The 71,423-nt window shown below is 48.1% G+C and overlaps 1 protein-coding gene across 1 annotated transcript; it reads right to left on the minus strand.

The window, feature by feature from the left end:
• Positions 1-19,641: 19,641 nt before the first annotated feature.
• Positions 19,642-22,900, minus strand: LOC116795211 (perilipin-3-like). Its single transcript, XM_032704702.1, has 7 exons — positions 22,829-22,900; positions 21,882-22,077; positions 21,498-21,580; positions 21,032-21,287; positions 20,473-20,672; positions 20,209-20,337; positions 19,642-20,101 (listed from the first exon to the last, which is right to left on the minus strand). The coding sequence occupies exons 1-7, from the start codon at positions 22,898-22,900 to the stop codon at positions 19,688-19,690; spliced, it is 1,350 nt and encodes a 449-aa protein (XP_032560593.1). The 3' UTR covers positions 19,642-19,687.
• Between the last annotated feature and the right edge of the window lie 48,523 nt (positions 22,901-71,423).

The following is a 71,423-nucleotide window of genomic DNA, read 5'->3' on the forward strand; positions in this document are numbered from 1 at the left end:
TAGAGCTGGTGGCATTAATACATTATTCAGTGATTTAGTCCTTCCGTCCACGATCCGAACCCATTTTCTGCAAATGTATTCATTGCTTCCCTGTGTTTGTTGACTTGTTATGTGAAGGACATTCAGCCTGTACAGAGTATTTGGGAACACTTTGCTCTGTTTGCCAAAGAAGGGGTGCAGAATTGCAGCTGCTTTACTGAGACCTCCTGAGCTCAGTCCCACCCTGACCCTCAGTCCCACTCCAGCCCTCGGAGCTCCTGAGCTTGGCCTAAGCCCTTGTTGTCCATGGAGTGTTGGCAGGACCAGGCTGGAGTCCTGTGGGTCCTCTGGCACCTCAGATCTGCCTTCCTGGTAGCCCTGGGGGTAGCAGGGCAGCCCCCCATCCCACAGGCTCCCAAAGAACATCTGGATCCCACCTCTGGCAACAGGAGCCAGGGCTCTGCACACCTACAGCCCAGTCCACCTCACACAACCCCAAATCAATACTCCTCATTAGGGAGCTGCTGAAGTGGAAGTAATTTGGCCATGAGTTGTTGCTGGAGGTCTGATCTCCTTCCTGCCTCGGGCTGCAGAGGCTCTTAGGGTGAAAGATTTACAGTGTTTTGGAGAGACAGGGTTATCCTTCACCAGACGGGAACAGTGACAAGTTGGGTTGTTTCATCTTCATTCCACTCCCGAAATCCCTCTTGATTCATTGCACTTTGTCCTTCTCGTTGGTGTAATGAAATAAAAATGTTTATGTTGATATACAAAGATAGCAACATTGATTTTCTTTTCTGCAGTAGATTTGATTACTATCAAGCTTCCAAAGCGTTTCTGAGGTCTTTTTTTTTATTATTTTATTTTATTGCAACACCTTTTCAAACTCGCAGCTTTTTCCTAATTGTATTTTCTGCTGACAGAAGCATGTGGAAGGATTTGAGGAGGATGCAGGTGAGGTCTCAAAGGGGCCCTTTCAATGCATTAAGATGTTGAGAAGCTCTGATTTTACGAAGATGCTGCTCCGCAAATTACATATTTGCAAAAACTCCAGATGAAATTATAAATATGAGACTGCAAGCAAAGTTATTTCACATTTATTACTGCTTCCCCTGGATTCTCATTTCATCTCAGATCCCTGGGGTTTTAGAGGTGTGCCAATATTTTTGACACTATTTGTATTCCTGTCTCAGCCTGTGATACTTTTGCTGTGCTTAAAGGAAGGGAGGAGCAGAGGTGAGTAAAAGGTACAGGTGCCTTAAATATTATCAAAACCACAGCCAGCTTTATGTTTAGACAACACGTTTGTCTCTCTGTGTTAAACCTGCACTAGTCTTGAACTGGAAGAAGAAATTCCAGACTGGAACTCTCTGGGAGAACTGAAGATTTTGGTACCTACAGTTAAAACTGACACCTTGGTCTGACTGAGGTTCCTTCCCCGTGCCCTACTCTGCACTGTAGAAGAGGGAAGGCAGAGGCTGAGGCTGTGCTATGGCAATATTTCAAACCCTTGGGATGCAAAAAGCACCAGAAACCTTAATAGTGCTTGTGCTGTTCCAGAGCAAATCCCCCAGGGACGACAGGGACAATCCCAGGCACAGCTGGTCTGTCCCAGCTGCTAAAGCTGGTCCTAGAGCAACCCCTTCCTTGTTAAGCTGCTTAGAGTTATTGATTACTGAGGCAGAATGTTAATTATTATGGAATCCATGCAAACGCTTGTCGTTTTCTTTTCTCCTTAACGACCACTGTTCTCCAATTAATCTTGGCTTTGTTATGAATGCGGGAAAGACTCTTCGTAACCACCGAAGAAATTGATTTTTCGAGTTTCAATGTGTTTATGTTCAGCACAACTTCATTTCCTTGTTTGCTTGAAAAAAAACAAAAGGGATATACATGAAGTTGGAGCAGGCTTTTCCCTCGAGGGACTCATTTAGTGGTGTAAAGATCAGCTTCCAAACACTGCCTGGAACTACATGTTTGAATAAGACTTGAATCAAAATGTTTACAGGAAGTGGATTGAATTCAGCTGCTTCCTCAATGAGCTTTCTGGAAAGATCCTGGATTAGCCTTCCCAATCCATTAGTACACAATATTACATGTGCACAGACATGGAACTGACAGCCAGACATCTCTCTTGGGAACACTGTAATTCTTACATGGTCCCACAGTAGGAATTCCGGGTTTCTGTAACCAAGTTTCTCCTAAAATCCTTTTATTTTCTAATGATCCCTCACAGGAAATGCAATCTCAGCGAGCCAGCAGAAGTTTCAGAGCACTTCCATTCAAAGGAAACATGATAGTTTTCTTTTTGCACATCACTGTTTATCTGTCTGTGAAAGGGCAAACCTTTGGGCAATTCCTGACCCAAAATTTTAAAGGTTTCAAAACTGCCCAAAATATTATTGTACGATATTCAGATAAGGTAAAAATGCTCCAAGGGCTAAATGAAGGAATTTGATGCTAATACAGTGGAAACACAATCCCAAATTTTCTTCAGATAGCGGCTCAGTTTACTTTTAACATTGTTGACTTGGGGATTTTATTTTACCTTTTATGATCTCTGATTTCTTTTTTTTTTTCCCCTACTTCTAACTTAAAAATTAACTCCATGCTATTAATTCATCTTTTTTTGTTTTAGTAATTCCCTATATCAGTCACCTGCCTGGTTGGGGTCTCAGCTGGAGGGATCATCTGACCAATCCCCTGTTTCTCCAAAGCAGCCTTCTGGCTGGGAAGCAGCACTATGGACCTTCTGGATGGGAAGCAGCACTATGGACCTTCTGGATGGGAAGCAGCACTATGGATCTTCTGCCTGGGATGGGACACTATGGACCTTCTCCCTGGAATGCAGCACTGTGGACCTTCTGGATGGGAAGCAGCACTATGGACCATCTCCTGGGGTTTCAGGCTGGAGACATCCAATCCTGATGTAATAAAGGAAGGAATATGGGTGGCCCCAATTGGGATGTAGCAGGCCTGGAGTAAACCCTCTTCAGATCTCCTGCCCAGAGCCCCAGACAGACTGTTGAGGTGTTCCCTCAGTCCCCGTGACCCAACTGAGCTGCTCTGTTACAGCAAAGTGGTTGTGGAACACGGGCTTGAACATCACCAAGGTTGGTGGAGGGGATTGTCCTGCTCTGCCACCTCGAGTCCTGGGGGCAGTTTGAGGCACCACAATAGGAAAAAGATCTAAAGCTGTTGGAGAGTGTCCAAAGAAGGCACATGAGGATGGTGAAGGGTCTGCAGGGGCCATATGAGGAGTGGCTGAGGGCACTTGGTGTGTTCAGCTGGAGCAGAGGAGACTGAGGGGAGACCTCACTGCAGTTCCAGCTCCTCATGAGGGGCAGAGGAGGGGCAGGGACTGAGCTCTGCTCTGGGGGGATCAGGGTCAGGACCCAGGGAATGGCTGGAGCTGTGCCAGGGAGGGTCAGGTTGGATCTCAGCAAAAGGTTCTTCCCCCAGAGGGTGGTTGGCACTGCCCAGGCTCCCCAGGGCAGTGGGCACAGCCTCAAGGCTGCCAGAGCTCCAGGAGGGTTTGGACAACACTCTGAGGGACAGGGTGGGATTGTTGGGGTGCCCTGGGCAGGGCCTGGAGCTGGACTGGATGATCCTTGTGGGTCCCTTCCAGCTCAGGATATTCTGTGATTCTGTGACCTCAACAGCCATGCTCTGGAAGGCAGTTCCTTGCTCCTCCTTTGGTTTATGAATATATTGAGTGGTTCCTCATCCCACACACCCATTCAGGGGTGTCCTGAATCCCAGTTGCTCAGCTATGAGCAGCACAAGGAAGTGATGATATTGCCCCAAATCTTCCCACAATGGGACCAAAGCAACATTCTGAGCTGGAGCTTGAAGGACATCAAACACAAAGTTCCCCCAAAGTCTTGTGGGGCACAAACTCTGAGCAGGTCACAGCCACTTACCCACATGCTGAAATTTTAGTACTTCTGGGATTTTAGTGTGATAAATCTTGGTGTCTCTTGGATATTTCCACCCCCAAGATCCATGGTGGGAGGTGACAATTCATTGTTGCAACTCTAGAATGACAAATACCTGCACACCTTTACCCCCCTAACCCTAAGCTACACATCTTCTCTTTGTAGTTCTTCTTGTCTCCTCCAGGATTTGTCTGAATCCTCACAAAATTCAGCATTAAACACTTTGTTAGTTGGATTAGCTCAGGGGATGCTGGTAATTGCAGGATTGTTAGGGCTGCTTTTCATTCCCAATCACTCTGTCAGAGATGCTTTCACACACAGAATCCTGTAATTTTCCTGGGAGTGGGCTGGGCATAAATTCCTTGCTAAGCTGAGAGATGTCTTTTTCTATAAAGTCAATTACTGTAGAAAATCCACTAATACAAAGGCCATAATGCAATTATTTGGAATTGATTTCTTATAAGCTTATGAATAGACATTTGGGCAAGTTCAAGTTTGCTGAGGGAGTTTATAATAATAGCTGTCACATTTACATTAGCTTTTCATCCCAGGAGATTTCAAAGCACTCTACAAATCCTGAACTCGCATCCCTAAAGAGGAAACATGGCCCAACGCCCACGTGCCTTTTGCTCAGGAAATCTGCATTTAATTCCCCCTTTCACCACAGCCTTCCAGCACAATCCTTCATGAGTCTTTCAACTGCTGCTACAAAACAAGAAAAAAATTGTGTGCTCCTCCTGCAGGGTGGTGGGGGAGAGACACCACGGGGGCTGCAGGGTGGGAAGGTGCAAATCCAGGTGAGGAGGCAGTGACTGGAGCAACCTGGTCCAGTGGAAGGTGTCCCTGCCCATGGCACCTGGATGGAACAACACAGTCTTTAAGTCCCTTCCAAGCCAAACCATTCCATGGTTCTGTGAATGTGGAAGGGGTTCATTTAGACCAACATCAGCTCTTGGGATGAGAACCAACTGTCCTGACTTGCTCTTGTAGAAGTCAGATGCTGGACTCAGCTGGTCACCTGAGCTGAAGCCCTTTGATAAAACTTGAGATACCAGAGGGGAGGATCAGTCCCACCTGCCTGCCTGAAATGGGAGAGATGTCCCACTGGATTATAAAGGAACCTAAGAGGGAAGAACATGGATTTAGCCTTGCAGCTTTTCACAGTCTAAAGCTCCTCCCTGACACGCCATGGAAGTCCCAGCAGTTGATTCTGAGCTGTTGGCACTTTGATTTTCAGCAGCAAAGCCAAGTGATGATGATAATAATAACCACAGGGATGAGCCCTGAGTGTTTCCAGGAGGATGGAGGCACCTGCCAGAGAACCAGGGAGGAAGGAAGCAAAGGGATGACAGCCAGATACCAACCATGTGGCACAGATGGCCAAAAATATGGCTCATTCCTAATGGCTTCTGGTGCACTTATGAGAAACTTTGTGTGTATGTAACTCCAGAGCTGCCCAAAGGCAGAACCTGCACAGGAAAACAGGAATGATGACAGTGAGAGGCTCGGGTGAGGCTGTCAGGGTTATTGTTGGCCTCTCCCAGCCAGTGCAGCCTGGGGTTAGGAGAGATTTCATCAAAAATCTAAATAAAGGCTCCCAAATAAATCTCAGGCTTATGTCTCCCATACAATAACCACATTCTGCATGTCTGTAAGGAACAAGGAATGATGCTTTTATTTATTTTTCCCTTTCACTGATATGAGCTTCATGTAAGATTGCAGACCAGGCAAAGCAGCATCAGCAGAGACAGGACTGTGCTGAAATAAGTCCATTTTTCTCCTGGCACCCCCCATATTTATTTGGCATCCTGGTCAATTCTTTTTGAATTTTTTCAGAGTTGCAGTGGACATAAAACTCAACCTGACCCTTCTTAATTTATATTCGCCTCAGTTCATGCCATTTGAAGAATAGTTTTCACATTCTAAGTAGACCAGATAATAATTAATAGAGTAGATAATTGCACCATCAAGCTGGTCGTTTTGCAGGAGTGAGGATGTGCCACTTTAATATTTTAAAACTTCCCAGATTGTTTCAGACATATGGGGATTATATAATATTTACTGTGCCAGGCTGATGAAGGGCCAGGCTTAACTGAAAGTTATTGTAACCATGCCACTGTTTTTTAAGAGGGCCTGAGAAAATAGGCATTATAAAGAAATATTGACAGATTAAATAGATTCTATGATGGGAACTGGGACATTGCTTCATTAAAGTGCATGTGTGTTACAACATTAGGCAATTATTAAATTAACAGATGGCAGAGGCTTCTCAGAGCTCTGGAAATGGATCCCAGCAGCATCCAAATGATAAAGGGAAAGTCATATGCTAATGCAGGCAGGAATCTGAATCCCCCTCTCAACCACTGGCACGTGGGGATTCAGGGGATTAAAGTGATTCATTGATCTCCCAGCAGCAATAACAGCAATGAATCACCCAGGGATGGAAATCTGGGTGTTCCCCCACTCCCCCAGTTAAGAGTAAATTGGTTCCCAAAAGGTTATTGTCCTGATTCCCCAGTTAGCAGAGGAAAAGCAGTGAGGGAAGAGAGGGGAGCCAAAGAAGGTTAACTCACCAAATAGGATAACACACCTCTGTGCCCAGATCTCAGGGTCTGGGAATGCTCCCCTGGGATCCAGGAAAGCCCAGCTCACCTCTCCCCGGTCCTGGAGGGATCCCGGTTACATTCTGCACCTCCACAGTTCCAAAGCACGGTCTGGAAGAAGCGTTTTGCAGCTCTGTTCCTTCCATTGTTCCCCTTGCTTGAGGAATTAAATCCCACTGGAGCAAAGCCTGTAAGGCTGGGGAACCGTCACGTCCCGAAATCTGCCAAGCAGCACATCCCTGCTAGCAGCAGGTGGGGGAAAACCTCCTGGGAAGGGGTGGCTGGAAGAGCCCTGTGGCAACTGGGACATATCCCTGTCCCTGCTCTGGACAGGGATGAGATTGAGCAGGATTTTGAGCCTGGGCTGAGCCCTGTGTCCTCCCGGACAGGAGCTCTGTGCTCCTCGCCCTTGGCATTTTTCTCATCAGTGAGGAATTTTTAGGCCCTTGTTAATTCCAAGAGCAAAAGCCTGAGAAAGGCTCATTAGCCTGGAGGCAGGAACAGGGCTTGGGAAGCAGCTTTGCTTCAGGGAACACTTAATTGTTTATACAAAGCTTCACAGTGCTGAAAAAGCCAAATTTACCGTGGGGGCATCCAGGCTGTCTCCTTGGACTGCCAATGGCCAGAGCACTTTCCTGGGTAGGTGATTGATCCCTTAAATCCCCTGAAGCAGAAAGAAAATTCAACTTCTTGAGTAGTTTGTAACCCCGGGCTTCCCTTTCCAGCATGGAAAGTTTTGCATTAAATGGAAAACTGTGCATCGAGCCACAGGAAATATTTAAGAGTTGGAGTTTTGGAAGATGGAGAGTGAGTGTTGTTTCAGCTCTCCAAAGTTCTTTGAAAAAGTTTGGGTTTGGCTGTCACATGGGATAATAAATCAATCATTCCCACCATTTTAGCAATTGCCCCCTTTTTAGATTTAATTCATCAGAATTGGAACCCTGGAGTTAAATTCAAACACGAGGTAGCTGCTTCATTGTTCTGGACCTCTTAGTGTCTAGTAATTTCCAACACTATAAAATACAAGTAAAATTCCCCTTCTTGCAATTCTTTTCCCCCCTGCTGGCAGTGTCTGGTCTGCACACAGAGCTCCCCTGGGTGGCAACGGGGAACATGTCACTGACCTGCAGTAATTGTTTTTAGGAATTAAATAGGTAATGAGTGGTTGGTGGGTTTTGTACCCACAGCCTTGTGGCCATCAAACATCTCAAAAGTAGCCTGGACAGAAAGGTTAACTTTCAGAAATGGTTCACACAGGTAATAATAAGAATTCAGATATAATTGAACTGCACAAGGGGACACATCTTTCTTTGTGGGCTCAGGAATCTGCTACTTGAGAGCAAGAACAGCTGAGCTGGAGAATATCACAGACGATCAAAGAAAACCCTTTAACACCATCATTGAGCACTCACAGGGAAATAAATGTTAGAACTGAAATCATAGAATGCAATCAGAGAATATCCTGAGTTTGAAGGGACCCCCAAGGACCATCCAGTCCAACTCTGTCCCAGCACAGACACCCCAACAATCCCCCCCGTCCCTCAGAGTGTTGTCCAAACCCTCCTGGAGCTCTGGCAGCCTTGGGGCCGTGCCCACTGCCCTGGGGAGCCTGGGCAGTGCCAACCACCCTCTGGGGGAAGAACCTTTCCCTGAGATCCACCCTGACCCTGCCCTGACACAGCTCCAGCCATTAGTACCTTATGTATTAACTTAGATCTCCTGATTTAAAGATGAGCCAGAGCTTGGCTTCAAACTCTCTCAGGCTTCAAACCCTCTCTCAGGCAGCGACTGGTGATATATTATCTGTGGAGACTGATATGGAAAAACAAAGGCACTTGGGATATTTAGGAGCCAAAGTCCTGTTTCAGTGGTGACATGGGAACTCAGGCACACCAAGGGCCAGATTCCCAAAGGCATTTGGGGGGTTAGAGGTGCAGAGAGACTCGGGTTGGTCAACAGCCACTGGGGAAAGGATGCTTTTAAATCCAGTTGCAATGAGTGTGGAAGGGCAGAGGTGCAGGTCAGAGATCTCAGCCTGTGATCTGAGAGCTGTGGGGAGGGGAGGGCATGTGAGGGGCTGTAAGCCAGTTTAAAGGAGCACAAAGTGACCTAGGAAATGACTTTCACACACACACCCCCCCAGCAGCACAATCCACTGGCTTCCAAAGGGTTTGCATCTCTACCCAGAGCTAAAGTAGAATTCACAGGCTGAAGACATTTGAAAGCTTCTGGTCCAGCCCATTTGGAAGCCTCAGACTGCAGCAAGAAGGGCAAAACAACTGTAATGATCCTACTCTCCAAAGAAATCAGTTATGCTTCCAGAGAAAGCAAAAATTGAATTGGGCATTATGAAAAATTCTCTGTGTAGCTGCAACTACAACCTAGATAATTCACTTAGGCTAAATATACGACTGTAATTGAAAAATCCAAATAAGGTATGCATATGCATTGATCCATATGATTTAAATCAAGCCATAAAACATCAACATTATCCAGCAAAAGCTGCTGGAGGAACGGCAGCCAAGCAGAATATGAAATTCCAGGGAGACCATTGCACTGGCTGGGAGGAGGACTTAATTGATTTTGACAAAGAAACCTATTTGCTGTTTAATTGATTCCTAGTCTAAATTCACAGCACTTTCAGACCTAGCAGAGAGAAGCAGCAGAATAGTGATTACCCAGAGCAAATTACAGCTGGCCAGGTCCAGAATCCTTCAGGTCCTGGTAATTCTCTATTTACCAAATTACTGCTGTGGATTTTCAGAGAAACACTGAAGTGTGCTCGTGTAAGCACACAAATCACCCAGAGCTGCAGGATGACTGAAAGAGCTGCTCAGGCCCCCAGAAAGACCTCAGGGAAGCAGTAAACATCCACACTTTATTCCAAAAGTATCCATGCTCTTCTGCACCTCGTTTGGGTCAGTGGGAGCTGTGTTTGCTGGGAAGGAGGGGTCCCAAATTGTGCCAGGGCTCTAAAACCCACTTGGGACCCTTCTCAGCTTTGGTAGGTGTCTGTGCCACACTTCTCCAGGAGCTACCACGACCAGGCTGGCCTCCAGTCCTTCTTCCCTCCTCCTGGAGGAGGCTCAGCAGCCTCAGGAGTGGCCCCACATCTGGATACAGCTGTGGAACCCCAGGTTACACTGGAGCCCTCAGGGTTGCCCTTCTCACATCCCTGGTGCCTTCCCAGGGACTTCCCAGGCATCACTGAACCTTTGCCTTCACGTCAGAGAGGGGGTGAGAATGATTTTCTCCCCATCTTAAAACACAGAATCAAGCCCTGTAAGTCAGGTGCTCCCTCACACAGGTGTCCTTTTGGACAGTGATGGTGTGGAGGTACAAACAGCATCAGTGGGAATGGGAAAATAGCCTCAGAAATTGCTCAGGACCTCAGAAATGGGAAAAGGACCAGGAATGGGAAAAGGATCTCAGAATTTTGCTCTCTACAACTGCCTGGAAGGAGGTTGTAGTGAGTAGAGCTCATCTTCTTCTCCCAGGCAACAATAGGACTGGGGGAAGTGACCTCAAGCTGCACCAGAGGAGGCTCAGGTTGGATATTAGGAACAATTTATTCCCTGAAAGAGTGGTTAAGCACTGGAACAGGCTGCCCAGGGCAGTGGTGGAGTCACCACCCCTGAAGGGTTCAAAAAGTGAGTGGGTTTCACAACATGGTTTAGTGGCCATGGTGGTGTTCAGTCAAAGGTTGGTCTTGATCATCTTGGAGGCCTTTTCCAACCTTAATGGCCCTGGGATTGCCAGGCTCACCAGGAATGAGCTGCAGAGCTGCCAGCACAGCTCACACAGCCCCTGCCAGCAGGGCTCCTGTGCTGGGGCTGTGTTCTCACCAGGATGCTCCGGGTTCCTCCTCCCAAGCCCAGCCCTGGAAGCACAAAGGAGCACCTACAGGGCATCCCCTCCCTGCTGGTTAAGCCCCTGTTTCCCTGGTGCCTCCCTAACAGTGACTGATGGACTCACAGGGAAGGTTTTTCAGTTTGAAAAATCCACTCTCATTTCAGAAATCATCCTACCCCGAGCTCAGCCATTTGTCACACGGGGCAAGGCAGAGCTGGCACACTCCTCTTCCACAGAGAAGCAAGTGTCCAGGGAAAGCCAAGATAGAAACATGGCAATTACAGCCTGCACAGAGAGAATAAATCACTGACTTTGCTTAAAATAGTTAAAGAAAGGAAATTTAAAAGTCTTAAGAGGCAGGTTGGACCTAGGAAAATATTATCATTACCTGACAGGAGGTTGTAGCCAGGTGGGGGTTGGTCTCTTCTCTCAGGTAACAAGTGACAGGACAAGGAAACAGCCTCAAGTTGTACCAGGGGGTGTTTAGGTTGAGTATTAGGAAAAATATTTCAGGGAAAAGGTTGTAAAACATTGGAACAGGCAGCCCAGGCCAGTGCTGGAGTCACCATCCCTGGAAGTGACCAAAACGTGTGGATGTGGCACTTGAGGACGTGGTGGTCATGCTGGGTTAGTGGCTGGACTTTATGATCTTAAAGGTCTTTTCCAACCTCCTTGACTCTGTGATTCTATGATTATTATCAATACTTTGGGGTAGATCTAATTCTTCCAGGGTTTGAACACTTCTTCCACCTCTGATGCCAGGAGTGACCTCTGGGGGAGGTGCCCTGGGAGGGAGGGACAAGGCTGGGGGGAAAGGGCAGCACAGGAAGATCCAGACCCCTGGATCCATTCTGAGGATTCTCTTGCAGATGCTGCAGAGACAGAAGTGGCCCAGAGCACAGTCTGAAGGCCTGGCCTCAAACCTCTGTCCAGAGGGGCTTTTCCAGAAGCCAGAAAAGTTTTCTGTGACCCCTGGGAAACACTGAAACCTCCTCTAGCTCCACCAGCTCCGGGAATGTGGATGACAAATGACAACTGTCCAGACTGACCTTTTGCAAGCTCTCCCCTAATTAAAAGCAGGATGCTGAGAAATGATTCATCCTCACCACAGCTGTGGCCTGAGGGACCACATTAGGGGACTGAGTGCTTTGGTGCACCCTTGCAGGAAGATATCAGTGGACCTGAAGGCTCTCCTGGAATTCTCACCTCCCTCCTCCAGAAATGGAGCCTCTGATCTGATCCAAGAGAGAAACAGCCTGAAAATTTCCCTCCTGCTTCCAACAGAGCAACTTCCCAAACTCAACAGTGTCCAATCAAACGAGAAGGAACAAAGGGAAACAGGGCTTTGCTGGGAGCTTCACCAAGGTGCATTTCCAGCTGCATTCTTCCCATATCTCAGAGAGAGAAGGATGGGAAAATGAAGCTGTCAGACTGGTTTTCTTGCACAAATACTGACCTGGGTGTCATTGACATGATCTTAGAACTGTGTGGGTTGGAAGGGACCTGAGAGATCATCTCATTCCACCCCCTGCCATGGGCAGGGACACCTTCCTGTTGCTCAGAGTCCCATCCAACCCCTTGGACACGTGCAGGGATGGAAGTCATGGTAGGAGTTTCCCAAGGAAAGGAGCTCTGAGTGATCCAGCTACATGAGGAGGGATAACCAGGCTCGTTATGGGAAAGGCTGGACCCGTCCTCCTCCTCCCTGTGGTGCTGGGGCAGGGTGGGATGTCTGACAGGGGTCTTGGCAGTCCCTGTTCCCCAGGAGGAGGAGCTCCAGAAGGAGGTGGTGGAAAGTCCTTCTGTTAAGTTTCCCTTATCCAGGGGGCTCCAGCACCCCCAGGGAGGGGGATCCCCAGCCAACAAATGCCCATGGAATCCCTGCCTGTTGCCTTTCCCTCCAGCTGTAAGGAGCTCTCCTTTCCTTTCCAGGCTCCTTAACAAGTGCCAGCTCCTCCTGGTCATTATCTGCCAGCAGAACCAGGAGCTGAACCCCTAATCAGGGTGAGAAAGCAAAGTGGGATATTTTCCATGACAGCCCCCCAGCAGGTCCTGAAATTCCTGAGCAGTTGCAGCAAAGCCAGCAGTCATTCCCAAAATCAGGGCTTTCATTTTCCTGCTCGGGTATCTCCTCCCTCCCCAAAACATCCAAAGAGAGGGAGGTCAAAAACAACAAGGAAAAAAAAAAGGCACCTTTGTGGTTTCTCTCCAAACTGAAGTGGGCTCCAGGGAGGTGATACCAGAAGTTTCTGTGCTGTGTGTGTGTCTCTGATAAAACAGAGAGCTGGGATCTCCTGGGAGTTGGGGACTTTCTGGATCTGCCACACGTTTTCCCAGGTTAAAGCCACAGGCCATGAGTAAACAAAGTAGGGTCTCTTCATTTTTCCTGAGCAGGAAACTATATTAGTCACACTAGAAAACTTTTATTTCTGAGAACTTCCACCCAGATCCTGGGAAAGCAAGATGCTAAAGAAATACTTTATGTTGAGGTGGGATGGGATTGTGATATGAAAGTGGCAAACAGATCTGAGAAAAATCAAGAAAAATTGAGAAAATCAAGAAAATTAAGAAAATCAAATGCATGTTCACATATCTTTCCAGTAATGATATATAGGCCTGATTTGAAAAGAAAAATGTATTAAATATACAATATTGAACAAAGTAAATATATTTATTAAGTAAGTTGAATGTATTCTGTTCTTCAAGGTGAAGGAAAAAATGCACAGAAATGCACATTAACAGTCCCACTTCACCCTGATGAGTGCGTCCCCTGCCACCCCTCACAATCTTCCTGCTCTCCCAGGACCATAACTGCCCTTTTTCACCTTAAAAACCCACCAGCAAATCTTCTCCTAGAAGGAAAAAGACCAGTTCTGTGTAAAGGTGGACAGAGGGGATGAGAAAGGCTCAGGATAAGAGGTGGGAAGCCATCCCCTGGTCCTGCCAGTACCTGAAGGACACATTTCCATGTGGCCAAGCAGGGATCTGGATAATCCCAGACACCCACAAGGGGGGTCCTGCCCTCTCCCCCTAAATTTGTATTTATTTGATTCGAGTCCAGGCTTCAACTCTTTGTTTTAACCATCTGTGCCTGACACTCCCCAGTAAACTGAAGGTTGTTATTCACCACCCATCCTTCAAAGCCCTGCCAGCCCCCAGGACAGCAGCACTGCAGGTGTTGATCCTGCCGTGTTCAAACGCTGCATTATGGATCACCCAGCAGCAGGTTTGCTCTGGGAATATTTACATGGGAGCAGGAAAGGAAAACAAATTTTAAAATGTCAAAATAAAATTTAAAAAAGAAGCAAAAGAGGTTTTTTTCTGCAGGTGGGTGAGCAGAGTGTGCAGCAGGTGACAGAGGTGTGGGATCTGCCAAAGGGACAGCCCTGCTCCTTCCTGGCAGGGATGGAGCTGGCACTGAGCTCTTATTTAGGTTACAAGTGCTCTAAGGCTTTGCAGCAAGACTTGCCAACCCTTGCTAGTGTGCCTACAGTAAGAGGGATGTCCCATCAAAAGCCAGAATTCTGGAATAACTTAGCTCTCAACCCTTTTCTTAGGGAAAGCACAATAGGACGAGGAGGGTGGAATGAGATGGTCTTGGAACAAGATGGTCTGTGAGGTCCTTTCCAACACAGAATCATAGAAGGGCCCATGATCCACAGTCCAGAGCATCCAATTCATCTCATTCCACCTCCTGTCATGGGCAGGGACACCTTCCACTAGCCCAGGTTGCTCTAACCTGGCCTTGGACACTACAAGGGATGGGACAGCCACAGCTTCTCTGGGCAACCTGTGCCAGGGCCTCCCCACCCTCCCAGGGAAGAATTGCCTCCCACTATCCCATCTATACCTCCACTCCTCCAGTTTAAAACCATTCCCTCCTGCCCTGGCACAGTGCAAATGCTCAGGACCACCCCGAATCTGACCCTTTCCTGCTTTCCAACCCCTTCTCCAGTGGCCAAACCACCAATGAAGCACAAACCCCTCCGTGCTGTCTGCAGCTGAGGCTCATTTACCCTCCTCTGTGTCCTGGTTCAGCTTCACCAGGAGGATGAGAGGATCCAGAGCATCACAGACTGTGTGTAACATCCTCCTCTGCTGGGGACCAGCAGGAGGGGACACAGCAACACACACGACAGGACACATCACAGGCAAAGATGTTTCCAAACCATAAACTCACTTTTTTTCCCCTTCCACAAAGTGGCAGGTGTTTCCAATCAGTCTCTCACAAGGTAAACACGGGATTTGTTTTGTAATTTGTTTAGCAAACCTTGTATTTTCAGCTGTAATTACCCCATCAAGGCAGCTAAATGGAGATGACATTTAAAGTGACCTTCAGCTTCCAGCTGCAATATCCATCCTGTGGGAGAGATGGAGCAGGAGGGGAGGGAAGCACGGTGCTCCCAAGGTAAGAGGTGCCTGGGAGCTGCCAGCCAGATGTTCCTGCAAAAATCAGCCAATTCAAGGTGTTTTAGGGAGGACAACGCACTCAAAACTGAACTGTTTGATTTTCCTGGGAGGCAAAGGTCCCCTGTAGGATGCAGGCAGGTGGTATTTCCTCAAATGGAAGAGCTCAAGATGCCTTTCCTCGTCAGGAGTCCCTGAAAAACCTGGGTGTGGGATGACACCACCCTGCAGGATGGTCCATGCAGGAGTGGCTACAGGCAGTGCATGTATTTTGGTGTTCCTCTTGCAAAGGAATACGATTTTCTCCATCACTTACTTGCCAAAGGGCAGGAAATTTTGTCTTGCATTAAGACATTCAGTGAGATAACTTGCTCAGGTACCTGCACGCAGTGCCTTTAAAATAAAAGGAGTCTCCAGTTCCCTGCCCTCTGGTTCCTCTCCAGTCTTCTCCACCTTGCCCAAGTCCTGCTCTAGGTGAGCCTTTCTCTGTGCAGCAGCCCTGCTCTCTGCACCAACCTGCCAGATATTCATCTTATCTCTCTTTCCATATTCACTGCATTCTCACCTTTAATCCCAACCCACTGGTTTTCCATCCAGCCTCTCACCTGCTCTCTGTTTGTCTCCCCAGCCCTCCTGGTGTCTCCTCATCCAGCTCTCTCACACTTCCCTGTTCCTCCTGTCCCCAGATTTAGCCCCAGATCCAACTCCTCCCCACCTTTCCCAGCTGTTTCTCGCCCTCACTTTGCTTTCCCAGATAATCACCTTTAAACAGCTCCCATGCCAACATGCCTTCCAGGGCACAAGAGGAGATCCAGGCAGGAATTTTCCTGCCTGCCTCCCCTACACTAAGCTCCTGGCAGTTTATGAAGCAAGCTTTACAAAAACAGGCATTAACAAATCCCCACACTGAGGACGGTATAAAATTCAGCCACATCAGCACTCAGCAGGTTAATCACCCTCCAGATCACCTCCCCCCTCCACATTCACTGCTGGGGAAGCTCAAACCATGGCTGGATCTAAATAAATACGAGAATCAGTATTAAGTCAATACTGCAAATGAAGTGCTCCTGCCAATGGATTTTCTTCCCAGTGCCCAGAATCATCTCCACAGGGTAATGACTTGCTGGCAGAACTCTGGATCTGCAGGAGGTGCTGGGCCTTGTTTGCTGCAGGAAAAGGGCAGCTGGGCCATCGATCAGGTCAGGGGCCTGTCAGCCCTGGAGGCATCAGGGGGTTTAACAAGCCCTACAAAGCCCACACTGGAACTGTCACGAGTTCATGCTCCTTCATGTGAGGCAGCTGGAAGCAGATTTATTGACTCCCTTCCCTCCCCCAGCATCCAGAGGGTATAGAAGGAGGGAAAGCAAAGGAATGCTGTCCAGCTCAAAGCCTTGCCAGGACCTGCCAGAAGAGGCCCCTTGTAGGAGCTGCTGAACAAGGGAAGAGTTGAATGCTGACACCAGCAAATATTTTAGCTGGAAAAGCATTGGATGCTTCAATGGGGAGGGCACTGCAAAGTGATGGTACTGGAAGCACCTGTGTCCTCATCCAGAAAATAAACTTACATTCCGAAGGGCTCCTAAACCTGCACTGCTCTCACCTGATCATTGCAGAGTGGTACAATCCAGCTCAGAGCACAGGGAAGCCTCTCCAGGTTTCTCTCCCATGCTCAGACACACTTGGCTTCTTCCTCTAAAGCAAGGAGAGGAGAGGGAGGGCACGGGGAGGGTTACACTGGGAAACCAAAGCCAAGTGCTAACCAGCAAAACCAAGTTCCTGCCTGCCCACATTAGCCAGAAACAGGAGGAAAACCCATCAGAGTAGGTCCCACAGTCCAACTTTGCTCCCACACTGGCCAGTCACAGCATGTCTGTGTTCCAGCACTGAGGGCAGTAGCTCCACCCTGTTCCCCTTGCAGATTAATTCCAATAAGCTCTGAAGGTCTCGAAGTTCCCCAGCCACAGGGACTTAAGGTGACACAGAAACTGGAATTGGCCAAGCAGCCCTTCAGGGAGGTCACAAACCTCTTTTTAAACCCAGTGTATTTTACATCAAGCAATATCACAGCTGTTGTAGGAGAGGTGACAATACCCAAGCACCACAAGAAACATGGAAGTGACAAGGGGAAATTAAGCTCCTTGCAAGTAGAGAGTTTTTTACCTTTCAGCAACTTGCTGAGAACTTCAGCTCCCCAGTCTATTGCCCTCCTGACAAAGCTCAGGAAACCCTGGGAAACCCTCCTCAGGCAGCTCCCCCTGCCAGGTGGGGCCAAGGTGACATGTTGGTTAATGCCTCTTAACTCCTGAGAAGCGACAGGCTGTTGGAGGGGTGCCCAAGGGAACCTTCACCCAACATCAGCACATTCCCTGCCCTACAGGGCAGGCATTTGAACAGTGAACAGCAGGGACTGAATAAAGAAAGACAGAAATACACGAACATGAAAATTAAATAATTAAAATGTTAAGCAAAACTGGCAGGGGGAGATGGTGGCACCCACCAAAAGTGAAACAAGGAGCAAGTGCCCTGTGATTGCATTTAAAATTCAAATCAGCCCATAACTGAGCTGTCACATGGGGCCACAGCACAAGCAAGGAGGAACAGCAGTAGGGGAGGGTAAGATATAATCACTTGGGCTATAATTAACAGAATCAAGGAACACTCCATCATTCCCAGGGGCTACTGAGAGCCAGAAGAGACACCTCAAGGCATGTCTTCCCTGCCAAGGTGTTTGTTTAGGGTTGTCACACTACCAACATACTTATTTTTATCCAAAATTACTCAAAAATAAGCATGGATAATCAGACAAACAAGCTTGGATAAAATGGAGAACACTCTGGACACTTTCCCAGAGCTCAGAGGAGTTTCCATCTCAAACCCTGCAGAAAGTCAGTCCACTCATTACACTCCGCTTCTTCCCACCTTTATCCCCCTGCTGTCTCTGCAGCAAGGATGAGAGCAGAAGATCAAATAAGAAGAAAACCAAACTATTCCCATCTGTGACTGGCCTGAGAGTTTGCCCTTTCTTGTTTGGTGTGGTGTATCTCTGTGTTTCCTCGATCCCTGGAGGTTAAGCAAGAGCGAAAACACACTCAGAGGCTCCCGCTCAGCCCCCTCTTCTCAAGCAGAGCTTTAGGAGTTGCTGTGAGGACATTTCAGCCCGTTTTGGGTCTTCTGCTACAATCTCCATGGCCTACAAAAGCCTTGCAGGTGCTGGGCTGCTCCCTGTGCAGCTCCAGCACAGGGAGATTCCAGCCACACACAGCAGTTGAATTCCCAGCTGCAGAGGGTCCCAGAGCTGTGGGCTCTCAAGGTACAAGCAGTCAGAGTCCACAGGAAAGAGATTTAATGAGCAAACAAGAACATGCCCCAGTGATCCATGAGCAGGAGCAGCAGGATTTGCTGGGCTAAGCACTGACTGACACAGCTCAGGTGTGCTCCACTGACAAATCAATACCAAGTGCAGGCACACCCAGCTGTGTTAGAAGAATTCATTTCTAACAGGGCAAGTTCAAAAGCAGGATTCAGAATTCCCAGGTGGCAATGCACAACCTTGCCAATGAGAAGACAACACAGTTTGTTTCCCCCCAAGCAGCGGGACTGGCTGCACTGTCTCCACTTCCCACCCTACAAGTCCAGCAGGAGTTACATGGATCAGAACTGCATCTGCCCCCGAGCCCTTTTCCAGAGAGGAATCCCTCTGCAGCAATCAGAGCATACAGTGGAGATGTGACCCCTGCAATTTATCTCTCAGATCTCAACAGTACCTTGGCCTGACTACTTGAATTGCCTCATTATTTTGCCTTCAACACAAACTGGTTGCTACGTGAGGAAGACAATTGTCTGATACCAGCCATGCTGAGCTCAGGGAATTAGGATCCAAATCTTTGCTCCATCGGGAGGTTGTGCTGCATTAAAGAATCACTGTTGCCAAACCCCAGAGATCCCGTGGTCCTGCCTCAGCACAGTCACACAGTCATTGCACACAGAAAGTGTAGGAGGAGTATTGTTAGAAAAGTGTTCGTTCCTATGTAAGAGGGGAGAAGTTCCACCTCTTCTAGTTTTCTCTCCCCAGTCCCCGTTTCTGCCCACTGTGGAATAACAATTTCAGTTGTACTCACATGGGAGCAGATTCCACTTCTTTCCTTGAAGACAGAGAGAGGAGAAACAAGGGGCAGAGCTTTTCTTTCAGAAGTTCCACAGGCACTTGGGTCCATCAGCCTTGGCTACATCACAGTCTGGCCACTCTGAGCACATTGGGCTCTACAGCCTCTTCCAAGGAGAGTCCCACACAGCCTTTGAGGAGCTCTGAGCTCAACAGAAACACCTGGTCAGGAGAGGTCAGTGCTGACAGCAAATATCTCACCTGCACCCTCATGACACTCCATCAATGAGTCCACCCCTGCCCCAGGCAGATACTTCTACACCCTTCTGTCCCATGGAACTGAAACCTTCCCCAGCTAGCAGCAGACAGCTACAGGAGAAGAATTAAACCTTGGAGGACTAATGACAAGGGATGCCAGGGTTCTGACAGCTCCCCCAAGCATGGCAGAGTGCCAGCAGGGCCTCCAGGCCTGGGAGAGAGAAGGAATTACAGCTTCATACTTGCCAGGACAGCAGCAGGACTTCCCAGCTGCCATCCTCACTGTAGCATTGAGTGTTCTTCCCTTCCTGCGTCCCTGGCTGCACTGTCCCAGCACCAAGGACTGGATTGGAAGAGCACAGCTCACATCCACTGAGCAATACTCACTCTTACAGCCTTTGTCCAAGAGAGGCCAGAGGACAGGTTTTGTATGCAGTAGTTTTATTTTAAGCAATTATAACCCAATACAAGCAGCTTTTAGGAAGACAATTCTTTACACTGTGTATTAGCTGAGGGTTTGGTACCAACAGCAATCATTGTTTTGTCCTTTACATGAGGGTGGTGGAAGCTTCCAGATGCTCTGCTTCTGCTGTCTCTGCCTTCTCCTGTGAGGATTGATCCTCCTGGGAGGGCTCCTGCTCCTCCCCCTCCCGGGGGGAGAAAGGTCCCACCAGCCAGGACAGAGGTGTGTTGTTCTTCAGGTAATCCAGCAGCTCCTCCATGTACTCCTGGATCACAGCCAGCTTCCTCTGGCTCTGGGTCAGCACACTGCTGGACAAATCCTGGAAGGAGTTTGCCACCGAGAAAGCAGCATAAAGCTCCTTGATGGTACCAAGAGACTCTTTCACCTTGTCCTGCAGGCTGGAGGGAAGGCCTTGGATGGCAAACATTATTTTGCAGCAGGTCATTTGCAGCTGCTGTGTGATTCTGCATGCCATGAGCAGGGTCAGAGACTCCATCTCCTGGGAGGAGGCAAAAGGACAAGATCAGGAGGGAGTCACTTAAAAATTAAATATATATAAGTCAAGGGGATGCCCAGAGCCCTTTGTTTCCCTCCCCAGGAAGGTACCTCTGGCTCTGCAGGGCTTTCATCTCCACTCTCTTTGAGAAACTTCCTACTGCAGTCCAGCCACATCTGGTGTAGTTTCTCCTGCCCCTCCTGGAGCTTTTGGCTAAATCCTTGCTTAAACACTTCAATCTGCAGCAGGGGAAGATCAGAGTGTCAAGACAGACAGATCAGCTGGTGAAGAGCTCAGCTCTTCATCACAGTAATGAAATTGAAACTAGACCAGCTCTCTGGTCCCGTCCTTCCAGGGGCCTGGGCTGTACCTACCAGCTCGAGGATGCAGTGAAGCTGCCCCAGGGCCTCCCTCATACCCTGCCAGACCTGCTTCACCTTGGCTGTGGAGTGCAGGTGGGCAGACAGGCGGAGCTCCTCGGAGAGAGACCCCAACCTCACAAAGTACCTCCTCTGCTCCCGCTGCTGCTCCACCGGCATCGCGGCCGAGCCCTGCTCAGACACGGCCAGCCTGGCTGAGGGAAGAGGCAGCATCTGTCACTGACTGACCAGGCATGGCAGAGAAACAAGCATCAGATCTCAGATTAGGAGCCAGGTACTCTCCAGCCTGGCCCTGGCACAGATTGGAAGTGTTTTGGTGTCAGGGCTGGAGGGGACAAGGTCAGAGCAACCTGCTCTAGGGGAAGGTGTCCCTGCCCATGGCAGGGGCCTGGGACTGGGTGATCTTTAAGATCCCTTCCAACCCAAGCCATTCTGTGATTCTCTTATTTCCATTGGCCTTATTCCACAGTAGTGGGGTGAGGAATGGGACTGACCATCCCCAGTCTAATGGTTCCCATTAGAAGTAGTCACACACACCCCCCCATTTCCTTACCTAGTTCCTCATTTCCAATGGGGAGAGAGTCCCCTTCTGTTCTCTCCAGCACAGCCTCTGCCCCACATCCATCCGTCTGTCCCACTCCAGAGTCTGCAGCCACGCCCACACTGCTGGTCACTGCAGACCTGGCAACCTCCACGCTGCTCTGAAGGGTCTCCTTGGTTACATCCACCACCTCCATCACCCTGCTGCTCACAGCACCCCTCACATCAGCCACTCTGGATGACACCAGCTCTTTTGTGTCAGAGATAACCTGGGGAAGAGGAGGAATACCAGATAAAGGAGTGGGTCATACAGCACACTGAGGTTCTGAACTGCACCAAGAGGCCAATTAGCACAGCGAGATAAGCATTTACTCCTGTAGGAACCTGCACTCAGGGGTAGTTTGTTCCCACTCCCAAGGTTAGAAATCCCACAAAAACAAGGCCACTCTGCCAGGGACAGCACAGCCTCAGACTCTTACCTGTTCCACTGGCTTTTGAAGGATTGGCAGCTTCTCCCCTAGTTTATCCAAGCCCTTGGAGGCATACTCGCTTGCTGCAGCAACTGAAGAGAGAAGAAAGGGGTCAAAACTTGTTTTTCTGCAGTTCTACCTCAAGTTCCACCTTGCAAAATTCAGTTTAGGAAAGCCAACATCAGAGCCCATCCCTAATCCTGCAGTGAGCAACCCTCCACTACACTGCTTGGACCGGGGCTCAGCTTCAGCCCCACTCATAAGCCAGGAGTTGTTTTTTTTCCTGTGGCAATGGGGAGGTGCATTTCCTCATCCCAGGACTCCTTCCAGAGCTGGAAGGAGCCAGAGAGCCCCTCAAGAGGCAGGTCAGGCTGCCCTGGCCCAGGGGGTTACCGTGAGGCTCCAGGGAGGCCAGCACTGGCTGCACACAGCTGGCTGTGGCTTCGCTCACGCTCCTCACTCCCTTCTCCGCTGCATCACACACAGACCTGAGGTAGGGGTGGCTCTCCTTGGTGGAGGCATAAGCTGTAGAAACCACACTACAGGCAGAGCTGACCAAGGTCAGGTTAGCCACCTGCTTTACTGCATCCTAGAAGAGCAAAGAAAAAAAAAAGCAGCCATGAAGCTTCGAACACAGCCCTGAACTGCTGACACCATTCTGCCCCAAAATTGCCTGTCTGGGGGGAATTGTCAGCCACACAAGTCACTTAGCCTGGCTGACAAAGCAAGGCTTGGCTTACCTGTACACTTTCTTCAGTTTATAACTCAGTTATAGACTGAAGATATGGAGCTTTGACATTTCTGGGATGGACCACCCACTAAAGTTTTCCTCCAGAACAAGGCTACCCAAGGAACAGGTGAGTTTTTTGGGAAGCCTCAATACTTGAGTCCCCATATCCAGCTCATTTGGAATGGTTATTTAACAAACTGATATCCCAGGACTGAAGTGGGTTTAAGCTGACAGGCTATACAGTCTACAGAAAGTGTGCTGCTGGTCATGGGAACAGAGCAGGTCTCAGGGATGCTGAAACATGGGAATCTTTCCACAGGAGCACTGTCTGCAGCAAACCAGGAACTTGATTACAGAGCTAGAGAATCATCTTTCCTAGCCAAGACCCAGGCTAATTTGCTTAGACTAGGAGGTTATTTACAGGGCCTTTAGACCTACTTTTTTGGCTGTGTTGCCACCCAGGTCTCCAGCAAAGCTGCAGGGCACAGCCTGAGCACAGGAAACCCTCCTCCTTTTGTGGGGGCTCAGCTCTCCCCAGCCATGGCAGGGTCACCTGCTCATACCTGCACCCAGGAGCTGCCACTCCCCACGTCCCACCTGGAGCACCCACCTCCTGCTCCTTCTCCTCCACTTCTGGGGAGCTCTTGGCCACCTCCTCTTTGTCAGGCATAGCAGAGGCCATGGCAGCTGGAATGCAAGTAGAACCAAGGTTTTTAGGAAAAGAGGGCAACCCCTAAACCTCCAGAGGGATCCCCCTTCCAGGGGTCATAAAAGAGAGAAGTTCTTTTGCTACCCATTAAGGGGAGACACCTAAAATGGTCTTACAGAAGGAGGGGATCTGTGCTACTTGCAAATCTACCTGGTATTTGAGTTTATGATAATCAGAGGAACAAGGAGAACAGTGTTTCCCCACCCATGAAAACTCTTCTCAGAGACACCATAGTGCTCATTATCAATATATTTAGGGGAGGTACCTCCTTCCTCCCCACAAAGGCTTCCAGGAACTCTCAGATAAAAGAGATAGTAACAGCAGAACTGGGGGGAAAATACAGCTTAAGGATCATCCTGCTGCTCTTACACACCCCAACCAGAACCAGCTCTTCACCCTAAACCAGCACAGGCTGTGTCTGACCTTTCATGCAGCACCACAAGCACAACTTGGACTAGGATTTATTCCATGATTAAACCAGGTAAGAAATACCTAAACACAAGCCAGGATTTCACAGAACACTTCCAGCTTTAACACCTGAAAAACCTCACCTGTAAATTTGAGAACAGTACCTTTTGGACCTGCTGGAGGTGAGCAGAAAACCAACAAGGAAGAGCCAGCCACCACACCACAGCCCACTACCCCCTCTCTGCCTTTTTATAGTGGCTGGGGAGTGGGGTAAGGAGGGACCCTCAGGGACTGACAGCTCTGGGAAGCAGCAGGAAGGAGCCAGTCTCCCTCCTGGCCAATTAGAGGTGAAATAAGGCTGAAATGGGCCTGCTGTGGCTCGTTAATTACTCTGTAATTAAGCAGGTACACCTTGCCCTGTGTAGATGAGCTCTGTGAGGAGGCCAGTGCCTTCATTTCATCAGCAATAGTTATGGGCATGTGTAAAAGTAGTTTCATGTTCCTAGATTGATGATATTTAATGATTAATGGTTAATCATGTTCCTAGATTATTGATGAGCAATAAGATTTGGGGTTATCTAAGGGGAAATTAATTTCTGAGTTTGTCTGAGGTGCCACAATCAGATCACATTCTGTGTGTCCCTGACCAGTTGTCTGCAGATTCTGAACATTCCAAATAATTGAGTTTCTCTGACGACAGACGCTAAGTACCAAAGATCCTGATTTTTACATTAAATATATGTCATTACCTGTGGTTTCTTGGGCACATTTGATGGTAAACTCAGTGTGAGAAAAAGGAAAAAAGAGACACTTCTGAATGGCCCTGACTGCACAGAGATCACAGTCTCCTGCAGTTTTCTGGGTGAGGAGCTTGGGTGGTTGTGAGGTTGCAAAATAACCCTGTTTTAATGGCCATGGAGCTGCTGGCAAGCACAGTGCTGGAGGCTAATCCAGCAAACCTGGAGGTTCTGACGTTCTGTCTCTCCTCAGAGTTTGCTCTCACTGTAACAGAGAACATGAGAGCAATCAGAGTGCAAATGGCTCTGGGTGTTCCCTGGAAAGAAACCCTCCGAGCACAGACCGTCCTCCAGACAAGCCCTGGAGCAGCAGCAAAGTCATGTCAGAGGATCCCTCGTCCCAGAACGCCCTGAGGAAGGAGCAGCATTTGTGGTTTGTGCCTCGAGGTCTGTCCTTCACTCTCTGGCTTGGGCTGGGCCAGCAGCACCCCTGACATCCCCCATCCCCCTGCACCTCTGGGCTTCCATTGCTCCTCACAGCCCCAGCTGGGAATTCCACCCCTGCCCCATAGGTGGGATTTACAGTGTGGAGTAGAGACATGGGGGTGAGCAGGTCCTCCTTGGCCTGGTGGGGCTCTGTGTGACCAGAGTCACACGGGCTCTCACTCTGTGCAGTGACAGAAAGGCCCTTGGGATCCTGAGATGTCCGTGCAGCCACCTCTGTCTGAAGGGACAAGTTGCTCCAGGGGAGGTTTAGACTGGATATTAGGAAAAATTTATAGAATTTACAGGAGGTGACTCCATCAGGTCCCATCAGCCTGTTCCTGTTGGTGCTGGAGAATTCAGTGAATCCACCAGCTCAATCAGTCCAAGGGGTCCCAGCCCACAGTGTATCCTGTCCATGTGTCACAGGATGAGCACTGGCACTGGCTGCAAATGAATCACCATTTCTGTGCTGATGATTGCACTGGTGTTTGAAGACCACAGAGCTATTGTGGAAGAGCAGGGCTCCCACCAAGGCAGAGCACAGCCTGTGGATTCTGTATCCATGGAGACAGCTCCTTCCACACTCAGTCATTTGGCAGAAATTAAAGGTAGCCATCCCAGTGCTAATGATGGGAATAGGGAGGCTGGAGCACTGGGCTGGACTTGAGGACTGTGAGACTCTGTCCTCATCCTGCCAGCTGTCTGCAAGATGAGATTGTTGGACTCTGTGTCTCAGCTTCTTCATCTTTAAAATGCTGATCAGGATTTTGACCTTTTTCCACAACGTGCTTTGTGATCTGCTGATGAAAAGTGCCAGATGAGAACTGGGGGTTACTGATAACCAGGAGAAAAGCAGCTCCTGCTTAAGTCAAGCCACAGCCCCTCAGCCAGAGAGATAAGTTTCTCTGTGCAGATCTGGCCAGCACCTGTTGCCAAATCCTTGGATTTGCTGCCCTCCAGGAGGAGGAGGCACAGTCAGTCTCTGGTGTGGAAATGTGCTTGTGCAGGAGCTCAGCTCGAGGTGTGAGCAGAGCTGTCAGGAGCATGAGCTGAGCTCTGCTGTCCAACACATCCTGCTCCTTCTGCAACACCTGGGTGAAGGACACACAGTGACTGTGAAACAGGGACCTGCTGGAGCGAGAACACAGGAGGCACCAAGGTGATCAGAGGGATGGAAGAGCTCTGCTCTGAGAAAAGGCTGAGAGAACTGGGATTGCTCACCCTGGAGAAGAGAAGGCTTTGGGGTAACCTAATTGTGGCCTTCCAGTACCTGAAGGGGCCAACAAGATGGAGAGAGACTATTGACAAGGGTCTGGAGTGACAGGACAAGGGGGGAATGGCTTCCCACTGAGAGAGGGCAGGATTAGATGGGATATTGGGAAGGAATTCCTCCCTGTGAGGGTGGTGAGGCCCTGGCACAGGTTGCCCAGAGAAGCTGTGGCTGCCCCATCCCTGGAAGTGTCCAAGGCCAGGCTGGACAGGGCTTGGAGCAACCTGGGCTAGTGGAAGGTGTCCCTGCCCATGGCAGGGGGTGGAATGAGATGAGCTTTAAGGTCCCTTCCAACCCAACCCATTCTATGATGACATAGGTGCCACCACCTGCCTTCCACCAGCATCCCTTTTAGCTGGACCAGTACTTCCAATCAGGCTGGACCACTGGGCAACTCCCAACTGCAGGGTTGGGACCATCCAAACCCCTCCAACAGCATCCTTAGCTCAGAGACTGATGCCTGACTAACTGTGCTTGGTTTCAGTGCAGAAAACAGATCTGATGGGCACAGAGGGGGTTATTGCTCTTCAACAACTTAAAATAGGAGGTCTGGGTGCCCCTCTGCCCCTCTGCTCCACAACACTCCTGCTTAGGCTGTACAGGCCTCTTTCAATCATCTCCATAGTGTGCCATCAGCAGGTAAGCCAGGCCCAATATTTGAAGAGGGTACCCAGCAAACCATCCTAAACACCCCTCAGAAACATCATCTGAAGAACTTTCCACAGAAAGAAACTGGAGCTTGAAATATGTGCAGAGCACAAAGAATGGGCTCCAGCAGCACATTCTGAAAATTGCTGCTTTAGGCAATCTCCTTAGCAGCTTGTTAGATGTTTTATAAGTGTCCTTCCCAGCTCCAGAAGAAATAATGCTACTAATGATTGTGTCAGATACAAAATAATTTCACAGCCTTTTTTTTTTGCCTGCGAGCTTTCCAATTTCAATAAATCATGTGCCCTTCTGTGCAGCTGAAGGAATCCAAACCCCATAGCACAGGCAGCTTGGCTGGAAAAGAAAATAAAAATAGGAAGGACACCAGGGCCATCCTTTTCTGCATTAGCTGCAGCCAATGCTCTGTTTGCCTTAGCAAGTCAGGCACTTGCTGAGCTGTGATACCTTCTGATTAGCACAGCTCAGTGCTCCCTGGGATCCCAGGAGGAAGTGTTGGGATTAAACATGGGGATGGATAATGAGGGAACCTGCCCATACCTGCACGTTTCCCTGGTTTGCAGAGTGGGCTGGTGTCCCTGAGAGAGCTGATGAAGATCCAAGCTCCCCAGGGCTTGGTGGGATGTGACATGATAGATATCCCTCCCAGATATCCCTTGGAGCAGGGAAGGGATTTGCACATCTGATGTACCAGGGGAGTGTTTGAACTGCTGAACTGGAGGGGACCAGTAAGCTCCCTGCAAATATTGCTGTGCTCAGGACAATTGTCCTTGTGGACATAACCACAGCTGAGTGATGGCATCAACCCAGCAGGAAAACCCCTCCTGCCAGCAACATCCTCGGGGATGGCAGGGGTGAAGCTGGGCAGAAAGGACACACTGCCTTTGTGCCTCCTACCCAACCACACACCAGTGAGAGTTTTGCCTTTTTAAAGATAGAATTTGGATTTAAAGGTGGAATATTGTATAGGGGGAATGGCAAACCCCTTTCACACTTCTCCCTTGAATCACAGAATCACAGAGGGGTTTGGGTTGGAAGGGACCTTAAAGACCATCTCATTCCACCCCCCTGCCATGGGCAGGGACACCTTCCACTAGACCAGGTTGTTCAGGGCCCCATCCCACCTGGCCTTGAACACTTCCAGGGTTGGGGCAATAATGAGTTTATTTCTAACAGAATAATTGCAGCACAGGCCAGAATTATTTGAAATATCCAGAAACAGTCAGGAAAAATTCCCATTTCCAGGAAACGTGGATTTCCAGTCTTCTGAAACTCCCCACTGAATTTTCACTGGGGATGATGGGGGAAAGGCCACAGAAACAATTGTTTTTAAAAAGTATTAAAAAAGATGCACTGAGAGGAGCAGAGGTCTGTGAATCTTCAGTGCTCAATGCAGTTACAGACTGTGTGCAGCTACAGACCATGAATAACTAACTTGTTCTTATGTTGATTGCATTCATCTCCTCTTTTTGTCCTGAATAAGAGAAAATACCACTCCAGACTCTTGCAGAAAGCAGGGTAAGGCCAACAGCTCTCCAGCATCAAGGTTTGGTGCTCCAGTGGTCTGGAGAGCACTTGAGGGGGTGACAGCCCCCTCCTCTGCAGATCCTCCCTCCTGCTCACTCCAGCTCTGTGAGCTCTTTCAGGCTGGGGTAGAACTGTTCCAGCCACATTTTGGGGATGAGAAAGGACTCTCCCAAGCCTGCATGAGGAGAAACACAAGCACATGTGTCCCCAGACGCTGATAAAGCAGGTTTACATCTCATGGCTAATTGCAGATCCTGGCTGAGCTTTGTCTGGGGTTTGTACACTCTCCATCCAGTTCTCTGGTGTCTGCTGCACTCTGAGCTCACACAATGATCCTCCCATCACTCAGGATACTTACACTACCTTTTTCTTATTCAGTTGCCTGATTTTTCACTTTTCGTAAGAATTTAATTACCTTTGAAACCTCTTCTGTGCTCTGTAACACCTGATTGAAATTTAGCCAATGGATACAGGAACTACAGTGCAGGGACAGTGTAAAAACCCAAAGGAGACAGTTACACTGCAATGTGAAATAATAGATAATCCATTTGAGTTTAATTTATCCACAGCAATTACAGGTTTTCCCTATATGCTAACTGATGTGATTTTGAGACATTTATTGCAGTCCTGTATGACCCCTCTTTTATCCACTGAACTGCCTGAAGTGCCTGGCAGATGATCCCATTCAAGACCTGCCAGGGATCCCATGCTGGGCAGAGCAGCAGCCTCAGCTCACCAGAGGGAACAGTACAGAGTAAAAAGTATAATTCAAACGAGAAGGAAAAGGTCAGAAAGCGTGTGATTAAAATTTTGCATGTGTGGATATTTAATCTCTTAATTATTAAAGCTGTACCTGAGCTCCAGGGCTTTGCCATGGAGGTAAGTGGGGAACTCGAGTGTGATGATGATCTTTGGAGTACTTTCATCTTCCCCCTGTGTAGTTTCCACTGCACTGCTCTGTGTCTAAGTTTTGGGTCTTGTCTGGCTTATTCCCTTGGCACAAGTCATGATGAGTCCCCATAAGATCCCTGCTCCCTGCATCCATGACCACTGTCCCCCGGGTCAGTCCTGTCCCTCACATTGATCCATCACAGGCCATGGGTAGTGTGAGATGCTTCTTCCAGGTAGACTCCCAGTAACTGCAGGCTGAGATAAGAATCATTGCTTGGGGCAATTTGGTGGTTTGAATCTTTTTTTTTTTTTTTTCTGTAGATCACCTGACCTTTAATGTCCTTCTTCAAATTGCCTCCCCACTGTCCCACTGACTGATCCCAAATGGATGTCTGTTTTCTGCAGGGCATGGCCTGAGGCTTTCTTGGGAGAATGAGGATGCAATACAGGGTCCTGAGGTCTGGAAACATCGTGGTATGGAGAAGAATCTGTGTCCTGGTCCTTGGCAGGAGGACTGCAGGGCGGGTGTTACCGAGTGTGTGTGTGGGTCTGGCTGAAGGTTGTCCGTGGTCAGTTGAGTTCCAGCCACCAAACCCCAAACCTTGAGGCTTTAAACTTCCACAGAGTGCTTGGAATGCATTGCCACCATTAGATTAGATGAATTTCAGTGTGGTTCAATTTGCAGTTTAATGGCATCGAGGTCAGAATGGATTACAGCCATTTCCTCTGCCCTCCAGCTCTGACTCTGACACAGGGTGTTATTTGCTGAGTTTCAGGAAGGTTTTAGGAATATCTCTGGTGTGCCAACAGCAGCCAATGGACTGGTCCAACTATTCTGCATTTGGATTTCAGAACTGGTGGCCTGAGGGCTAAAGTAGTTTTAATGCTTGGTTTTGCAAATAAACACCCAATCTGACATGGCTACATGATGCCAGGCAGTCAAAATCACTTATGAATGTAGAAATATTGGGGGATCACACCAATGCAATCAAAGGCAACCTGCTTGTAACATTCACACATTGTTTTCCCACCTCTCAATAGCTTTTTAATTCCCATTTTCAGGGGGGATTCTGTTTGTTGGTTTTGGTTTTTTTTTTTTTTTATTGCAGGAGTTAGTTTTAAAGATGTTGCATTAGAAATATAGGTGGGGTCACCTGAATGTAGACTGATGCCTTCAGCTACACACAGTGGTTTTCCAGCAGCCCCATTTCCCACACCATGTCCATGGTGCCGTGGTTTCATGGCCATCCCTCAGCATCCTCGAGGATGTCTGGCTCTGCCCTGGGAAGAGAAGGTGTCTTTTCCTCCTGCTGCTGGAAATCTCCTTTCTGGGTCTGTGCAGGCTCCAAACTCCAGTGGTGAGCCCTGGCCAGGAGCTCCTCTCCCTGCTCCCACGGGATTGCTGTTCCCTGGGGCAGACTTTCCCAGAACTCCCTGTATTCCAGGGTGATGTGCTGTGGCTCTGCTCACAGCCCACGAGGTGCTGGTGTTTTATTCCCCTCTCCAGGAGCCTTTGCTTGCATCATTGTCCAGAGCAGTGTGACAGGACTGTCCTACTTTGCCTCTCGTAAAAATAGCCCAGAAAAAAGGTTTGATCCCTTTCCAGCCACGGAGATAATTGGGAGCTGTTTGCTTCCATGATCTTCCCAGTCAGTTGTTACAGCTATTTTAAAGTTATTCTTTCAGTGCTTTTTTTTTCTGATGGGGTCACTGAGATTGGTGCTAAATCTTGATACACCTGTCAAAATACCTTTTTTTTTTCACTGACAGAACGTTTTGTATTAGATGTTGCAGCATTGCTGTATTTTAATATTTATCCCTTTCTTTTGCCATTCTCTTAAGTAGTTGGAGGATGCAATTTTCAAATCTTTTATTGCACAGCCTTTTATCAAACTGTCTCCATAGCTGCTGGCTTTTTTTTTTTTGAAATCAGATTTCTTTCTGATAGGATGAGATCTGAAATCATTTGTTATGTTCCTTGCATTTTTCATTTCAGAAGTCAGGCATTGCTTTTTACACAGTTTGTGTGGGGCTTTTTGAGGCTTTTGTACTTCTTTTCTCCCCTTTTAATATCGATTCTAATGTTTGTCAGACAGTTTTATTTCTGGCCTCTTTGTTCTCTGCTTTATTTGATCTTTCCTGTTGGTGCTTTCCTATGAGTTTTATAACGAAATTCCTTTAATTTCCAACTGATGTCTTTCTTTAAGTACTGTTGACATGGAAGAAAGCAGAAGAAACATCATGGACTTTATGCTGGTTTGACAGTCTAATAAAAGATAGAAAAAAATAGCATTGGAAGGGGGAAAGCAGCTCCTTATTAATCTTACAGGTTTCTTGTAATTGGAAGAGAATGGAAAGAAAAATAAGAGAGACATCTAGGGAACAGCAGCAAGATGTGGATCCAGCCAAGCCAGATTGGCAACATAAACAAATTGCTTCATAAAGTGGATTTCTTCTTATGGAATCACAGAATATCCTGAGCTGGAAGGGACCCCCAAGGATCATCCAGTCCAACCTCTGGCCCTGCACAGACACCCCAACAATCCCACCCTGTCCCTGAGAGCGTTGTCCAAAAGCAGAAGAGATGGAGTGACTTCCAGCAGATTCTGGCTGTTGGTGGAAGGGGATATATGGTATATTTAGGTCTGGGTAGGGATGGGTCTCTTCACTGTATTCCCACAAGAATTCAGAAATAGGGACCTGTCACAGGGTGAAATTCCGAGTACAATAATAGAGTCACTGAGCAGTGATGTGAAATATTAAGGAGCAGTTTAGGAAAACTCCCCCAGCTGCTGAGGAGGGCTGGGATGGATCGTGCTCAGCTGCTCCTGTTGGCATTTCTCATGCTCTGCTTGTTCCTTCCATTCCTTACAACCCTCTTTGTCTTGGCTGTGTCTTTTCCTCCTGCCACCGTGCTGAGGGTGGGGAGAGCAACCCAGGAGCCGTGGAGGGGCTCTCATGAGTCACTTCTGCTACACAATTTAATTGGTGAAGTCTGTATTTACAGCACTGACGTCTGACTGAGAGTCAGAGCCCTGGTGTGCTGTGATGCACGAGATACAGCAGGACTGATGCAAAAACCTCCCAGCCAGGGCAAGGCAGGCAGAAAACAAGGGAAAATGTCAGAAAACTATGAGATATTGCTAATAAAACTAGTCAGCATTGATAGAAGGGGGCTTGGGAACATCCCAGCCAGGCTGAGGTGCCAAGCTGGGGACAGCATCACATCCCATCAGTGAGTGAGAGGGGCAGGGAGAGCTGACAGGGGAGGTGACAGACTGGGAAAAGCCCTGGAAGGACAGGAATTGCATGTGCTGACTCTGGAGCAGCAAAGCAAAAAGAGCTGCCCCCTTGTTACAGTCATTTCAGCCAGAAAAGGCATTGCAATATTGTTTTGGGTTTTTTTTCCAAAATACTGAACTTCCCCTCGGAAGGAATTAGCAAAGCCATCCCTCACCACCACCTCTCCAGAGCCCCCTTGGCTCAAGAGCTGCTCATTTTAAACCATTCTCACCTCTGTGTTCAAGGGCTCCCAAAGGAAAAGCTGAGTAGCAGTACAGCCTTTTAAAAGGACTGTGTTTTCTGTGTAAGAGAACCAGGCCAGCCACGGGGAAATTGTTCCCCAAGGAGCAGGAACATCCTGAGTCCTTTCCTCCAAGAATCACTGCCCCTGGTAACACTTGCTATTGATCAGGCACAGCCTCAATCCACTCCTTCCTTTCTCATTTAAGAGCCTGACTTAAGAACCCTATAACTCAGCTGTTGGGGATGGAACAAAGGAAGAAATGACAGGAATGTGTAACACTTGGGAATTCTACTGGAAGATGCCACTTGCAAATGGTCTCTTCTCTCAGGTACCTTGGCAAGCCTGGCCTGGCCCTCCCTGTGACCACAAATCCCAAAGCAAGAATAAATGCTTCACTCAACAAGCCCAGGGGAAAAGAGGTTTCCACCACCTCTTCCTGTGACCTTCCCATTCTCTTTAGATGGAGGAAAATGAAAGAAAAAAATAAAGGATTTTATAAAATCATAATTTGTTTGCTCAGGAGAGAACTTTAAATTCAGGTTCTTTTGCACATCTGCTGCCTTTCTTTAATTAGAAGTAACAAAATGGGGTTTGTTTTATGAAGCCTTGGAGGTTTGGCCCACGCCCCAGCTGTGCCAAACTTCCACACAATTTAGGTTTAATCAGATATTCCAGTGCCCAGACTAATGGGCAGTGAAACACACCCTGAGTCCTGCTGACTCCTCACCCTCAGATGAACCAGGAGCCCAGGATTAAAATTCAACTGATTTTCACAGTTTGGGTTCAGATGAGAGACTCCTGAGATGAACAGCCCAAAGCCAAACCTGCCCATGGTCTCCTGGTCCCAGCTCTGCCACGTCATGCCCAGAGCAATGATTTACTGAAGCTCAACTGGCACGAGGCCCCAGCCCTGCTCTGAGCTCCAGCAGTGCCCAGGAAAACAAATATTGGCAGAAAACAGGTTTCCTTGGAGGAGAAAGAAAGCTGGCCCAGAAGTTTCCAAGCTGAACCTGCTCTGCAAGGCAGGAGCCATGGAGATATTCAGCTTGGGGAAAATACTGCAGGAGGGAGTGCAGTTTTTCAGAGGGGGGTTAGGGAGGGTTTGTGGCTTTTTTTGTACAAATCCTCCAGTGTTTGGTGTGTTTGCAAAGCCCCTGCAGTGGTAGAGTGGCTCGTGGCACAACTCAAGTGCTTTCCCAAGAGAGGGAGCATAGGGGAAAACAGTGTGTGTATGGAAAATCTTGACATTCCTGCACAGCAGTGGTTTGCCTGGACTGAATAATAATAATAATAATAATAATAATAACAATAATAATAATAAAAATATAATGCTACCATGGCAGGGCACACGTGGACGTGCATCACTTCATTTACAAGAGCCCTCTCCTGCAAAGGAACAGCTTCAAAATGGGAGGAGAAGAGTGAATATTTTCACATGGAACTTCATTAATCTAAAACCACTTTGCAGGCAGGAAAACAAGCCAATTACCCATAAATCCAACCCCACTCTGTGACTGCCCATTGCTCCTCTCCCTGTATTTCAGGTGGGACATCACAGGGTACCAGCAACTCAGCTTTGTGATTCCAAGCCCTGATGTGCAGCTGATCCCATGGGAACACTCCCAACCTACCCCCAGCATTGTGCAAGGACACATCTCCTCCCTGGAAAGCTTTCCACAGCTCCAGCTGCTGTGGAACAGCCTCCAGAAATGCTGGTGCAATGCAGGAAAACTGAGTTTTGCTTCATTCTGCATCTTCTTGGAGAGCGGAGAGCACGTGCTGGGATATTGGGACACACACTGGCAGCACCATTCCAGCACTTCCAAATGGAAGATCACTGCAGGCAACACATCTCTGGGCTCCCAACTACAGGCTGGTCATGGCTCCCAGGTTCATTGTGTTCTTTGTTCACTGAGCTCTTTGTGAATAACAGGAAACCCAAATGAATGTCACCCACCCTGAAGTCATTGGTGCTTATTTGAGCTCCATCTTTAGCTTTGTTTTTACAGGTAAAAGGAAGAAAATGATGGGCTGTTTTGGACAGAGCTATGGGAAGTGTCAGCGATGCACAACACAGCCAGGGCAGAATGATCTGTGGCTGGTTAAAATCAGTGGGATGGCAGGGTGGAGGCAAGGGCTCCCTGCTCCTGCAGAAATGGGAGCACAGGCCCCCCAAAACCTGGGTTGCCACAAGCTTGCCTGAACATGGAAACCAGTATGGGCTCTGAAAAGCACCTTTTTATCTCAGTGCTCACAAACACCTAAAGCAAAAAATGTCTCTGAGAGAGCAAGACAACAAAATTCCCCTTGAAAAGATCAAAGGCTGAAGCCTCGCTTAGAAATGCTCCAAGTACTTTATGGCATTTTTCTTTTCATTCTTTTTTCTTGCTCAAAACCTATCCACTGAGCCTCACCCTGAGCTGTTTCACACCCCCAGAAACAGGATTTCAGGGCAAACAACCTGTTCATGGCAACATTTCACCCATCTCTTGCTCTGTGGCCAACCAAGCATCAGCTTTACCTGTGCAGGAGCCAGAAACGTGCCTCATCTCTGAGCTCTGTGAGCACTCCTACAATTAGTGCAATTAGTCCAGATTTTCAAGAAAAGGTTGGAAGGCAACACCCCCAAATGGCAGCAGGGATACTCTGCAGATCTGTCCCTGCCCATGCACAATGCCATCCTCTGAATTTCCAGCCCCGATTCTCCTCACTCCCACAGGTTTCTTTGGCTTTTTGACACTGAAGATCTCAAGGAAACAAGGGCTCAGATGCTGCTGATATCGGACACCAGCACCATCTGCTCCCTGTCCTTATTCACTCTGCATTAAAGACTACAAAGCTTTCATGAAGTCAGAAGAAAGAAAAAAAAAGCACAGTGATATGTCATCTGGGATTCCTACTGTTTGCTGGTAATTAAGTTTGTCACAGTCTTGACAGAGTTGGGAACAATGGAGGGAATCAGAAAGAAATGGCAGAGGGAGGGAAAATATAATAAGAGTCACTCTGGAGCTGTTTCCTTCTGATTCTGTTGCCAAAGAAAATGATTAAAAGAAATAATGATATCTCCATGGTGTTTGCTCCCCAGTTCCACTCCAGATAGAAATTCAACCTAACAATTTGTCAATTTTTTTGAAACTCAGGTAATGTCATTCCAATATTTACCAGGCTGCACACCAGTTCCTGGGGTTTCTGTCAATTCAAATCTAGGCTCTCCCTCTTTGTCACTCCCTCTTTGTTGTTTTGTCCTAGTTTCATCCTATCTTTTACTTACAGGGAGAAAATAAAGCTCATCCCAGCTCAGCAGCAGTGCCTCAGGTGTTGGGCTGAAAGGCATTTCAGCAGAAGGACCTGCCCACCTGTATCTTCCCACAGGGAAAAGGGATCACTGGAGTTCCTTTTCATCTTTTGCAGCTCATTTAGATTGGAAAAAACTCTTAAGATCATCAGATACAGCGTGCAGGGATGCAGGCAGAGCTCCTCCTGGACACAGAAACCCAAACTGAGGGGTCACAGGTTCACCTGTGCAGCATCCAGGATGGGAAAGGCAAAGGGATGGTCTGCATAATCACACATCTATAATCATTGGGCTGTCTGCAGAGGAGAGGCAGTTTCAGGGCTGGGAAGGCTCATTTCCAGAGAAAAGAACAGTCTTAGTACTGGAAACACTTTATAAAGAAAACAGGAATGTGGGGAAGTCACTGGAAATGATAACCCCAAGCAGTTGTGGAGTTGCTGTTGGCATCTGCCTGTCCGTGGGTTCGTGGTGGGCTTGGCAGTGCTGGGTTAATGCTTGGACTCAGAAGTCTTTCCCAACCTAAACATTCCTATGATTCTGTGATTCCTGCATATTTTCCTTTCATTTCCTTGGCAGAATTATAATTATTTGCTCCTTAGTCCCTACCAAAAAAGCTGCAGCACTGAGGGACACTGAGGGACTGCTGCTCTGATGCACATCTTGTGCTTCCCCACTTATTTCCAAACTGTTAAATCTGCAGAAGGTTCTCGGAGTGGACTTTGCAGAGGGCCATGAAAATAGATTTATTTTGGAATATTTCCACTTGTCATTACAATTAATCACCAGAACCCAAGGAAAAGGAGCACAGTTTATGAAAACATCAAGCAGGGAATGTGACTGCAGGAACCTGACAAATGGGACAGCAAGACAGGGGGATGGTTTAGAATAATCCATTTTCATGCCAGCTCCAGTAAAAAGAACAGAGAAGGACTGAGCAGCATCCTTCCCCACGACATCCCTCAGAGCATGATCATGGCCCTCATCTGAAACCTTGCAGTGGCTCCTCGGAACATTTTGGAAAGACAAGGACCATATTTTTCAAACTCTGAAGCAGGAGACTCGAGAGAGCCCCTCTGCTGTGAAAAATAAATGCTCCTCTATAAGAAAGTAAATCCACATTTTTCAAACCCAGCCTCAACTCCGGACACGAACTTGGGAACACACAGAATAATGTCATCCAAAGTCTTGCTCTGCGGACAACACGGGTGAGACGGACTCGGCTTCATCCCCTCTTTCCTTGAGGTACTTCCATCCCCTCCACCACGTGCCAGGAAGCAACAGGATCCTCTGGGATGCATCTCTGCAAGGTCAGCAACATTATTCGGTGAAAGAAGTGGGGAGTGGCATTTTTTTGCAGCTCAGTAGCTGAGAGACATCCCAGTGGGACACAGTGAGGTGTAACAGCCTCACCCACAGAGCATCTACCACTGACCCCCTGGCACAGCATCCGGGAAAGAAGAGGTGAGCCTGGGTGTCCCTGCCCCAGGGAAGTGCCTCAACCTTCCAGTCACCTGTGAGGACGATGAAGAAGACAAGGAGGAAGAGAAGAGCCCCTTCTTGGCAGCCTGGTGACTCTCACCTTTGGCTCCACGTGGTATCAGGCGCAAACAGATGGTTGAGTGAAACAGGAATTCATTCAGAGCTTCCCTGCACAGAGAAGAAACACATTTTGTGTCGATACAAACCAATTTAGTTTTTGATTCTTGGCAGCTGAGCTGTAAAGACAAAACAAACAAATGCCCAAAGTTCAGCCCTGCCTTGGTCTTTGTTGGGAATAAGCTCCTAAGCCCCCTGAACACGGTGTTTGGGGAAGGCTACACGGGTTCTGGTGTTTGCCTTCCCCAGGGAGTTCCCAAGCCCAGGCAGTCCAGGGAAGGATGCCCCAGAGCCCCATGGCTCTTGGCCAGTCTCAGGAAGAGCTGGAGGAGATCAGGCATCTTTCCTCTAAAGGCCTCACTGCCGACCTTCCAGGAAGCAGATGGTTGGTTTCTCCTCCTCTGCTTCCCAAAAGCTGGGTCTCCCTTTCATCTGCTCCACCCTGAGTGCTCTCATGGCCAGACCCAAAATATCCCAAAGTGTTTCATGGCTGGTAATTCAAAAACTGTGAAAGCTCACAAGCATATTTGTGGGGTTGGTGTTGGCTGGAAAGATAGAGAGAGTTTTGGAAGGGTCTTTGTTCTCACAAGCCTTCCTTCACCTGCCTGCTGGTGACCAACCTGCACGAGTCTTGTCCACACAGAGCACCCTCATCTTCCATGGTCAAAGCTCCTGCTGGGGGAAAAAGAATCACATTCCTTCAATTCCAGCAACAGCTGGAACCAGGAACTCCACAGGCTTCTTGACCAGCAGCTCACCACGAGAAAGCTGACAGTCAAATTTCACCGTGAGTAATCCACAACCAGAAAAGTGTACAAATGGGATTCCCAACATTAATTTGGCCTTCTGAATAGTTCATTATCCAAGACACAGTGTTTTCTGGACGTGTTCACAGCAGTGAGGCCCCCATGGGTCACGCATTTCAAGTGGACACACCAAAACCCTCTCCAGCGTTCTCCAGCAGGGAAGCCCCCAGCTGGAATCTGCAGGGGGAGGGAGCTCATTGTTGCAAGAGCTGAAATTTAATTTGTGCCTAATAATTAAACCCCCAAATAACAGGTTTCATGTGTGAGCTGAACCATTAAATTGCAGAGGTGGATCTAAGCCTTTCTGCACTGGGTGGAGTCCACTCATGTGGAAATTTCCTGGTGCATCCTCCAGTGGAATTGTTGATGATGGAAATGAAGGGGAGCAGACATCGGTTTTATGGCACTGATTAAAAATGTTTTTCTTCTCTTCCAGACTACAAAAGAATTTGTGGGTTGTTTGGTTGGGTTCTTTTATTTTAATCCACTTGGCACAAAGAAACTCCTCATCGTTTGAGCACTGATCATAGGACCTTTTTCAGAGACACTGTTGGAACAGGAGTGACTTTCCAGAGGTCTATGGGGCTGGTAAAAGGAGTCTGTGATGCCCTCAGGACCCCTCTGATGGTCCTGAGCCCCATCCCCCAGGATGCATCAGCCAAGCAAAGTGCAATGGGCCCATGGTGCCAACTGCACCCCCCTCAACTACAGGAAATTAAAGCAAAAGGTCTTAAATATTGGATTTTCTCCTGTTCCTTGCTCCAGCTCAAACATCAGTGGTTGTACAATAACAGCCAAACACCTGTCCCTCAGTTTGGCTCAGGAATCTTGGCAGCTTTGGATAAAACCATTGGATGTGCAAGCCTGCAGACAGGCTTCCCACAAGCAGCTCCTCCTGGATCTCAGATCACAGACCTCCTTGTTAAATGTAAATAATTTAAAAGGCACAAGCAAGACCTTTCTAGCTGCTCACACACCCAAATCTGAGTATCTTTACTTGTTGAAAAAGTGCACTAATGAAATTGTAATGTACACGCTAATTAATGTACATATTTTCTCAGTAAATTTTGCACAGCTATAAATGGTCAAATAAATAATGAATGCCATGGAATAATTTATGTGAGCTCTGTTTCTTCCTTTACATGTTTTAATTACTGATATGAACACATCTCAATGAATTATTGAAAGTTAGAGAATAAATAATATTAAAATTAATACGTCACCCATAAGTACACGAGAAGCAAAGTTCAAATAGATATTTAATTCTACCAACACACTCCAGTGTAATATTGCCCAATAATTGGCAGCAGGAGAGGAAACATTCCTCCTGGCCAGTCTGAGCTCCATTTCTTCTGGGTTTTATTTGTGGTTTCAGTGTTGAAATTCAGCAACTGGAGCTAAGGAGATGTTTTCATTATTGGACTTTCAGAGGGAACTATGTTAATTATCTTCACTGTGTTAATTCTTCCCTGTGAGGGTGGGGAGGCCCTGGCACAGGTTGCCCAGAGAAGCTGTGGCTGCCCCTGGATCCCTGGAAGTGTCCAAGGCCAGGTTGGACGGGGCTTGGAGCAACCTGGGCTGGTGGAAGGTGTCCCTGCCCATGGCAGGGGGTGGGACAAGGTGAGCTTTAAGATCCCCCCCAACCCAAACCATTCTGTGTTTCCACAAGACCAGGCTCCTTTATAATGCACCATGTAAAAAACCCAACCCCCAAGCTCAAGCATTATCAGCAGCACTTCACACTCACACAGCTCTGCAGCTGAGATCTCACAGCACTTGCAGGTTAATTAGTTAAGCTTTACAATGTCCCCCTGGAGCCACACATTGTCATCCCATTTTACACAGCAAACGAAAGGACAGGGATGTTCTGGGCCTCTAAATGCAGTTGTTGCACAATGGGAGCTGGTTTTGCAGCTGTGACCAGAGGTTGGAAGCAACTGGGGGGAATCGGCAGTAATTAATGTTGCTGCTCGTTAGCATGCTTGATTGCTTGTTTCTTATACACATGCAGAGTAATTGTGTGTAATTTGTTAAATCTGTGGGTTCTTAAAAGGTGCTGCTGTGGCCTTTTGCAGAACAGCCCTGGAAGGTTTGCCCAGCAAGCTGTTTGCAAACATTCAGCAGAAAGGTGTGCCTGAAGGCTTCCACGGTGAGATAATGAGTGTCTCCTGAATGGTGCAGCCAGTGTCCTCATGCCAGCAGTCACCTGCCAGCCCAAACTGTGCCCTTCACTGAGCATGCCATGATGTGAACTGATCCTTCAAACCCCCTCCCTGTCCCTCTGTCACCAAACCCATGGGCTGTGTGTGGTGGTTTCACCCCAGCCAAGCCCCAGCACCACTCGCTCTCCCATCAGTGGGATTGGGGAGAGAACTGAGAGGACAAAAGCTGGAAAACTCATGTGTTGAGTCAAGGGCAGTTTAATAGGGAAAGCAAAAGCTGCACACACAGGCAAAGAAAAACATGGAATTAATTCCCTTCTTCCCATGGGCAGGGAGGTGCTCAGCACCTCCAGGGCCCCATCACGCTCAGTGGTTACTTGGGAAGAGCAACACCATCACTCCAGACCTCTCCTTCCTTCTTCTTCCCCCCACTTTCTGTGCTGAGCATGATGTCACCTGGCCTGGAATATCCCTTTGGTCAGTTGGGGTCACCTGTTCCAGCTGTGTCTCCTCCCAGACTCCCACATACCCCCAGTTCCTCTCCAGTGTGGCCGCACGAGGGGCAGGAAAGGCCTTGGCCCTGTGCAAACCCTGCTCAGCAATAACAGAAACCTCACTGTGTTATCCACCCTGTGTTCAGCACAAATCCAAAACACAGCCCCTGGAAAGAAAGTCATCTGTCCCCCAGCTGAAGCAGCACACCATGGTACCCTGAATGATGGACTGACCAGCAGAAGCTCCATCCCAGGTGGGATGTTCATGGTGACATTACCATCCCCACAGTTCCCCACAGTGCAGCCAAGGCTCAGTTCACCACCAGGAGCTCCAGTGGAACAGCCCACAGCTCCCACAACTCCAAGCTGAGTGTCCATTGGCTGCTTCCAGGTGGCCACTGGCAAGGACAAAGCTGCTGAGAGCACTGTTTTTCCTATGAGGAGCTGCACAGTGATTCAATCACTCATTAAATCAACAGCACGTGTGGAAAACGGGTCAATGATTCAGACCCTCAGCCTGGAAAACCCAAGTTCAAGACCCCTGTGTGTGGAACTCCTTGGAGCTCAGGAACTGCTTGCTTGGAAAGAGCTGGGGCATCAAGCTCAGCCTCTGTGGAGGGGCAACCAAATTCCTGCAGCCTGGCCACGGAGCAATCCCACCCCAGACTGGGCAAACACTGCCCTCCTGGCTGCACCCTGAGGTTTGCTGTGCTTCCCAAAGTGTGAGAGCAGAGGGGAATGAGGGTAAAAGCCTGGAGAAGAGGGAACTGGGAGACCATCCCCTGGAAGCAACACAAAATTCTGCTGTTTCCAACAACACCTCCTAACAAGGAGGAGATGAACTCAGGGAGAGGCACTTTGTTCTGACCCAGACCAAAAATAAAGCCAAACAAGCAAAGGCACTGTTCTTGCCAGGCTTTTCTCCTGCACCCTGGGCTGCCAAGGGACAAACTGTTCACTGAATCCTCAGCTAGTTCATGGAATACGAACTTTGCTTTATAAATGATAAATCAAGCAGGTTTTTTTTTTAAAGCTACACCTTATCAGAGTCTCTCCTCCAGCACTTTCATGGGCAGGAATAATTATTTAGTGCTCACTGCATGTATAATGAATTTTCAGGCGTACTTGTTTGATCTATAGCCTTGGAAATAAAAATCCCATTAGTCTAACAAGCTCACCAATTATTTCCTGGGATCGTTGAGCCTATTCCAGTGAAGAAAGTTGCTTAAAATTGGAAGTGAATGGAGAACAGGGCAATATGTTGGTTTACAGAATAAAACATTGTAAAATAGTGTTTCACATCATGTTGGGGTGGGGAGAAAGAGAAGTAGAAAGAGCAGAGAACTTGGGTCTGCTTTAGCCAGGTGGATGTACCTGGAAGAGGAAGTTGGGTTAAAATTAGAGAAGAAACACACCTAAATTTGACTAAATTTAGATATTAACAACTCAGATGTCTCCTTCCAAACTAGCCACTCAAACTTGTGAAAGTTTCCTGTTTAAAAAGATACCCAAATCCAGAGTGGCAAATGGCATTCCAGAAAAATTAGTTTTTCTCCCTCGGCTCCAAGGGAAGCCCCAAACACACCACTCTGCATTGGAGACATATAAAGTTGGATGATGCAGAAGTTCTCCCCTCTGTGCCAAACCTCACCCAGTCACCTTGAGCTTCTGGGGGCTGTGGAGACAATGTCTCCCAAGAGCCACCCAGCTTAGCCCTCTCTAGACACCAACCTCCAAATTCCACCTCCTGCCCTCCAGAGTGACCACCTCACTCATTCCACTGCCTTGGGCAAAATAAAAAAAAAATAATAAAAATGACTCTAAGGAGATGCCTGAGCTTCAAATGGCTGCTAGTGACAAGCTGAGCCCAGCACACATCAGGTGAAGGCAACCAGGGGCCAAATCCAAGGCAAAGATTCCCAGTGGAGTCTGCAGCATGGACAGGACACAACCTGTTTGACCATCTGTGTCAAAGCAGCAGAACAACCCTCAACAAGTAATTTATTGTTCGTGTTGCTGGGGGTTTAAATAAGGATTACATCCCAATCTTGCTCCTACACACACTTTGTAACTCACGGATCAATACACTGAGGAAGGCTTTAGGAAAGAGAGTGGACGTGGTAGGGATGGCTCCAGAGCTTTCATCAGACCTTTCCCTGCCACTCACAGTGTTGAAAGGAGGAGAGAGCACAGAAGAAAAGTCAAAGCCCAACTTAATTCTAGCTCTTCAGGACTCCTGGGAGATGGTTTTTTTCTGTGCTTAGAGGGGCAGAGGAGTTTTGCAGCAGCAGCAGCAGCAAAGGCAGGCAGTGATTAGAGAAAATGCCTTAAATAGATGCACACAACACCCGCATTTCTGACTTTCAAGCACTCCACTCTACACCAAGAAAGGTGGAAATTACTGCTCAGACATCCATGTAAGATACAAATTAAACAGCCCCTGAAAACAGAAATATTTTGTCCTATGGAACGGGATCAGCAGCAAAAGGGGACCTTCACAGACAGACAGGATGATGTTGGTCTAAGAGGATAATGCAGCTCTGGGGAGTTCTACTCTTGTGCATGAAGAGTTTTGAGGGTTACACCCACAGCTGACACCAAAACAACCCAGGGCTTGTCCTCTAGATGCCAGATCCCTGAGGAGGAGCAGGGCCAGAGGGTGCAGGTCCCTGTCCCAGCTTACCCTGCTGCCTTCTGCTTTTATCCCCTTTCCCTGTACTTTGGAGGATTCATCCTTGTTCTTGCCTCTCACTCTGTGCCTCCAAGGAGGTCACAGCTGGTTTTCTGCTCTTCTCTGTAGCATTGTCCTCTTTGCCAGGCTGAGACCATCTGCCTCCCTGCAGCCCTGACACTTAGCACCCAGCAGGAGTAGGAGACACTGAAGGTGAGGTGCCCCTCAACATCTCAGGGGGAACAGAACGTGCTGAACTGCTCTGGCTGAACAGATCACACTCAGGTTCAGCCTCTGCATCAGGTAGGTGCAGAGAAATGTTGGGGGTTGATGCCATCCCTGCTCTAATTTTCCCAGTTAACTGACCCTTCTGTTGGATTGATGCAAATGGTGCCATGGGCTCAATCAGACAAAGCTTATTTCCATTTTTTTTTTGAAAACAACAAAAAAACAACCCCACACCTTTTTTCCTGACCCTCTATCTCCAGAACAAGATCCACAATTGAAAACACAACATGGGAGTATTAAAAACAGCTGGGAATGGTGAGAGAAAGGGTATGAATGGGATAATTGAGCCATGAAAATGGAGTATCAGCTTGTCACAGTCAGTGCTGCCCGGAGGAGTCTGGAAATACTTTGCTCACTGAATCCTTTAACAGTGTCTGAGCTTTGGAGACCCAACAGGGCCACGAGCCACTCCTTGTTCCCTTCTGAGCTTTGTCAAGCACTCATCAGACACACAGCAGGATATTAATTAAGGGTTTGAACAGATGGGCATCTGCAGATCACATCTGACGAGGTGTAGAAATGAGTGCCCCCAACTCTTCCCGGGAGCTGCTAATTCCCACCCACCAGCAGCACATCCCAACATCCCAACCCCAGCTCTGAAATGAGCTGGGATGGTACTGGGAGGATCCTGGTGTGGTTTAACACAGGTGAGCAGGCTTTGCTGTGTGGCTGGAGCAGGGTTGGAGCCCAGCTGCTCACCTGGGGTGTGGTAGCAGGAGACACCAACCCCAGCCTGCCTGAACCCCCCTGGGCAGCCTGTCTGTCTGCCCCGAGAACCCCAACCTGGGTGTGAAGGGCTTTATCTGGGGGAAAAGTGAAGTTTGGTTTTCTGTCCAGACTCCTTGGCTGTCTCTTACTGATCCCTTCAGCTGAAGGGCCCTTCCTGGAGCATGTCCTGTCCAGCAGGATTATGTCTCTCCTGTCCAGCACACCCTGAACACTCAGCACCCAACAGGAGACAACCTGGAAGGAGACTCTTCCCTGGTGCTGGGGACTGTGTCAGCCTTGGGCAGGAGGCAGCTTTACCTGCTCACATTGGATGGTTCAAATGTCACCTGCTCTGGACCCAAACCAGCCCAGGACTTTGCCCACGTGGAAGTTGCAACTCACTCCTTTCCAAAATAGAAGCACTTTCTGACACCGCAGAGAAACATTTGGCAGCCAACCCCATTTCCACCAGAAACTGGCACTGGACACCTGTGTATGGACACCTCCTGGATCCAGGGTCCTTCCATCAAGGCTCACCAGCGCCCAGAAGGTCATGCAAAGGCAGAACACTGAAGTGGAAGCAGAAGTCACAGGGAGGATTTCCAGGGCACAGGTCACTGCACAGCCCTTCCCACCTGTGAAATCCTGCTGGTGCTGGCTCATTAAACAGAAGGATTTGGGGAAAGTCTGGCATTGCCCCTGAAACTGGGACAACTGGCAAGGCTGGGAGCAGAGCAGGGTTACCCAGCAAGGGGCACCTGAATCCCCCAAGGCAGGAAACTCAAAAGTGCCCAGTGAAGCCACACAGCTCCTCTGCTCCAGCAGGGGATTTGGGAATTGCACACTGTGGAATCTGGCTGGGATGCTCACAGGCTTAGGTTGGGCTCTTCAGTAAAATTGCCCCTCATAAGTAGCTTTTCAGGGATACTCAGTGGTGGATGAAGGGGGCTCAGAAAATAGAAGGCAGCTGTGAGAGGCAGCACCAGGGCAGGGGCCCAGGGTGTGTCCCCAGAGAAAAGGGAGACAGGATCTTCTCCTGGACCTCAGGGCCACCAGGAGCCTCCAAGGCACCACTTTTTAGGGATATCATGTCACAGAGGAGAAAAGAGGCAGAGCTCAGGAAATTGGTCCACTTGGTCTCCACATAAAAAACACCACTGACAAGAACTGCTGCTGAAGAGGAGAGATAATCACAGAATCCCAGACTGGTTTGGGTTGGAAGGGACCTTAAAGATCATCTCATTCCACCCCCTGCCATGGGCAGGGACACCTTCCACTAGCCCAGGTTGCTCCAAGCCCCGTCCAACCTGGCCTTGGACACTTCCAGGGATGGGGCAGCCACAGCTTCTCTGGGCAACCTGCACCAGTGTCTCACCACCCTCACAGGGAAGGATTTCTTCCTAATATCCAATCTAAACATACTCTCTGTCAGTGGGAAGCCATTCCCCCTTGTCCTGTCACTCCAGGCCCTTGTCCAAAGTCCCTCTCCAGCTCCCTTGGAGCCTCTGGAGGCACTGGAAGGGTTCTCAGGTCTCTCTGAAGCTTTCTCTTAATGTCTACTGGGCCAACCACTTGCCCTTCCCACAGAAACTGCTTGGTCTCAAAGAAATACAGCTTTACATCTTCCTTTCCCCTTTATTAGGCTGCTTATTTGTTCTTTATTAGGCTGTCTTCCATCATCCAACTTTATTCCTACCTGTGAGTTCAGCTGGGCACCTCCTCATGTACTATTGCCCACCCAAGACCAGAACTGGCCCCAACAAAAACCAGAGAGCACAGCTCAGGCCCCCTGAGCTCTGCACCAGGCTTGGCCTAACTGCTGAGGCCAGGCTGCTAAACTCCACCTCAGTTTCAGACACATTATCACAAAGCAAGAGGTTTCTTGAATAAAACATGAAAATCCAGAATACCATCTGTGCAAGATCATTAGACTAATTAAGTTGATATTAAATACAATTTCTTTTACCCAGCTCGTACGTTTTTAATTTGAAGTCAGCTACAGAATATTCTGGGTAAAATAAGTGTTAGAAAAACTGTTATTGGAAGCTCCAGCAGCTGAGCTGGAAACACTTGGGCTGCACATGAGGGGGGAGAATCAGCACAAACCTCCTGGATCTCGTTACCAAAAGAAAAATGACAAAGCATCTTGGGCAAAACTGCACCTGCACCCGGGGGGCTCTGAGTGAAAAGGGCTCTTTGTAGCCTTAAGGAAATGATGTTTTTCCATGAGCAGCCCCAGGGTCTGCCTGAGGGAAAGCTGCCTTTCAGCATCCCCAAGTGCAACAGCCTGTCCAGCCTCTGACACTTGCTCTGCAGCTGAAAAAGAGGCCTTAAAATCTTCTAATCTGCCCCAGAGACAGAAAAAGCAGCCCCAGGGGTGTCCCCAGGGCAGGTGAGCTCCAGCAGCCCCTGCACTGTGCTGTGCAGAGCTTCTCCGTGGGCAGCCCACCCACCACTTGGCTCGAGGGCAGAGAAGTGCCAATCCCAAATCCATGACCCCAAATCCAAGCTGACCAGGGGGAATTTCCTCCCCAGGAGGGCACTGGGGAATGAGACAGAGGGGACAGGATGGATGGAGCAACCTGTTGATTCAAGCACCTCCACATCCACTCAGGCAGAATCAAAGGCAATCCATGAAGGCTGGGCCAGCAGCTGGGGGGTCTGAGAGCCCCCAGGTCACCTTTACAAAGCCATGCAGCCCACCCAGCCACCAGCTGTCCTCTCAGCTGGGGGGAATATATGGATAATCCCCTTTATTCCGGCACAGGGGAGGTGAGACTCCTCCAAAGCTCTCCCAGATGAAAGGACTCTGAAAGCAACAGGCACCTACTGCTGGAGAATCCTGCTTTTCCACAGACAACATGAGTGCATTTCTCAGGGACTTTTCTGCACCTCTCACAGCTCTCTGAGAGGGAGAGGACTGCAATTTTCCATCAGCAGGGACATGTGCCCCAGCTGCCCTCCCAGTCTTCATTTTCCCACCTCCCAGCCTGCATCCGTGGTACTCATTTCCAACACTGGCAGGAGATCCAGCAGCTAATCACAGAGCAGTGCAACTGTCTGCTGGTTAATTTGAGGCGACTAACAGGATTTTCGTCAAAATATATCCCAGCAAATCCCTGTAATAGACTGAGACTGCAGGCAACCTTGAGGAGGAGGAGCAAATGGTGGATTTCCTGGTCCAAAACTATCCAACATCACCTCCGTGTCCCAAGGGGGACAGTAACCCAATGAACCTGCTCAGTGCAGGGAATGTCTTGAAGATGCGGCTACCAGTGTTGGCCAGAGACAACCTCATGCTGAAATTCAGGACAGCTCTAAGAAATATTGGACAAGCCAGATCAGTGCTGTCTGGGGCTGATTTTCCATGTTTTTTGACAAACAGCTGTCAGGAAACAATGGAAATGCTGAGAACTCAATATTCCCCACCCTAAATGAAAAGAAAAGGCAGGTCTGCAGGACAAGTTTGGTTTGTTACACCGATGGCAGCTGCTCACACACATTCCCATCACAGGCAAGTCCCAGCCATCACGAGTTTATCTTATCCTGAGGTGTTGGCAGCCTGACCTGGAGGAAAAGCCTTCAGAGGTCTGGGAGATGTCTCATCATCTTTTCTTTGTGCCATTAGTTTAATGGGATTTAGGCTCACAGCTGGTGTTTGTGTGCTGACCCCATCCCAGGTCACAGCTCTGTCCCACGGGAGTGAGCCCAGACCTGATGGAACCAGCACTGAGGGAATGAGGAGCCACGAGGCAGCACAACCTCTGCAGGCACTGGCAGCTCTGCTCCTCTGCCCACTGCCAGTGCTGCAGGGGAGATTATCAGAGCAGAGTTCCATGTTTATTTGTGCATGCCCAAGCCTGGCAGGCTCACCAGTGACACGGGCACAGAAGGACAGCAGGAGGGATCCTGAACTTTGGCCACAACAACCAGGGCTCCGGGCTGGGGGTAGAATGGCTGGGAAGTACCTGGTAGGAAAGGATCTGGGGGTTCACAGGGGCTGAACATGAGCCCAGGTGTGCCCAGGTGGGCAAGAAGGCCAGTCCTGGCTTGTACCAAAAGCAGTGTGGCCAGCAGGAGCAGGACAGTGATTGTCCCTCTGTGCTGGGCATTAGTGAAGCACTTCAAGTGCTGTGTCCAGTTCTGGGCCCCTCATGACAAGGACACTGCAGGGCTGGAGAGTGTCCAGGGAAGGGAATGGAGCTGGGGAAGGGGCTGGAGCAGCAGGAGCAGCTGAGGGAGCTGGGAGGGCTCAGCCTGGAGAAAAGGAGGCTCAGGAGGGACCTTCTGGCTCTGCAACCCCCTGACAGGAAGGGGGAGCCAGGGGGAAGTCGGGCTCTGCTCCCAGGGAACAAGGGACAGGAATAGAGGAAACAGCCTCAAGCTGTGCCAGGGGAAGTTTAGACTGGACATCAGGAAGAATTTCTTCAGTAAAAGGTCTTTTAAGCATTGGCAGGGGCTGCCCAGGGAGGTGGTGGAGTCCCCACCCCTGGAGGTGCCCAAGGAAGGCCTGGCTGTGGCACTCAGTGCTCTGGGCTGGGGGACAAGGTGGGGATTGGGCACAGGGTGGACTCGGTGATCTTGGAGGTCTTTTCCAACCTGAATTAGTCTGTGATCCTGTGAAGGGGTGCTCACATCAGGTACCTCAAACCTGGCTAGGGTTGGTTTCTCCTGTGCTTTCTCCCAACACACCTCTGCTCTCTGTAGCTTCTGGGAAGAGCAGGGAGAGGTCTAAACTTGAGCAAATCCCAGGTGTTAAATTGATCTTGGGCACCAGAGAGGCAGTCTGAACAGAGCCCAGAGTCCAACCACTCACCCCCAGGTCTGCTCCAGCTGGTGCAATGGGCACTCCTGGGCACACACCAGCCTGCAGGATAGTCCTCACACCCCTTGCACAGGACACCAAGTCCTCAGAATCAAAGATCTTTCTTTTCCATAGCCAGAGGGATGAAAGCAGGAGGAAAAACACCAAAACAAGCCAGTTTCCTCATCCACATCAGAAAAGCCAGCCTGAGGAAGCCCAAGCAAGAGGTGAGTGCTGTGGCTGGTGCTCAGGACACCCCTGTCCCCTGTGATTACTCCCAAGACCCGTTGAGCTTTGAAGAGGAGACTGGAATAGGCTTAATTTTGTGCAGAAGGCTCTCACAGGCTCTACAGCACCAGTTCTTCAGGGATCAGGCATTAGGATCACCCATCAGGCTGGGTGAGGGCTCCTGTACTCCCTGGTACCTTGAGTGGCAAGGCCAAAGGCAAAAAAAACAAGGCAAAAAGACCTCAAAATGCTCCTTCCCCTTCCCACACCCATCCAGGTGGGCAAGACAAACCATTCCTGCTGAAATATGTTTCTGAGTTGGAAAGGGCTCAAAGATTGATGTTTCTCCTGGACCAGGCAGCTGGCAAGAGGGGAAAATACTATTAAAAATAAAAGATATTAATCACTCCACAAATTATACTCCAATATGTCCTTCAGGCCTGAAGGTCCCCTGCCTGCTGCCATGTTCTCTTTCTTTAGGGTGCACGTGGTTTGCAGCAGCTGAGGGGGTTAATTTAAGAGGGCCCTGCCCATGACAGCCCCAAAGCTGGTGTAGGGCATTGCTGTGGGGTGCCCTGGCAGGGACAGGAGCTGTAGGGTCATCCCAGAGCAGGTCCCTGCACTGAGCAAACCAAGACTGAGGTGGGCTGGGAAGCTCTGGGAAAATCACCCCTGAGCCACTTCCCAAATAGAATCACAGAATCAACCAGGTTGGAAAGGACCTCTGAGATCATCAAGTCCAACCCTTGATCCAACCCCACCGTGGTTCCCAGCCCATGGCACTGATGCCACATCCAGTCTCACCTTAAACACCTCCAGGGATGGTGAATCCACCCCCTCCCTGGGCAGCCCATTCCAATGGCTGATCACTCTCTCTGGAAAGAATTTCTTCCCAATATCCAACCTAAACCTCCCCTGGCACAGCTGAAGACCGAGCCCTCTTGTCCCACTGCTGGTTCCTGGGAGAAGAGCCCGACCCCCCCCCGGCTCCCCCCTCCTGTCAGGGAGTTGCAGAGAGTCAGGAGGTCTCCCCTGAGCCTCCTCCTCTCCAGGCTGAGCCCCCCCAGCTCTCTCAGCCTCTCCTCACAGCACTTGTGCTCCAGTCCCTTCCCCAGCCTCGTTGCTCTCCTCTGGACCTGCTCCAGCCCCTCCATGTCCTTCCTGAGCTCAGGGCCCAGAGCTGGACACAGCACTCCAGGGGTGGCCTCACCAGTGCTGAGTCCAGGGGCAGAATCCCTGCCCTGCTCCTGCTGCCACACTGTTCCTGAGCCAGGCCAGGATCCATTGGCCCTCTTGTCCCCCTGGGCACACTCTGGCTCCTGTTCAGCTCCCTGTCCATCCCCACTCCCAGCTCCCTTCCTGCCTGGCTGCTCTCCAGCCACTCTGTCCCAGCCTGGAGCTGCCGGGGGTTGTTGTGGCCAAAGTGCAGGACCCGGCCCTTGGCCTGGTTGAACCTCATCCATTGGAATCAGCCCATGGATCCAGCCTGTCCAGGTCCCTCTGCAGAGCCCTCCTGCCTTCCAGCAGATCAACACTTCCCCCCAGCTTGGTGTCACCTGCAAATGTGCTGATGATGGACTCAATCCCCTCATTCAGATCATCAATAAAGACATTAAACAGAACTGGGCCCAGCACTGATCCCTGGGGACACCATTGGTGATGGATCCCAACTGGATGCAGCTCCATTCCCACCACTCTCTGGGCCATCAGCCAGTTCCTAACCCAGCACAGGGTGCCCCTGTCTTCATCCACTCACTTGCAGGGCTTTTCCCTCAGTTGTCATTGCTTCTCTGCAGCTGCATCCCGATGCTTATGTGTGTATTTGATGCTGGGAATGAAAAATCAAAGCTTTTCTGGTGCTCCAGGGCTGTCTGCAAACACCTCATGTAGATCAGCTGGGTATGACAAGAGGGTGCCTGGCACATCACACTCAAGCTCAGGGTACAAGCAAGCTCTGTTATCACCTCTGGGTTTCACATACAGGTAACTTCCCCAGCTCTTCACTATTCAAAGGTGAAACTTTCTGTATTTTCTGTCTCTCTGAACTGTTTGAGAGGGAAAACTGTTTGAAGAACATACTGTCTTTTTTTTTTTCTTTTTGAGTCATGAAAGAGCAATTGAAAGATGCTTTTCCCAGTGGTTTGAAAAGAAAATCACCATAGATGCACTTTTGAGAAATGGAATAATGCAAGAAAGCAAAACTGGTTCAGTCACCAGGCTGTGAAACAGCAAAACACTTGAAAATCAGATGAATAAATCAGGTCGCTTCTGAGCAGGAGCAGCAGATATCTCTGTCCCTTTAGTCACCTTCTCTGTGATGGTTTTCTTTGCCTATTTTTTTTTTTTTTTTTTTTTTTTTTGAGGAGCCAAACTAAGTCCTTTCCTGCTCCATTCCTGGAAATTGCTGGAAAATCTTCCCATCTCCCAGTTGCTGGAGTGTTTTGCAGGCGGCTGGTCATCCTGATGGCAGGGGCAAAAGCAGCCTGAGGAAGAGCCTGGGAAAGGAAGGAAGGACTGCAGCCTCAGCCCCCTGGATTATGTAAAATACTGCAAAAACTGCTATAAAGGCTGATAATCCCCCTCCTCTCCACTGTTAAATACACCAGATATCCTTTAGGAATTACACCCTCCAAGAGCACATTATTGCTGTAGCTGTGACCTGGCCAGAGGACACAACTCCTCAGCCATCCTAATCCATGGTTTCTGGCAAGAAGCAGCTCAAGGCAGCCCAGATGTACCAGAGGAGGTTAAGAAGTTGGGGATGACGTGTCAGAGCAGGAGAAGGTGGCTTTGCCCTCAGCTCATCACTTGGGGGACTCTCATCACCCATGGAGCCATCAGAAGGCACCTGAACTACAGGGGCTGAGGTTTGTGTTGGTGCAGCCTCCAATATCCACCAGAGCTTCGTTGTTGGGTTCAATAAAGCAGATTTAGCTCCAAACTCATCTCTAATATGGCTGTTTCTCGTAGCCAGATGAATAATGAACAAATATAAATCACAAAGAATTTATCTGATGATGGCAAGGAGAGAAAGAGATGAATAATTTATTTGATGGATATTATTCATCCATCCATGGAGCCAGCCAAGTAATGAAAACATTTATTCACAAATCACTCTGTTGACAGTTGAAAACTTTCTACTGTAAGTCATTTATATGTATGATTTGACTCCCCAAAAACCCAAAATAGAGAGCTGACCTTGGAGAAGAGGAAGAAGAGTTAGTGCTGAGCCTGTCTTACACCTTCCTTGTGCTTTCCATCTCGGAGGTGGCTCTGGACTATGGAAAACAGGACCTTCAGTCATAAGGGAACCCCAGAACTGGAGAATCACGTCCCATATGGTCACACATTCCCATGATGTTGAAGAGATGCTGTTCCCACCAGCCCTGCTCTGTCCCAGAGTGCAGGAGCACCCACCTCTCCATAAATAAACCACCAGAAAGGCTTAAAAATAACAACTTTTTTCTGCCAGAGGACATCCAACTGCTTTCCGAGTCTTGTGCAGTTTATTCCATTATCAGAACTCCTTCCTGCATCCCATCTTGTAACTTCCAGATTGATTAAATGAGCCAAATGAGTCCATATTCCCTCTAAATAACATGAACAATAGTCAAGCAAGGTTATAGTTGCCACACATGAAAATATGTTATTTATGTCCCCCTGAATTCCAGTCACAATTTTATGGCCTCAGCTCCTCTAAAAAGGGTCACAAATCTACATGAAGTCCCCAAGTGCAGGGTTGTGCATTTGGATCCTCCAAGATATTTAAAATTACATGAAGATGGACCGTCCCCATTGTCCATCCACATAGAGAGGCACAGAAACACACTTCATTCCAACATGACCACAGAATAAATTGCCATCTGCTTTCAGACAGTAGAAGAGGAAGAATTCCTACAGACAGACCTGTAGGAGCCAGAAAACTTGCCATGGTTCAATTAATCTCACAAAAAGAATCAAAATCACGGCTGCTTCTCTGACAGAGATGCTAACAATCCTTTCCCCTTTGGTGAAGGAAAGTGGGCTGGCAATCCTGTTAAACCAGGTTGCTTTATGAGATTTCAGTGCTTCTGGGGAGCTGCAATGGAACAACCCCGGGCATATGGCATTTGCAAAGTACTCCATCCTCCCAGCTGAGATTGTTATTGCAGGAGACACGGAAAGGAAAATGAACATCAAAGTTCATGCAGGCTGAGCAGATGGCTGCTCTTCCTTCACAACAAAGACCCTAAAGTAGAACTACATGGAGGGGGAGAAAGGTGGAAGGGAGTGGAGCAGCCTGGGATGGCTTAGGACACAGGGCTGGACTTGAGCTCACAAACCTTCACAGCCACTTCCCTGCAAAAGCTCAGTGCTCACTGAAAGCAGGAGTGTCCACGGTGAGAAACTGCTCCTAAAACCATAGAATCACAGGATGGTTTGGGATGGAAGGGACCTTAAAAGTCATCTTGTTCCACCCTCCCTGCCATGGGCAGGGTCACCTTCCACCAGCCCAGGTTGCTCCAACCTGGCCTTGGACACTTCCAGGGATGGGGCAGCCACAGCTTCTCTGGGCAACCTGTGCCAGGGCCTCCCCACTCTCACAGGGAAGAATTTCCTCCTAATATCTGATCTAAATCTATCTAAATCTAATCTAATCAATTTAAAACCATTTCCCCTTGTTCAATCCCTGTTGCCCAAATGAAAAGCCCCTCTTCCTCCTTTTTATAAGCCCCCTTTAGGCACTGGAAGGGGCTTTAAAATGTCCCCAGAGCCTTCTCTTCTCCAGGCTGAACAATCCCAACTCTCCCAGTCTGTCTCCAGAGTGGAGGTGCTCCAACCCTTTCCATCCTTCTCTCTCCACCTGCAGCAGGGCAGGATCTGAGCAGCAGAACCTCAACCAAACTCCCAACCCAGGCACAGGCAACCTGCTGTTTGTCCAAGCTAAAAAAAACCTGCTGTCTCCTCCTCACCAGCACCCAGTCCTGCTCAGAGCCAGATGGTCACCAGCCCTTACCCCAAAAAGCAGCTCCCTCCTCCCTCATCCTTGTCCAGGGCATGGTCTCCATTAAAGGTGTCACCAGGTGACACGTTTCCATGGAAGTTTTCAGTGGCACACAAAAATGGCCATGAAATTAGCAATGTTTCATCCAAAAAACCCACCACAGAGCCAGATTTGGGGCTTCACCTGGAAGGAGAGCCTGGGCTGAGACACAATTCCCTGCTCCTCACAGGAATAGTTTATCTCTTAGAGAGCAATGCCTGCTTTATCCAGTCCTACTCTCATCCTTAGGGGCCATAGTGAACACTAGAAAATCCATAAATAAGACAGACACCCCATTCCAAGAGCAGATTACCGTGGATCCTCCACACTTCCACACATAACCGTCATTTAATACACAATGCTTCCATTTCCAGAAACTCTCAGTAGCATTGTACCCAGAACACCTGAAAAAAATAATCACAGTCTATTTTTTTTGTGTCTTTCCAGAGGTTTTAGTGCCATTTCTAAATGGATTTTGAAGTAAAACCCACACCTACCTGGAGAGAAGGATCTCACTGAGAACCCAGGAACTTCAGAAATGTTGAAAAGCTCCACCACAATCACTCACCTGGTGCATTTTCCCTCCTTTCCCCTTAATTACCAAACCAAATACTTCCCATTAGCTACCACTAAACCCTCACAGTTGCCTACCAAGATTTAAGGAAAATTTGAACCAAAAGAACCCGCTAGCAAGTTTTATTTAAAGAAGCAGTGAAATCTCTACCCTCCAGATTCAGTTTTTATTGCTTTTTCCCCACTGCTTCTCGGTGTTTCCATATTTTTACATGTGAAGTGAGATCCCCTTCATTCAGTTTTCATCTCTGAGCTGCACAACGTCTTCAGCTGCCCCTGTTTTGCTCAGACAGACAGAAGTATGCTGGGCAAAGATTCAGGTGGTGCCAGCAGCAAGTGAGCTGAGGGCAAGATCTACCAGCACTTCCCAAGCAGGATGGCACAGTCCTGCCCCCAGGGCTGACCAGAGGGGTGGTTCTTAGTGTAAGGGGCAAGGAGGAGCTGGTATTTCACATTTTTGGGGTTTTTATTCTGCAGGGAGCCAACTCAGCCAGCAGACAGCAAACAAGATCAGCCTAAAGCATCTGGAGGCCTTTGCTGGGGTGGGCAGGTGGTCAGTGATGTCCCCACGCAGGTCACCTATAGCAGGTCCCCTCCTGTGCTTTCCACTGCTGGGGAGGAGCAGGAGCTGGGCAGCCAAGGAAAGCCAGTTATCCTACAGCTCCATCTAGTGTGCTGCACCCTGGTTTTATTCCTGGCTCTGCATTTTGGGAAGCCCTGGCTCCTGGAGTCCCAGGATTTGCAGAGACTGGTGCTTAATGATTCCTCAAATCAGTAACTCAGTACATTTTCTAAGAACACAATTCAGGTGCATTTACAACCTGGGAGGAAGAAAACAGACGGGGAGCTTCTAATTTTTTTAAACCCTCTTGTTGTTTTTCCACTTGGAAGTACTGGAGGCTGCCCCCACTGGCACTGCAACCTCTGTAAGAGCAGAGCAGAGCAGAGCAGGCACCAGGGCTCAGCTGACTGAAACACAGCTCTGGTTTTCAAAAGGATTCAGATTTTTGAGGTCTTGACTCCTGCCCGGTTGTCTCCCAAAACATCCCCCACACCAGAGGTGCTCAGGGCTCTAGGAAAAGGTGGTTTTTCCCTTAAGCAACCTCTTGCTATGAGGTGCCAGCAGACAGCTGCCAGCTGCACCATGGGCACTACAGACTGAGCTCTGGCTTTGCTTTAATCACCAGTATGAAATGAGGGGAAGAAAAAAAAAAAGAAGATGAAAAAGAAGCTTTTTTGGAAAAAGAGCCACATTAGTTTCCAAAGGAACGAAGGAAAAAGTGGGATGAGATCCTTCTCACTGCTTTTTCCCAAAATATGCTCAACTGGATATAGAAATCAAGTATTTCTCTCCCCACTACTCCCTGCAAACCCATTTTCAAAAGCCCCTCTGCCACAGCAGCCCTGGATCCTGGTGTGTCCCCCCCACCCCTGCACAGCTGCTCCTTTGAGAAGCCAAGACTTTGTGCATGATATTACATTTTTAACACCCAATATTCAGAGAATTTCAATTCCTGCGAGGGAAGGGAGCTTTAAACAAGAGGAGAGGTGTAAATAGAGACATAAATGATTAACAGAAATAATGTTTTTTATTTTATGCCATACCCATTGCCAGGATGGATTAAAGAAGCTACAAATGATTCCCAGCTATTAACAGAGGAGGCATCAGCATTAAATGAGGGTCACAGAGTGATTTGTACAACGTGCCACAACACGTTTAGTCAGTCTTTTATTAAATATCTCTGCAGTGCTACTGCTGCTAACTCCTCATCAAACACACAGCTTGCAACTGCCCAGCTTTCCACAGGATCCTTAAGGCTGGAAAAGACCTCCAAGATGATCAAGTCCAACCTTTGACCAAACACCACCATTCCCACTAAACCATATGGCCAAGAGTCGCGTCTGCTTGTTTTTTGAACACTTCTAGGGATGGTGACTCCACCCTTTCCCTGAAGAGCATTTTTCTGAGCTGTGTGTTCAGTCCCTGAGCAGAGAAAGGGAAATGGCTGTAGAGGAACAGCTTGCAAACCCCTGAGGTCGGTGCTTCCGAGCACTGGAGTGACCCCAAGGCTGCTCTGTGCTCCCCAGCTGGATGCAGCCCTGTGGTTCCTCAATGCTGCTGCATCCCAAAATTTGGCATCCCCCACCCACAAGAGCTGCTACCTGCTCTCATTGAATATCCTGAGTGGGAAGGGACCTACAAGGATCATGGAATCCAACTTCAGGACATCCCACATGTCCCTGAGAGCGTTGTCCAAATACTCCTTGGAAGTGCTCTCCTGCCACACCAGGACCACGCTCTGGAGATGCAGGCAAACAGCACAGACGAGATAAACACAACTAAGGAGACAAAAATTGTGGCCAAAATGTGGGTTTTTTACCATGGCTTGCAGCAAACAGGGACCTCCCCCAGTGCACAACTCTTGCTGGAGGAGTATCAGGGAAACTCCCCACTGCCAGGCTTGGGAATTTGAAAACTCTCAAAAAACCAGTAAAAAAAGAAGAAATGCAAGGACAAATGTGCTTATTCCTTGAGATAAAACACTCGTGGTTTCCCATTCTGGCTGCAGGGCCAGGTGCTGCCCCATGGGGTGGGCTCCAGCCAGTCCCAGATCCCCATCCCAGAGGAATCTGTGTGAGCCCATCAGCCACTGTTTTAATTTGGCCTTGAGTCCCATATGTCTTACAAAACCCTCTTAAAACAACTTCCATAAATGCTTTTATTCCGAGGATGTTCTGCCTTGAATGCATCAGATTCATCTCCTCTCTATAAATGACCCTTTTACAGCACCAGACTGAGCAGCTGAAGGGAAGCAGAGTTGTTTTCTCCCTGCTATCACAATCAAGTTGTTTGGTATAAAATGTGTCTTGGAAGTGAATCCATAATGTTCCTGGCAATTCAAGGGAACTGCTGTATTACCAGGAGTAAAATGCAGGTAGTAACTCCGTGGGTTTTCCTCCACTGAAACTGTAATTAATGTGGATCCTGTGCACTAAGTGCATGGAGAAATACAGACTTCACAGGGGTGAAAATGCATCTCATTAGCAGTGAAAACTCCTGTATCGTCCAAATGCATTATGTTCAGCGAGGAAAAACTGTGTAATTGAATTCCCACCAAAGCACAGTTCATCTGCATCAAACAGCATTGTGCTTGTCCTGGAGCTCCTCTGAGCTGCTGCTGGAAATGAGGATTAATTAGGATACCTGCTCGTTGCTGAGGGAGCAGGCAAACACACTGTGGTCAGGCCAGGGGCTGCAGTGAGAGGCTCTGGCCAAACCTCAGCCAGGCAGAGAAGGGAGGCTCCAAAGGTTTGGATGTTCTTGCGGTGAGGACGCATCAAACAGTCAAAATTTTCTTGTCAATGCAGCAAATGCTGGTAAAAAAAACCCAACAAGTCAAACAAAAGCATCTCTTTGCTGCATAAATACTTCAGTAATAATTAATAAGTGGTTTATGAAGCTGAGTTTGAATTATTCTAGGCTGAACTGGCACAAGTGGAAGGATCTGTATGAATCATTTCATGTCCTGCACCTCCCAGCAATGCTGTGAGAGGGGCAAACACAGCAGGTAATGAACCCTCTGGAGCACAAATTCAGGAGGAACCCACTGATCTGCAGCATTTTAATGGGTAAATTATTATTAATTTAAATAAATACATGAAAAATTTCCAAAGGCAGCACAGGGGAGAGACTGGGAGGGGATGTGAGATGTGCAGCCAGAGCAGCAGGGAGGCTTTGGAGTGTCTGTGCTTTCACTCAACAGCCTTTCAGCCAGATCTGAGTGGATCTAATCCTTCTCTTTCCTACAGCATCTCCCATCCATGAGACCCAGCACTGGGGTGTGTAAGGGCAGCAAGAGCTCATAAAAAGCATTTTATATCATCATCATGTTTTTCCCCTTTTTATTCCACAGTCACGTGTACACGTGAGCCCTGACACACGGGTCTTCTGCATCTCACCAGCACAGAAAACCAGCCTTTGAATCCAAAATCCAGAGTTATCCTAGGGCAGGGGCATTTGGGGGCAAAGCACCCCATCCACCATTGGGGTGCTGGGATGATCTTCCTCCACATTCACCCTAGATCCTGACTCCTGTGGTCCCCCACAGTGCAAGTGAGAACAGATCAGCCCCCTTGGGACCTCATTTTGGGTTTTAGAGGGGGCTGTGGGAGCAATCCATCATCATCCTCAGCCTCTGCAAAACCAGAGGCTGCTGTGATATCATTTTAGGCCCCCACTCGCAGGAATTTTACTTCCTGGAGGCCTGAGGGATGCTGAGCTCTGGCTCACTCCAGCTCCCCAAACACGGCCCTACCTCCCCCGGGCTCTCACTGTGCTCACCAACCTTGGCTCTGCTGCAGCCAGACACATCCCATTACTTCTGTTCTCCAAATCCCATTACTCAGATCTAACGAGGAAATAATTTTAATTAAGGAAATTAAAAATTTATTTGCATCTGAATTTTAAGTAGGTGTTAATTTGAAGGCATGAAAAAAGAACCCTCTGGCCGTGTCAGGATCCGTTCGTGCCAGAAGGAGCAGGGGATGGGGCTGGGGGCTGGAGGAGGAGAAGAGCCCACTCCATCCCCTGTACCAGAGGAGGTTTAGACTGGAGATCAGGGAAAGTTTCTTCCTGGAAAGGGCTGTCAAGCACTGGCACAGCTGCCCAGGGCAGCAGTGGAGTCACCATCCCTGGAGGGATTTAAAAGCCCTGTGGATGTGGCACTTGGGGACATGGTTGAGTGTTGGGCTTGGCAGTGCTGGTGGAACAGCTGGGCTTGCTGATCTTAGAGGGCTTTTCCAACGTTAATGATTCTATAAGTCTGTGAAAAGCAGCAAAAAAGGTGTTGGAAAATCCTTCAGAGAAGCTCTAAAGCCATAAAGCCACAAGGAGGGATGAGCACATTCTCAAGATGGCTGAGGGTTGCAGTGGCCTCTTGTACCCCCTGCATGGGCAGCCCTGGAGGGCTCAGGAGCCCCTGGAGATCCCAGGTCCTGGTTCCACTCCCTCCTTGGACTGCTGCTGGTCTCCAGCACCACAAGAGTCCACCACCAGTGTCCCAGGGCTTCCACAGGTGCCACCAACCCAGGGGCACCTCAACTAAATCGTGTGCCACAGAGGGATGGCTTTTGGCCAAAATGCTTCTTATTTCTTCTCCTTGCAGCAAAGACAGCCCAGGGAACACTGCAATGCAAGGCTCAGTTTAATGCATCTGGATAACAGTCCTGTTGAAAACAGCAGCTAATTAGTTAAGTAATACCCTGGGTTATTAATGCTGCAGCTCTGCCATCATCAGTGTATTTGTAATAATAGTGTTCCCACTGTAATAGCATTAATCATCATGGATTTATTATGAAATGAAGGGGGAAGGGATATTATCTCCCTCGGGAACACCACTTGATAGCAGCCCTACTTACTGTGAGGATTTTTATTGGTTTAATTCTTAATGCCTTGCTCATTAATCTGCTTTCCAACAGCCCCTCACAAACACCCCTCTGTGAGCAGAAAACACAGGATGGTGAAGGCAGCCTCTCTTCTGCCAAGCAAAGCCAAGTGAGGGGGGCTTCAGGCAGAGCCATGACAGGCAACCCCATCATGTCCTGGCAGAGAGTCAGCACAGCCAGCACTTTTCTCATGGTGTGTGAGGGCAGGAGCATAGTACTGCCCTGCCCTGCTGGGCAATGTCCATTTCTGGGCAACATCCACTTCTCCGGCCACTTTGCTCATTTTCAGCTCCATCCTCAAAAGACTCTTTAGGCTTTTCCAGGGCAACAAGGAATATTCACCATAACATTCCAACAAATTTTACCAAGCCCAGAAAGGCTTCATTGAAACTTCTTTTCCCATCAACCCTTCTCCTCCCAGCAGGATTCTTGTTCAGGACACTAACACCAAACCAGGCTGTAGACCTAGAGCAGCTTGTCCAAGCCAGGGGATCCAGTGAGACACCCCCGGGATCTCTGCTCAGCTCAGGGATGCCCAGACCAGGCACAGAGCTCAGCTGTGCTGGTGAAAAACCACCCACAAAACCCCAAACACCTCGTCAGACATGCTCATGTCCCCCGGCCCCTCCTCAACACAGCCTGCACTGCCCACCCCACCTGTCCCCCCAAGTGGGGGACATGGGCCCGTGCCCGCTGCCAGCAGCAGGAATTGGGGCAGGGCAAGGATCCCTCGCTGGCCTTTGGGCTCTTCCATGGCCCAGGGCAATGCCATGGGGATGGGAAACAAAGCCCAGAGTGCTTGGAGCTTCAAAGCCTTAAACAGCAGCCCCTCCAGCTCCAAAACCTTCTCCCCACATCCTGCCTCCAGCCATTCCCAAGGCTGCCATGGCCTTCGGGGCATCCCTTGGCATTTGGCCTCCCTGCGGCCCGATCCCGGCTCTCGCCCCACCAGTCCCTTTGGCTGCAGCAGGAAGGGCAGCAGGAGCTTTCCTGCCTGCTCTGGGGCAGCGCTGCAGGGGCCGCTCCTGTTGTTGCAGAATGATTCAAATTTAGTAGTAGAATGGCTAAGGCTTAGTAGGAGAGTAGGCCTAGAGAGCAGCACTCCAAAGTAGTAGGTTAGCAACCTTGTTCGTGCGAATGGAATGTACTGAAGAGGTAGGAACAATAATCAAAAGATTTAGCCAAGCATGTATATAACGATTTGTTACTTTAGATACAGTAAGGGTCTGCTGAACAGTTTCTATGGGGTTTCTATGGAGTAGGACAACTTAAACAGATTTATGATTAAAAGTAGATGATTACCAATTGTTATCAGTATGAAATATGAGTTTGTGTTTGTAACTAAGTGTAACTGCTTACAAGTAAGAACTGCACGTAGACATGTTTGTGTAAAGGTATAAAAACTGAACTGAAAATGAGGGTCTTTGGAATCCTGACTTGGGACGCTAGTCCTCAGGTTCCCGGGCCCCGAATAAAGCACCCATAAACCGGCACTCTGTTGGTTTGTGTTTTCGTTACGGGCAACAGTTTTCTGGCGACCCAGGTGGCACTCCGGGGGTAGCTGGGGCGGCTCACGAGCTGATCCACTCCATGCCGGCAACCAGGTGATTTCTGGGGAGACATCGACCCGTGCCCGACCCCGCGCCCGCCGGACAACCATCCAGGTAAGCCCGGAGGTGCTTTATTCTTTCAGGTTTGTTGGTTGGGAGCCTGCCCATAAGACGGGACCGTGAGTTTACCCGCTGGGTTGGGCAAAGGTTTTATTGGGAAGCCTAGGCGCTGGTCGTAAGACGGGGCGAAAGCCGCGCTGAACCAGCACTTGTCACTCATAGCGAGACTTGACAAGTTGGTATAGGAAGGTATTGGTTTATACTGTTCGTATCGAACTGTTTACTATTTGTATTGTACTGTTTGCTGTTCGTATTGTACTGTTTATTGTGTGATTGTACAGTGTGTGTGACTATGATGCCTTTTAAAACCTTTAGGGCACTATCTTGTGCAGAAAATGATATCCCTAGCGATTCTCCGCTTGGTTGCTTGTTAAAACATTGGAAGGAAGGAAATTTCGGACAAGAGTTAAGTAAGAGACAATTGATTGATTATTGTAATAATGTATGGCCTCAATATGAGACAGAAGGAATGCAGTGGCCTAGGAATGGTACACTAACTTCGGAAATTATAACCCCCTTGATGCAAAATTTACGAGAGAATGAGAGGTGGAATGAAATACCGTATTTAGATTTGTTTTATTATTTGGAACGTAAGACTGAATGGCAAAAGGAATGTGGTATGTTGGTGTTAAAAGAATTAGATGATAAATGTATAGGATGTCAAGAACCAGAGGAAGATGTGTTTTTGTTAGTCTCCCCCAGCATAACTCCAAGTGCGCCCCCGGGAGATAGTTTCTCTTCACGTGGGAGGGCACGATCACCCACCATGCCCCCGTTAGAATCGTCCTCGGATAAGGAAGTAACGAGAGGGCGAGAATGTGGTTTTGATAGAACTCCGCTAGCAGAACGGACTCGGAGGGGGCGAAGAGAAAGGGGAAGGAGTAGAGAAAAGAGACGGGGAGGGGGAAGGGAGACAGACGTTTCGCCCTCACCCCCTAGATTGATGGCCCCTTTGCGGGAAGCAGTTGGAGCGAAGGGGGGAACAGTAAATGATTTCGTGCTGCAGGAAGATCCCGAGTGGGATCGGAATGTGTCTGGAGATTATAAAAGGTTAAGAATTTACCAGGAATTATTAGTAGAGGGAGAGTTGACAGAATTTAGAATAGATATTGGAGCTAGTTTTTCGGCAATGAATAAATTGATGGGGCCATTAAGTGATTCAACTGCATGGGTAGTAGGAGTTTCAGGACAAATAGAAGAGAAGACGTTTCTAAAACCCCTAGATATCAAATTTAGAGGAAAAGAGATACCGCAGGAAATAGAACAGGCTGTAGTGCCTTGGGTATGGGAAACAGGGGTCCCTGGAAAATCCAAAGCTGCTACTCCAGTTAGAATAGAATTAAAAGAAGGAGCACAACCTGTTAGAGTGCGACAATACCCAATTAGTTTAGAAGCTAGGAAAGGAATAGCTCCAATGATCACACAATTTTAACTTTAGGAATAATAAAAGAATGTGAGTCAGAGTTTAATACTCCTATCTTTCCAGTAAGAAAGCCTAAAGGTAAGTACAGATTAGTGCAAGACTTGAGAGCAGTAAACCTCATCATAAAAGATATCCACTCGGTTGTAGTTAACCCTTATAACTTGTTAACATCTGTTTCTGAGAGATTTCAGTGGTTTACAGTGATTGATCTAAAGGATGCCTTCTTCTGCATACCACTGGCACAAGAAAGTTGGAAGATTTTTGCCTTTGAATGGGAAAACCCAGAAACTGGACGGAAGCGACAGCTTACTTGGACTCAGTTACCGCAAGGATTCAAATATTCACCTACGATATTTGGTAATCAGTTAGCAAAAGAACTTGAAGAATGGAAGACTACTCAGGTAAAAGAATCTCCTTTTTCACATATGATACCACAAAATGTAGATAACATCTTTTTGGGGGCTACAGAACAAGGATTCTGTCTACCCATTGAACTGTTAAACATGCTGGGGCAAGCAGGCTACCGGGTTTCAAAAGAAAAGGCTCAACTAGTAAAACAGAAAAGTTATTTATCTGGGATGTGAAATTTCACAAGGAGTTCGGCGTTTGGGTGCAAATCGTATACAAGCAATATGTGCTATCCCAGTACCCCGAAATAATCAAGAATTAAGATCTTTTCTAGGAATGGTCGGATGGTGCAGGCTGTGGATTCCCAACTTTGGGCTGACTGCCAGACCATTATATGAAGCAGTAAAAGAGCCCAAGCTGACCTGGGGGACGAAGCAGGAGAAAGCGTTCCAGGAACTGAAAAGAGCCCTCCAGGAAGCACCTGCCCTGGGACTACCAGACCTAACCAAAGAATTCCAGCTTTATGTCTGCGAGAGACAACGAACGGCTTTAGGAGTACTCACTCAGCGGTTGGGATCCTGGAAGAGACCGGTGGGGTATTTCTCCAAACAGCTGGACGCAGTAAGTGGGAGATGGCCGGGGTGCCTCAGAGCCGTGGCAGCGACGGTTATTCTAATTCAAGAAGCACGAAAATTGACTCTGGGGAAACACATGGTGGTGTACGTGCCCCACATGGTCATAACAGTTTTGGAACAAAAAGGGGGGCATTGGCTCTCCTCTAGCCGTATGTTACAATATCAGGCTCTGTTAAGAGAGCAAGATGATGTTGAACTGAAAATCACTAACCATCTCAACCCAGCAGAATTCCTTAGGTCTACAAAGGAAGAAGGTGTCCTGGAGCACGACTGTGTAGAGACCATTGAACAGGTCTACGCGAGTAGAAAAGACCTGAAGGATGAACCGCTGACAGATCCTGACTGGGAGTTGTACACTGACGGATCTAGCTTTGTGGAGAATGGCACCAGGTATGCTGGGTATGCAGTGGTCACTCTACAACAAGTGATAGAAGCAAACGCACTACCCCCAGGTACGTCTGCACAAAAGGCCGAAATTTGGGCATTGGTGAGAGCTTTAATACTAAGTCAAGGAAGGAGAGTTAATATATGGACTGACTCCAAATATGCCTTTGGAGTAGTTCATGTTCACGGAGCACTTTGGAAAGAGAGAGGACTTCTTACTTCTCAAGGGACATCAATTAAACATCGAGAAGAAATTTTACAATTGCTAGAGGCAATATACAAGCCTTCGGCAGTGGCAATAATGCATACCAGAGGACATCAAACTGATCCCGGACGAGAATTTCAAGGTAATCGACAGGCTGACCAAGCGGCTAAACAAGCCGCCAGAGAGGTATGGACTCAGATGGCTCCTTTACCCGTTCGGAATAATCCAGCAATAGCATATATGGAAGAAAAACCATATTATTCACAAGAAGATGAGAAATTAGCTCAAATAACAAAAGCAAGGAAAAATATTAAAGGGTGGTACATTACTCCCATAGGACAAGTAATCTTACCTGTTAGAATAATGAAAGCAGTACTCGAGATGGAACATAACAAGTGCCACTGGGGTGCAGAAGCAATGGTAAAATTTCTGAAAAATGAGGTTCTCTCAAACCAGATGTTAACATTAGCAAAAAGGGTAAATGCAATGTGTCCCATGTGTATTAAAAATAACCCAGTGGTCAGAAAACAGGTACAAATGGGAAAGTTACAGATAGGACAGTTACCAGGAGACTATTGGCAAATAGATTTTTCTGAGTTGCCTAAGGCCCAATCCTATAAGTATTTGTTAGTATATGTCTGTACCTTTTCAGGATGGCCAGAAGCCTTTCCATGCAGGACTAATCAAGCAAAGGAAGTAGTTAAGACTCTTCTGAGAGAAATTATTCCGAGATTTGGGGTACCTCTAGGGTTATCATCTGATCGAGGGCCACACTTTACCGCAGGGATAGTGCAAGAAATATCTGCTATATTAGGAATAACATGGAATCTCCATACACCATGGAGACTGCAATCTAGTGGACAAGTAGAGAGGATGAATCAGACATTGAAGGGTCAATTAAAGAAAATTTGTCAAGAAGCAAAAATCCCGTGGCCCCAAGCGCTACCTCTTGCCTTGCTGAGAATCAGGATTAAACCCAGGGAGAGAATAGGAGTAAGTCCATACGAAATATTGTATGGCAAGCCCTATCATGCAGCTACCTATCAAGGGGATCCTCATGTGGTGGGGGATCAAGCAGTGTTTAACTATGTGTTATCCTTAAATAAAACTCTCACAGCCCTCAGAGGAGCGCTGCAGTGGAATCGACCTCTGCCCCTGGAGAATCCGGTTCATGACATTTCTCCAGGAGACCAAGTCTATGTGAAGAACTGGTCGGTGGAACCATTAAAGGAAACATGGGACGGTCCTCGCCAGGTGATAATGACCACTTACACGGCGGTGAAGGTCGAGGGAATCGACAATTGGATCCATTACACCCGAATCAAGAAGGTTCCAGTCTCGTGGTCGGTAGAACCTCTCTCACCTACAAGGATGGTATTTCGAGCCAACCATTGAGGATCGTAGTATTCCTGGGGTTGATGAGTTTAGCAGAGACCACCGTGAGAATTGAGACCCCAGATCCTTATTTATTTGTACCAGAGTACACTGATGTGAATTTAACCTGTCTGTTTTCTGATGACCAGGGAGCTGAATTAAGAGATGTTAACGTCAGATGGAGATGGAGAGATCAAGATCAAATCATGACAGAAGGAGTGACGACAGTTTGGGATGCTACACAACAAAAGGGTTACACCGTTCTGCAGGTACCCAAGGTGTCTAAAGCTATGGAAGGGACATATATGTGTGTAGTTTGGATTTGGGAAAGTTTTGGTTATGGAGATATAGAATTACGCACGATTAACACAACTCAGAAAACGATGACCAAAGTGCGAGTTATGCCCACTAGGAAACAATCAGACATGTGGGATGGTCCTCCCTTAAAAATCAATTGTACCTTCCAATTTGATGATTGTCAAAAATCAGTTAAAGTAAAATGGTGGAAATTGAATATGGCAAATCAATCTTGGGAATCACAAAATCAAGGAGTTAGCTGGTGGTCAAATAGTAAAGGAGGTAAAGGATGGCTGAATATTTCTAATCCCAGAGTAGGAAAGACAGAGGGTACATTTCTTTGTGTGGTCTCATGTGGAAAAGAAAAAGATTACGGGATAAGGACAGCAGTGGCTGTACCACATCAAGGAGTAAGAGTTAGACCAGAACACAGTGTTTACCCGGCCCAGGAAGGAAGCGATCTGACTTTAAGTTGCAAAATTTCAGAAGGACAGTATTCTGAATACGGGTGGTGGTTTAAAGGACAGAACTTGAAAGTCGGGAAGAGACATCAGATTGAAAAGAGGGCAGATGCAATAGTTTTGAAAATCAAAGAAATACGAAGAGGAGAAGATGAGGGCCAATATACTTGCTGGATAAATAGAGATGACTGGTGGGATACTGGAATTACTGTCGTCTACATAAAGACTGAAAGAACAACCCGGCAAGTAAGTAACCTGCAGATTCCAGATCGAGAAGTAGAACAAGAAAACCTAGTCGTAGGCCTAATTCGTGATTTTGGGAAAGTACAGAATGTCACAAAAATCACTGCATGTCTCCCTATGCCTTATGCTGCAGGAGACCCAATCCCATGGGGAATAATTCCAGTGCCAGAAATCCCTAGAATGTTCAAGAATACTACATGGAATTGCAGATTTGTAACCAAAACATGGAATGAAATGACAGATGCGTGTTTATTAAGGGACAAAATAACTAAGAAACAATGCGAGCAAATGCCTGGATATTTCAGTTGGATAGAAAGTGGGAAAATCGGAAAGTTAGAAGGGAATTGTTTAGTCTCAGGTTCAGTGATCTACCCATGTTCTAAAGTACAAGTCCAAATAAAACGAGAAAAACAAGAAGAGGTATGTCAAAATATTACTAGCTCTACAGCTATGGAAGAATGGCAAACAATTTGGGGACCCAGCCTACTAGAGACTTATATTGGAAAAGTACAGTGGTGTATTCACTGGAAAGGGAAAAAGAATCAAACTTATTCTACAGGAAATAGAGGAAATTATAATTGGAGAACAGAAACACGTACAAAGGAGGATTGGAATTGTACTCGAATATATACATGTGACACCCCAGATGACGAAATAGGATTAATACCAGTCAGGACCCTCTTGCAGTTAGGATGTGAGTGTCGAGGATACAACCATACTATTAAAGGACATGTGAAAAACATTGATTGTCACACCACTACAGTTAGAAGTCCAGGAAACCTAGTATGGGTAATGGGGCATGGCCAGTGGACCACCCACATGCCAATAGATGGTCCTGTTGTGCCTGTCACACTAGGGATACCTACTCTCTGTCCATTCTGGAAACAGGATAAGTTAACATCAGTAGAAATACAACCACGGGGAAAAAGAGAAATTAGTAAGGACATTGATGACTTGAGGTTGGGAGATTGGCATGAACCATCAGCAGGAGTTAAATTTGGATGGGTATTAGAATCTTTGTTTGCACCAATCTCAACATACCGAAACAGAGAGATGTTGTTTAAATTAATGGGGCAAACTGAAAGGTTAGCAGCGGTCACTAAGAAAGGATTTAAAGATCTAAATTTACAATTACAAGCCACCACTAGGATGACAGTACAGAATCGAATGGCTTTAGATTTAATCCTATTAAAGGAACACGGAGTCTGTGGATACCTGCATGCAAAGGACGAGCATTGTTGCATGCACATCCCAAATGTCACTCAAGAAGTAGAGAAAGATATTAGTCAATTAGAACAAATTGACGAAAATGTTCATGAATTACAAAAGGAAGCAGAACACAATTGGATAGGAGAATTATTCAGCTCCCTAGGTCTTCATGTTTCAGGATGGATATCTTCTGTTATCCAGTACGGAATATTGATTGTAATAATTATTGTTATAGCCATGATTGTTTATAAGTGTCTTTTAGGAATGATTGTAAAAGAAGGTCAACATACGAGACGCATCATGAAAGCCATAACAAGAAAAGAAGTAATCTCACCGCAAGATGGATCACCTCCTGTTCATCAAGAAACTGCAGCCTGAAGATTGCTACATTTGAGCATCCTTGCAGGAAAAGCCTGAAGAATGCTCAAAAGGGGGGACATGTTGCAGAATGATTCAAATTTAGTAGTAGAATGGCTAAGGCTTAGTAGGAGAGTAGGCCTAGAGAGCAGCACTCCAAAGTAGTAGGTTAGCAACCTTGTTCGTGCGAATGGAATGTACTGAAGAGGTAGGAACAATAATCAAAAGATTTAGCCAAGCATGTATATAACGATTTGTTACTTTAGATACAGTAAGGGTCTGCTGAACAGTTTCTATGGGGTTTCTATGGAGTAGGACAACTTAAACAGATTTATGATTAAAAGTAGATGATTACCAATTGTTATCAGTATGAAATATGAGTTTGTGTTTGTAACTAAGTGTAACTGCTTACAAGTAAGAACTGCACGTAGACATGTTTGTGTAAAGGTATAAAAACTGAACTGAAAATGAGGGTCTTTGGAATCCTGACTTGGGACGCTAGTCCTCAGGTTCCCGGGCCCCGAATAAAGCACCCATAAACCGGCACTCTGTTGGTTTGTGTTTTCGTTACGGGCAACACTGTCAGACCCCCCTGTGTGCTGGGGACAGCTTTGCTCTTGGGGACACCGCTCTGCCCCAGCCCAGCAACACCAGCAGTGCCCAGGGCCGCCACCTCCCCAAGGGGGACCCCTCTGGGCACAGCTACCCCCAGCCCGGGGGGGCCGTGCCAGCACCCCCAGACAACGCAGTTACACAAGGACAACACAACAGCAGCACATTAAACCTTGATACAGAATGGATTTACAGTATAAAATCTTTATATAAACAAGAATCTTCATAGAAAAACAAAAATCTTCTTTAAAAAACCAAGTCTTCTTTATAAAAACAACTATTTTCTTTAAAGAAACAATAATCTTCTTAATAAAAAAGTGTTCAGTCTTCTTAAAAAACAACTATCTTCTTATTAAACACAGCTATCTTCTTATAAAAAACTATCTTCTTAATATAACTATCTTCTTATAAAAAACTATCTTCTTAATTAAACTATCTTCTTATAAAAATCTATTTCTTAATAAAACAACTATCTTAGTCATAAAACCAAATATTTCTTAAAATATCAAAAATATAAAACTTATATACAAAACCAGGAAACAACATGAAAAACACATGTACAGGTGGCCGATTCCATGGCCGGCAGGTCCGTCAGTCCTGCAAGAAAAGCAAGGGCACGGTCAGTGCAGTCGGGCCCTGCTGGGCGTTCCCTGTGCCCCCAGCCTGGCACACACAGCAGGTGACCCCGGGGCAGGGCATGGCCAGGATGTGCCTGTCCTGCTGATGGGGTCGGGTGTCCTTATCCCAGGATCATTTCCTCCTCCTTCTCGCCTTCCTCCTCTACTTCCATCTCCTCTTCTACATCCTCTTTCATGTCCACCTCCATCTCCTCTACATCATCTTTCATATCTGTCTCCATGGCCACTTCCATTGGCTCTTCGCTGTCTCTCTGACCCTGCAGCAGGGAGCACAACCTCAGAGAGGGGGCCCTGTCCCACTCCAGCCCCACAGAGCTCCAGACCACCTGGGCAGTCAGGGGGTTCCCACCTCCATGGATTGGCACCTGTACCTTCACTGGGACAAGGCTGCACATCCTGCTGGGATGGATCACAAGACCCAGACTGCAGGCAGAGTCAGGACTCACGGACAGAGCAGCGATCACTTGAAAACACTCTACTGGGAGCAGGGTGAAGGGTGGTCTTAGACCAGGTGACAGGGGTTTGCTGGGAGCTGCTCCGGGCTCGCTGGCAGCAGGGGAATGGCTGCGTTGTGCTCGTCGCCGGGTCCTGGCAGTTCCACATGGAACACGGGCACAGCTCTGGCAGCTGGGATGTCACAGGAGTTGTGGGGCCACTCCGCACTGGGGGATGAGGATCATGGAATGATGGAGTCCTGGACTGGCTTGGATTGGGAAAGACCCTACAAATTATCTTGTTTCCACCTGACCAAGTATCTCAGGGCCCCATCCAGCATAGCCTTGAATGTTCCCAGGGATGGGGCATCCACAGCCTCTCTGCACAGCCCCTGCCAGGGCCACACCACCCTCACAGGAAACAATATTTTCCTAACATCAAATCTGACCCTCCTCTCTGTCAGTTTGAACCTCTTCTCCTGTCACTACAGTTGCTGACCAAGAGTCACCCTCCGGCTTCCTTGGAGGCCCCTTCCCACACGGGAAGGTTTCTCCCAGGTCTCCACACAACCTTCTCTTCTCCAGGCTGAAGAGCCCCAACT

This window comes from Chiroxiphia lanceolata, chromosome 17 (genome assembly GCF_009829145.1).
Source record: "Chiroxiphia lanceolata isolate bChiLan1 chromosome 17, bChiLan1.pri, whole genome shotgun sequence".
Lineage (NCBI taxonomy): Eukaryota > Metazoa > Chordata > Aves > Passeriformes > Pipridae > Chiroxiphia > Chiroxiphia lanceolata.

Coding starts and splice junctions, on each gene's coding strand:
- LOC116795211 (XM_032704702.1), bottom strand. CDS start 22,900: ATGGCCTCTGCTATGCCTGACAAAGAGGAGGTGGCCAAGAGCTCCCCA. Junction 21,288..21,497: donor TTCAAAAGCCAGTGGAACAG/GTAAGAGTCTGA, acceptor CCTCTTCCCCAG/GTTATCTCTGACACAAAAGA. Junction 20,338..20,472: donor TTCACTGCATCCTCGAGCTG/GTAGGTACAGCC, acceptor CCCCTGCTGCAG/ATTGAAGTGTTTAAGCAAGG.